This window comes from Pistacia vera, unplaced genomic scaffold (genome assembly GCF_008641045.1).
Source record: "Pistacia vera cultivar Batoury unplaced genomic scaffold, PisVer_v2 Contig507, whole genome shotgun sequence".
Classification (NCBI taxonomy): Eukaryota; Viridiplantae; Streptophyta; class Magnoliopsida; order Sapindales; family Anacardiaceae; genus Pistacia; species Pistacia vera.
In genome coordinates, this window is record NW_022196343.1 from 936,234 (window position 1) to 1,007,720 (window position 71,487).

At 35.5% G+C, this 71,487-nt stretch overlaps 7 protein-coding genes and 1 pseudogene across 8 annotated transcripts; 3 read left to right on the plus strand and 5 right to left on the minus strand.

Moving 5' to 3' along the window:
* Nucleotides 1-4,894: 4,894 nt before the first annotated feature.
* Nucleotides 4,895-5,601, minus strand: LOC116105919 (uncharacterized mitochondrial protein AtMg00810-like). Its single transcript, XM_031392289.1, has 2 exons — nt 5,319-5,601; nt 4,895-5,169 (listed from the first exon to the last, which is right to left on the minus strand). Exons 1-2 carry the CDS (start codon nt 5,599-5,601, stop codon nt 4,895-4,897), a joined length of 558 nt encoding a protein of 185 aa, XP_031248149.1.
* Nucleotides 5,602-19,794: 14,193 nt separating this feature from the next.
* On the plus strand, nt 19,795-20,422 carry LOC116105920 (the record flags this gene model as incomplete). The annotated part of the gene is made up of 1 exon (XM_031392290.1): nt 19,795-20,422. A coding segment is annotated over exon 1 (561 nt), but the record flags the coding sequence as incomplete, so codon positions are not given.
* Nucleotides 20,402-21,112, plus strand: LOC116105871. The gene is made up of 2 exons (XM_031392266.1): nt 20,402-20,610; nt 20,703-21,112. The coding sequence occupies exons 1-2, from the start codon at nt 20,426-20,428 to the stop codon at nt 20,884-20,886; spliced, it is 369 nt and encodes a 122-aa protein (XP_031248126.1). The 5' UTR covers nt 20,402-20,425; the 3' UTR covers nt 20,887-21,112.
* Nucleotides 21,113-26,081: 4,969 nt separating this feature from the next.
* On the plus strand, nt 26,082-29,465 carry LOC116105988 (replication protein A 70 kDa DNA-binding subunit B-like). Its single transcript, XM_031392357.1, is given in 14 exon segments — nt 26,082-26,322; nt 26,526-26,549; nt 26,551-26,653; nt 26,655-26,671; nt 26,780-27,001; nt 27,106-27,283; nt 27,422-27,692; nt 27,775-27,877; nt 27,966-28,090; nt 28,187-28,265; nt 28,353-28,497; nt 28,691-28,851; nt 28,951-29,071; nt 29,166-29,465. Coding segments are annotated over 14 exon segments (1,872 nt in total). The 5' UTR covers nt 26,082-26,194; the 3' UTR covers nt 29,361-29,465.
* Nucleotides 29,466-40,173: 10,708 nt separating this feature from the next.
* Nucleotides 40,174-45,004, minus strand: LOC116106007 (glycerophosphodiester phosphodiesterase GDPD6-like). The gene is made up of 8 exons (XM_031392374.1): nt 44,887-45,004; nt 43,648-43,826; nt 43,174-43,357; nt 42,858-42,932; nt 42,059-42,168; nt 41,627-41,845; nt 41,106-41,261; nt 40,174-40,591 (listed from the first exon to the last, which is right to left on the minus strand). The coding sequence occupies exons 1-8, from the start codon at nt 44,903-44,905 to the stop codon at nt 40,349-40,351; spliced, it is 1,185 nt and encodes a 394-aa protein (XP_031248234.1). The 5' UTR covers nt 44,906-45,004; the 3' UTR covers nt 40,174-40,348.
* A 1,249-nt stretch (nt 45,005-46,253) lies between these two features.
* LOC116105958 lies at nt 46,254-50,146 on the minus strand. Of its 2 annotated transcripts, XM_031392319.1 has the most exons (4): nt 49,898-50,146; nt 49,232-49,814; nt 48,245-48,289; nt 46,254-47,230 (listed from the first exon to the last, which is right to left on the minus strand). In XM_031392319.1, exons 2-4 carry the CDS (start codon nt 49,791-49,793, stop codon nt 46,452-46,454), a joined length of 1,386 nt encoding a protein of 461 aa, XP_031248179.1. In that variant the 5' UTR covers nt 49,794-49,814; nt 49,898-50,146; the 3' UTR covers nt 46,254-46,451. The 2 variants fall into 2 exon arrangements, with proteins under 2 accessions (XP_031248179.1, XP_031248180.1); XM_031392320.1 differs by lacking the exon at nt 48,245-48,289.
* A 497-nt stretch (nt 50,147-50,643) lies between these two features.
* On the minus strand, nt 50,644-56,065 carry LOC116105921 (annotated as a pseudogene).
* Nucleotides 56,066-58,869: 2,804 nt separating this feature from the next.
* Nucleotides 58,870-63,804, minus strand: LOC116105953 (glycerophosphodiester phosphodiesterase GDPD6-like). The gene is made up of 8 exons (XM_031392315.1): nt 63,608-63,804; nt 62,342-62,520; nt 61,868-62,051; nt 61,552-61,626; nt 60,753-60,862; nt 60,321-60,539; nt 59,800-59,955; nt 58,870-59,285 (listed from the first exon to the last, which is right to left on the minus strand). Exons 1-8 carry the CDS (start codon nt 63,624-63,626, stop codon nt 59,043-59,045), a joined length of 1,185 nt encoding a protein of 394 aa, XP_031248175.1. The 5' UTR covers nt 63,627-63,804; the 3' UTR covers nt 58,870-59,042.
* Nucleotides 63,805-71,487: the final 7,683 nt, after the last annotated feature.

Sequence of the window (71,487 nt, forward strand, 5' to 3'; positions counted from 1 at the left end):
TAGACTGAGTTGCCTTTGTTTACTGTCAGAATATAAATTTGGGTATAAAATATATTTAAAAGTCTGTAGGTGAAAAGTGTCATTAAACCATTGTTGGGTAAAAAAAGCTTTTAACTCAATAAAATAAGCCTAAAAGAATTAAAATATAGTTCACTTGACAATAAGTAAAGTAAACATAGGTTTGGTCAGACTTGTAAAACAGTCAAAAACCCATTCTTGAAGTTAGACTTATAGTTTTTGAATCTTTAAAAATTTCTTTAATTTTTTAATGAGAATATGATATTAAACAACCAATAAATATTTAGTACAGTGCAAGTAAACTGGCCCTGACACCAGTTTCAAAAAAAAAAAAAAAAAAAAAAAAAAGTTTACCCCTAAAGGAGTTTGTCTTTTTTAGTATTTTCACTATAATGTGTACTTTTAACTTCTAAAAATTAATTACAGAACTTAAATACATATTAGGTAAGGCTCAAATAACTAACTCTTTTAAATTTCATTTGGTGAAGGCCCATTACGGCCCAACTTTCACAAAAAGCTAAAAAGTGATTATATTTTTATTAACAAATATTTAAAATAAAATCATGTTTAATTAAACACTATAAATTGAAGGAAAAAAATGGAGTTGTTGCCGATATATTAGGGTGAATAATAAATAGAAATCCTTAGATAATATATAATTATTTAAAAATTCACCAGAAATAGCTCCATTTCTAGAAAAAAAAAAAAAACCAAATAAAGTGAAGTTGGTAGCAGCTTTTTATTTTATTTTTTTTATTAAACCAAAACCAAGAAAAAATAAATAATTAGAAGTTCAATATCCCACTATTCTACCAAGGACCTAAATTTGATTTAATTAAAAATAGGGTTAATTATACTGATACCACCTTGATGTGTTTAAAATCATGCAAATACCACCCTTATGACTCACACCGTTACTTTTTCGGTAAAAAAGGGTAAGTTCGTCATTTCAATAATTTAAACATGAAAATCAAATTTTTTGGAGTAAACGACAAGTTCCCACCAAGGTTTAGTTAAATGACACTCTCACCCCTGGCTTTGTAAATTCCAGATTCGTCCCTTTAAATTAACATAAAATTATTTTTTTCAACAGTTAAAGGGTAAAGTCGTAATTGAATCCACTCATTCCAAATCACTGACACAGTCGTCCCACCCCTCTCGCTCCTTCCTTTATCTCCCATATTCAGTCAACCACCTACCATCACCCTTACCATTGCCGCCTCTTCTTCCACCCATTTTTCATTTTCTTCTTCTTCTTCTTCTTCTTCTTCTTCTTCTCCTCTCTTTAAAATAAAAAGAAGAATAAAATAAAGAGAGAAAGGCCAAGAGAAAGTTAATAAAAGTTTTTATTGAAATGGGAAATACAATAAAAAAAATCTTGGTGAGAAGAATGCATCCTCCATCTCAATCACATTAGCTATTTAAAGACCTATTCCACTAGGCCACTTCCCACAAATCTCTCCAACTACTCACATCATATTTACCACTACTAAAATCTTATCTAGATAAAAACAAAACAAAACAACCCAAGCCACTTTCTACCGTGAACAAGCCTCACGTGATAGCTATTTAACTTAGTAAACAAAATGAATAACATAAATAAATGAACCACAATCTAGAGTTGGTCAAGGACCAGTCCCAAGCAGGCCTGGGCCTAGGCTTGTTTGGGATTGGTCCTAGGCCCATGAGCAATATTAAGACCTGGACCGGTCCTATGGACCTGGAAAATCTCTTTTCCCCCCTTGATCTTTTTTTTTTATATTTTAGGGGCAAAATGAAATTTTGTAGGGGGTTTTTAGTATTTTTCAAGGGTAGTTAGTTAGTTTCTAAAAATTTAATTAATTTTAAAAAATAATAAATAAATTAATAGTTAATTTTAATTTTAATTTTTTAACATAAATGTAATATTCACATTTCATACATTCACGCTTCACAAATAAACAATTAAATAATTTTTTATAAATTATTCATCTTCATCGTCAACAATATTTACATCATTGAAATTTATATTCCTAAAGAGTTCGAGTAGTTCAGGATCTTTAGGGTGCTATTGTAGTTTTCTTTCTACATGAATCCAATCCCGTAAACACATTATCACTTCAATCATCTCATCGGTTAAAGAACATCTTCTGTCTTCAACAATCCGACCACTTTTTTAAAATGTTGACTCATATGCAATTGTAGAAACCGGTACAGATAAAATGTCACGTGCCATTTGGGCTACAATGAGGAATCGACTTTCATGTTGGTTCCACCATTGAAGAATATATATATATCGTGTTTCTTCTTCATTGTCATAAAAGACATGTCCACTTGTAGATAGTGATTCAACTCATTTGGTCCATGTATGTACGAGTTGGAGTTGCTACTTCCACCACGTTCCATATATGTCCACTTGCTCGATCCTTGACAGAGGGCTGCATCAAGGTCCTGATCGTCTCTCCTGAACGTTCCACTTCCACTTCCATTGTACTTATTCTCATATAAAGAAAAAAGGCTATCTAATTTTTGTTTAAAGTCAGTCAAATAAGACGTATAATCATGTCCTAAATGTTGGCCTAACTCAGTAATTATACAGTTAATTATGTGTAATTTAAACCTAGGATCTAGAACAAGGCCTAATCCATATAAGAATGGAATATCTAACCAATATTCTCACATTTTTCTTACATCTTTAAAACAATTTCCCTTAAAACGTTATTATATCTATGTTTAGTAAAAGTTTCAGCAATTTGAAGTAAAATATCTAACACTAAATTAGTAGATAATAAATATCACTTAATGTATTAGTAGCATCATAAAAAATTTTAAGAAATGAATAAAAAAGTTCACAAACGCCTAATCATCATAGCTGACAACTTCCTCTGGATAGTGCTTCCGGTTGACAAAATCTGTAATTTGCTTTACGGTTGGCAAAGTTTTTTCCAACATCAAGTGTGTGGAGTTCCAACAGATAGGCATGTCCGTACATAACTTAAAGGTCGAACCGGTGGGTCTTCTTGCTTACAATATTTGACATACTCCTGCCATCTTTTATTGCTACCGTCGACGATAAATTTGATAGCCGTGTGCACCCTCTCCATCTTCGAATGTACAACATCTAAATCTGTTTTAACTATCAAATTGATGATGTAGCAAGCACATCTCTAGTGAAAAAATTTGCTTTCACCACACGGATCCAATATCTTTTCAAACAAAGAAATTGTCGCGGTATTAGCGCTATAACTCTATCAGTTAATAAATATTCTTGCAAAACTTCAAGAATTGTAAAATAAATAGTTTCAGACCCATTAATTTTTGTTGTAAACCCCGATTATGATCTAAGAAATGTACTGTGACAGTTCAAAAATCGGTTTTTGATCTACAATCTCATATGTCTAATGTAAATGCAATAGATATATTCCTAAAATTTTGAAATTCTTTTTAAGTTTATTATTTATTTTGTTATAAAGTTTTAGTATATCTCTTTTACTTGTACTTTTACTAATAGGGATATATGTTTGACAAAATGCAGTTTTAATCATATGAATAAAATAAGGATTTTCAGATAAACAAATAGGAAAGTCCATAGCAACTATGAATCTTACTATTTTCTCTCATGCAACATGTGCACTGTATTATTATGTTGAGAGAGTTGAGGATTGTGGATTAAAATTAAGTTGAGTTTGAATTTTTCTACTTGATCTGGTTGAAGATGTACCGGGCAACTGCATTATTTTGGGGTGCTTCTTCTCCACATATCGTCGCATCGTTGAAGTCCCCTTTTTATCGCCAATAATGGTTCCACAGAAATTACATATCCCACACGATTATTCCCCCTCCCCATTTGTCTTTGGCCGTTTTGATTTGGTGAAGTGTCGTCATACATTGGACACGACCCTCTTTGACAGTTGGGGGGGTTGGGCTATGCCCGTGCTCGTTGACTCACAGCTCGCATGTGTTTAGCTACACCTCGTCCCGACCGAATGTGGTTGTGGAATTGCAGCTACTGCCTCTAGAGGAAATGGTGAAAATGGATTGAACATTTCCATTTCTTCGGTGGATGGAACGTAAAACTCATTTGGGGATGATCCTCCAAATGCATCATTTCGGGAATCCATTATGAATTTATGATAAAATAATAAATAATTAAAATGAAAAGAAATTAAATAATAATATGAATAAGAGATGATATTGAAAAATAGAATAATATGAATAATTTATAAATATAAATATAAATTGAATGAGAATTTGATTGGACATTTGGAGTAGAGAGATTGAGTGGTGTGGAAAAAATGAAAGATTTTAGGGTTATTTATAGTGTAATAACCCCCCCCCCCCCCCTCCCCCTGCCCCAAAAAAGAAGGTTATAAAGAAAGTAATTTTTTTTTTTATATAAATTTTATAAAATTTTATTTTAACCCCTATAATTTATGTTTATGTCAAAATTTATAAGGGGTTTTACGTAATTATACAAAGGACTAAAACGAAAAAGTGTAAAAAAATTTGGGCCCAGGCCCGGGCCTTGGAGGAGGGCCCAATGGAGGGACCAGACCCTCCTCCTTAGGCCTAGTCCTGTTTTAGGACCAAGCCTCCTAGGACCGGTCCTAGGATCAGGTTTTTGGGCTGGGTTTTTGGACCCAGTCTCAAATGCCCACCTCTACCACAATCACATTGTCTCGTACGTTAAGTTGTACTAATTTTTGACACTCCCCCTTAGTGCAAGCTTACGATCAACAATACCTAAAGCATCTTGAAAATCTTCAAACTTAGGCCTTGCCAAAGCCTTAGCAAATATATCAGCCACTTGATCGCTGGTATGAATTCCTTTCAGTTCATTCTCTTGATTCAATACTTTTTCATGAACATATTGATGTCGGACCTCAATATGCTTTGTTCACGCATGGAAAACTAGATTTGATGCAAGTTTGATAGCATTTTCATTGTCACATTTGATCTGCACAACATAGTTAACTTTGCACAGCATGTCTCTAATCAACCCCTTCAACCAAATGCATTCGTGTGCAGCCATGGTTGCTACCACATATTTAGCTTCGATGCTAGACAAAACAAAAACAGCTTGCTTCTTGCTACACCAGGAAATCACAGCTGAACCAATGTTAAAACAATAACCTGAAGTTGAGCGACGATCATCTGTATCTCTAGCCCAATCTGTATAAGTGAATCCACTCAACAAAAAATTATTATATCTCTTATATAAAAGGCCATGACTGAGAGATCCTTTTAGATAATGTAAAATTCTTTTTGCCGCATCTAAATGGGGAGTTCTTGGATCTTGCATAAAAACTGTGAAACAAAACCAACAGAATATGAAATTTCTGGCCTTGTGATGGTTAAATATATTAAGCTTCCAACAAGTTGTCGGAACGTTTTAGCATCCTTCAACAACTTCCCTTCATCTTTCTTCAACTTGAGATATGACTCCATAGGAGTAGCCATTTCTTTTGACTCCCCCACACCAAAACGTTCCAAGAGACCTTTTGCATATCCTTTTGGAGAAACAAAATAACCTTGATTTGATTTTTCGACTTGTAGACCAAGGAAACATCCAATCTCTCCTAGATTTTTCATCTCAAAACACATAGATAAATCATTCCTTAAATGAGAAATTTCTTATTCATTATCTCCTGTTATTATCATATCATCAACATATAATAATACCAACAGATGCATATTTGATTCTTATTTTATGAACAAACTAGAATCTGAATCTGAAACTTTAAAGCCACAAAAGATGAGATATTGAGCAACTATACCATACCAAGCACGCGGTGCTTAGTTTAGACCGTATAGTGCTTTCTTTAACCGGCATACATGATGTGGAAATTGCTTAGAGACAAAACCTTGGGGTTGCTCCATAAATACTTCATGATCCAACTCTCCATAAAGAAATGCATTCTTTACGTCAAGTTGCCACAACTTCCAATCTTTAAAAGCAGCAAGCGAAAAAATTGATCTCACCGTCACCATCTTTGCTACTGGACTAAAAGTCTCCTCAAAGTCTAATCCATAGCTTTGAGAAAAACCACGGGCAACTAAACGAGCTTTCAACCTATCAATTGTCCTATCTAATTTTTTCTTCAACCGATAAACCCATCTGCAAGTGATTGGCTTACAATTTTCTGGTTTGGGTACTAACTCCCACGTCTCATTTTTGTCTAATGCTTCAATTTCTTCTTGCGTTGCTCTTTCCCATTTTAGACAGTCTTTGGCTTCCTCATAGCTTGTTGGTTCTTCTACACTTAAAGCTCCTATAAAGAAACATGAGGTCACTGTGCAATGATTAAGTTGTACCTCATAATCTTTGAGATAATATGGCTGCCTAGTTTCCCTTGTTGATCTTGTCACTGCTTGTTGCTTACCATCTTCTGGTCTTTGAATATTCTGCCTTGGCGATTCATTTTCTATTTCATCATTAGTAGATGCTTGTAGATTAATTTCAGAGATAGAGGCTCAAAGTTGTCTTGATCATCATCAAGAGCAATATTTTTTACCACGGGCTTTTGAGCAGAACATAGAGATACTTCATCAAACACCACATCTCTAGAAGTAACAAATTTATTTGTTCCTGGATCCATACACCTCCAACCCTTCCTATAAGAGTCATAGCCAACAAATACACATTTCTTTGCATTCGAGTCAAGTTTGGATCGATTAGATTTAGGAACATGAACATAACAAATAGAACCAAATACCCAAAAATAATTCACATTTGGCACCATATAAAATCTCAAAAGGAGATTTTTGTGTACCTAGCCACAGAGGTAACCTGTTTATCACATGACATGCACATTGAATAGCTTATGCCCAAAGCTCCCGAGGAAGATTCTTGTCACGCAACCATGAAAGACAGACTGAAGCAAGATGACCAAGTTTCCTTTTTGCAACTCCATTCTGCTTAGGGGTATCGGGACATGTCATTTGACGAAGAATACCGTTGTCATCACAAAATTTGAAGAAATCATTTGACATATATTCCCCACCATTATCACTCCGTAGACATTTTATTTTCTTCCTGAAATTCTTTTCAATAGCATCCTTGAATTCCATAAACTTGGATAATGCTTCACTCTTCTCTTTCAAAAATTTCACCCAAGTGAACCGTGAGTAATCATCCACCAATACCATAACATAACAATGTTTGTTATAGCTTGGTGTTTTCATTGGTCCCATCAAGTATGTCGATTTGATGAACTTTTGAAAGGAAGACAATGTGATTTGCCATATTGGCAACCTTGACAAATCACATTCTCACGTACATCCTTCAAAGTTGGAATGCCATCTATCAACTTTTTAAAAGAAATCTGCTACAACATTTGGTAGCCTACATGACCCAACCGAGCATGCCAAATTGCGGCACTATTGATTTGGCTCGTTTTCTTTACATAGGCTTCACCTGCTGACATAACGAACAAAGAACCTTTCTTCTCACTAGTAAGAACAACAACAGATATATCTTTCACATTATTAAGCACCTTCACATCATTTGGCCCAAACAAAACATATTTTCCAGAATCTGTAATTTGAGAAACTAAAACTAAATTTTTCTTCAAACCTGGAACATGATAAACATCATTCAACTTGACACTGCTAGTTCTTGTCTCATCAGCAACATTGATTGTCATGGCACCTTCTTTTGTTACCGGATAAGTTGAGTTATCTGCAGTAACAATAACCCACTCTCTATGGTGTTGACGCATTTCTGAGAACAATGTGTCATTTCCTATTACATGGTGTGAACAACCTGAATCAATGATCCACTCCTCTTTGTCATTGTTGACATAATTAACAAGAGTTTAGACTGACTTTTCTTCAACAGTAAAACATTGCTCCCATTTGAGTTGATCATCTCCTTCACTTACACATGCAACATTAGCTTTGGAAATCTTCACACGACAATTCCTCTTGATATGCCAAGTTTTCCCACATCTAAAACATGTGATAGATTTCTTACTTTATGAATTGCCACATTTCTCTGCACTTGAGTTTTCTTCATTAGTCTTGTTCCAGGCTGATGTATTCTTCTTGTTTGGCTTCCCCTTTGAGAAGAGAACAGTGTCAGATTCAAAGATTTTTGCCATTCGTTTAGCCAAAGCTTCTTGATTAGAGAGCAAGTTCTCTAACTCCTCTACAGAAGGTTGTTGTGACCACCCTTGAATAGAGGTGATGAAAGGCCCATACTCCTTTCTCAATCCACCGACAAGATACCGACATAAACGAGCTTCACTAATCTTGTCATACACATCTATCTCTGAAATTTCAGCACAAATACTTTTAACTCGTAAAAAAGTATTTTGAAATTGACATACCTCCTCGTTTTAACATTGCCAACTCATTCTCCAATAGTTGTAACCTTGTTGTATTCTTCTTAGTACGCAACTTCTTAAGCGTGTCCCAGACTTCTTATGGAGAGCTAACATCACGAACATAATCAATAAACTCCTTGCTGATAGATGTCCTCAAAGCAAAAAGAGTCTTGACACACTTGATCTTCCATTTCCAATATCAGTAGGAATCCCTACATTAGCACTAGTAACTAATTCCCACAAATCATGACCTTGAAGATACGTCTCCATACACATTCTCCAGTACTTGTAGTTATTATTGCCTACAAGCTTCTCCATCCCGTTACTGAGTATTTCCCCCGTTTGCTACCTCCATTTGCAACAAACAAACAAAACTTTCTTTTCAAAACTTTCAAACTCCTGCAACAAGACAAGCTTGATAGACAAAACAAAAGAATAGCCTTCCGGCTGGCTCTAATACCATAAAATAAAAAGAAGAATAAAATGAAGAGAGAAAGTTAATAAAAGCTTTTATTGAAATGGGAAATACAATAAAAAATCTTGGTGAGAAGAATGCAGCCTTCATCTCAATCACATCGGCTATTTAAAGACCTGTTCCACTAAGCCACTTCCCACAAATCTCTCCAACCACTCACATCATATTTACCACTACTAAAATCTTATCTAGATAAAAACAAAACAAAACAAAACAACCCAAGCCACTTTCTACCGTGAACAAGCCTCACGTGATAGCTATTTGACTTAGTAAACAAAATGAATAAAATAAATAAATGAACCACAATCACATCGTGCCGTACGTTAAGTTGCACTAATTTTTGACACTCTTTTCTTCTTTTCTTCCTCCTACTCTCTTTCTTCTTCCCTTTTCTCCCTTGTCAGAATAGGCTCCAAGATAGCTAGATTTGGCCACCGTAAGGCCATCATGCTGTGGCCAGATTTGGATTGTCGCTTTTTCTTTCTTCTCTCAACAAAAACCCAATTTCATTTCTCTCTCCCAAGTAAACTCCTGTGTTTCCAATCTGGGTTTTTAGGTGGGTTTGTGGATGAGTTTGTGGTGGTTTTTGGGTGGGTTTGTAGCTCGGTTTGTGGTTGTTTTTGGATTGATTTATAGCTAAGTTTGTGGTGGTTTTTAAGTGGGTTTGCAGCTGAATTTGTGAGTGATTTGGTGGTGGATTTTGGGTGGGTTTGCGGTTGAATTTGTGAGTGATTTGGGGTGGTTTTTGGGTGGGTTTGTGGCTGAATTTGTGAGTGATTTGGTGGTGGTTTTTGGATGGGTTTATGGTTGGATTTATGAGTGATTTGGTGATGGTTTTTGGGTTGGTTTGTGGCTGAATGTGTGAGTGATTTGATGGTGGTTGTTTAGTGGCAACAAGGTTTAGAGGGATTGTGATGGTGGTCGATGAGTGGAAAGTGGTGGGCGATGGTGGGGACTTTGGGGGTTTCGGTCATAATGGTGTTGAAAGGCGGTGGGTGGTGGCGTGGTGTAATCAAAAGTAAGGGCAATATGGTAATAGCTTGTTTTACATTGTGTCAGAAGTAAAAAATATTAACGGTGTGAATTTAAGGATGGGAATCTAGAATTTATGAAACCAATGGTGGAAACTTGCCTTTTCGCTAAACTTAGGGTGGGAAAATGTTGTTTGCTCATTTTTTTGGGATGAATTATTTCACTCCACCCACCTTACCACCACCACTCTATCACATGCCCCCCATTACTAATAACCAATCACACCTCCCCTACTGTAGCAAAATCTTGTTGTCGTTCCTCCCTCACCCCTACAAGCCGCTTTCACGACCTCAAAGTGAACCACTGTTTTACTCCCCTTCTTATTTTTCTTTTTTACTTTTTTTTTTTTAAAATTTGATGAAGAAACTTCTTTTTCCTGGTTAGTTGTGTGGGATGTTAAAATTAATTTTACTGATTTATACTTGTGGGTGGATTTGTTTTCATGGTTAAAAGAGAGGGTGGAGCTGCTGTGAGGGGGAAGGGGGAAATGACTTCATGGTGGTGGTGGTGCAAAAGTAGTAAGGGTTGTTGGGTTGTGGCTATTGAGGTAAGAGAGGGTGACTTTGTATAAGATCGTGGCGATGGTGGTGCGAAAGTGGGTAGGCACCTCTTGGTCGATGGGCTGAGGGGCAGGGGCTGGAGCGGTGGGGTTGGATGGGTGGAGGAAATAAATTGAAAAAATATATATATATATATATATATACGTTGACCAAGTCGAATCTCAAGGGTATAAAACTATTTAAACCAATTTGATGACGAAAATTGACGAAAGGGTTGCATTTGACTAACTTCCAAAATGTGAAGGGTTCTTTTGATATTTTGCCCAAACTTAGCATCTAAGTCGATTTCTGAAACCTTAGGGGTGGTGTTGTAATTAACCCATAAAAATATGCATTTAAATAATTTTAATATGATTTTAATTTTTCTCTATATTTGAACTAATTTGCACGTTAATAACAATTATCCCTCTTACATATAATTAAAAAACAAAAACCCCTTACCATATTTATTTATTTTTATTTTTTTTGGTGTTAAATTAAACGATAGAGAAACAATTAGATAAATATTCATCAACGTGTTATACAGCAAATTTTGGTTGTTGACTAAAGACAATGATATTTTGTTATTTATGAAATATCAAGAAAAGATATTTTTTTTGACTAAACCTTGTGGGGTTGAGATCAATAACCGAATTTAATATTATAAAAGTGAGTTAAAAATAAAATAAATGCTTAAATGTTGAGATTTGATTAGACAAGCTAAATTTAGGTTTTTTTATGTTTTTTAATTTTTTTTTTTTAATAAACCCGTGTATTTGGCCTTTTGCAATAAACACTCTTTAGTTTTGAAATACATTCTAACCTTGAATGTTTGAACTTTTTATAGCGAGCACCTGCTAGTTTTGAAAATGCATCCTAATTCTCGTTTTTTACAGACCGTTAGGTTATTTTATTTACGATACTAGAGAGTGCTCATTTTTGTAGTGAGCACTCGGTCGTTTTGGAAATATGCTCTAACCCTATATGTTAGGACTTTTTGTAGGAAGCCCTCACTCGTTGGATATCTGATCTTAATCCCTATTTTTTTTACCGATGTTAGGTTATTCTATTTATGGTTGAAGGAAATGAAGTTTTTACTATTCATCCAAAAATTCAATCAAATCTTATAATCAAAATATGTCAATAATATTAAAAGGTTAATACATTTGTTGGAAGTTAAATTGATGGAAAATGATAATTGGAAGTTAAATTGATGATATTTTTTAAAAATGCATGTGTTCGCTGGACAAGGTCAAACACATGAGGGTTAAGGTTACGTTTATGGAATCAAAGAGTACTTACATGAAGGCCAATTTATTATAAAAAAACAAAAAAAACGGAATGATAAAGCCACCGAAGATTGTGCATCGATTTTATGCATCGAATGACGTGGTAAATCCTGACTGTTTATTATATTCAGTTAAAATTAACAATTGTCAAAATTTTGTCACGTTATCGGTACAATAATTCGGTGCACTATTTCGGTGATGATTTAGCATTACTCAAAAAAAAAAAATCCTTATCTTTAAGATAATTTTAAAATAAGAATGTACAGTTACCGAAGGGTGTGCACCGAATGACGTGACGAAATCCTGATCGTTGATTATTATAAGTAAACATAATCAATGATCAGGATTTTGTCACGTCATTCGATGCATAAATCGGTATGTAAATTTTGGTAACTCTATCATTTTTTCTTTAAAAATAAGTGGATATAAGTATAATAAAAATACAAAAAAAATTTGGTAAGAAATAAAAAATAATAAAATCTGTTAAAAGTGCACTGAATGGAACGTTATTTTGTAAATTTTGAAAAAAGCCAGCGATGTATTGGAGACGTTAGTTATGGTGATGGCGCGTTGGAATGGAGAAGTTAGTTATGGTGATGGCGCGAAGGGAAGATAGAGTTGGTTAAAAATTTTGAGAAGAGAGAATAAACGCCTATAGCTATGCCTCACCTCAAAACAATTTTCTCAATCTTTTACTCTCTCTCCCTGCATCTACTCCCACAACAATCTCTTGTGCCTCTGTGCAATCTTCTTCCTTCCTCATTCCATCCTCGTCAGGCCCAACACCAACAACCCCCCAAGGACTCCCCCTCTTTTCTTTCTTTTTTCTCCAATGGGGCCTCTTGCTCTTCCTGTAAGTGATCTTTTCATTTCTGATATGTCATCCGTTGGTTTGTTTTTATTAGAATTTGGGAATTTTTTGATGAATTGGGGTTATGGGGAGAATGTAGAGTTGAGATGTGATTGTTTGTGTTTTGAGGATGTGGGCATGTTTTGCATTGATCCACCCGCTTGTTGAAATGCTTTTTTCTGAGAATTTTCTGCATTTAGAGCTCGAATGGCAGAAGAAAGTCAAAATAATAAATATGGGGAAGAATGTTGAGTCAAGATGTGATATGTTTGATTTTTGAGTATGTGGCTGCTTGTTGAATGCATTTTTCTGAAATTTCTGCATGTAAAGTAAAGCCGAATAGCAGAAGAAAAAAAGGGTTAAATAAGGAATAATGGGGAAGAATGTAGAGTCAGATGTGATGTTTGTGTTTTTGAGGATGTGGGCATGTTTTGCATTGATCCACCTGCTCATTGAAATTAATTTTTTTGAGAATCTCTGTGATTAAAGCTCGAATAGCAGAAGAAAAATGGGGTTAAAAGTAATGAATGATGGGGAAGAATGTTGAGTTTAGATGGTTTGTGTTTTGAGTATGTGGCTGCTGGTAGAGATGCATTTTCTGAGAATTCTGCATGTAAAGCTTGAATAGCAGAAGAAAATGGGGTCAAAATTATGAATAATGGGGAAGAATGTAGAGTCAAGATGTGATTTGTTTCTGTTTTGAGGATGTGGCTGATTGTTGAAATGCATTTTTCTGAGAATTTCTGCTTTTAAAGCTCAAATAGTGGAAGAAAAAATGGGGTCAAAATAATGATAATGGGGAAGAATGTTGAGTAAGATGTGTTGTTTTGCGTTTTGAGAGTGTAGCTGCTTGTTAAATTGTACTTTTCTAAGAATTTCTGCATTTAAAGCTCGAATGCAGAAAAACAAATGGGGTCAAATAACGAATAATGGTGAAGAATGTAGAATCAAGATGTGGTTTTGTTGTGTTTTGAGTATGTGGGCATGTTTTACATTGATCCACCTGCTTGTTGAAATGCATTTTCCAAGAATTTTCTGCATTCAAAGCTCAAATGGGACTGGCATGTTTATGTTCGAAAATGTAATAATGTGTGCATTAATTTGATTTTCTTGTCTTGCATTGTGAAAATATGCGAATGCCTCTCTGAATATTTAGTTTTAGCTTCTTTATAATGAGTGATTGTTAACTTGCAGCATGACCAGATTCTTGTACCTTGAGATGGTTTTGGACTTTTTGAAGCTGAATTTAAGCAGACAATTTGAATTATGGATCTGGACATGAGGGTGGAACTAGCAGTGAATTGAAGGCGAATCAAACTGTCACTTCTCCTAAAGGTACCAGCTCCTCCTTATCCTCTTCAGGCAAAGACCTCAACAATAAGTCCAAAACAGGTGCTAATGGCACGGTTAGCTTCAGATATTAATGAAGAGGATTTTGCTATCAGCTCTCTGTCCAGGCTAGAACAACCAAATGATGGATGAATAATGAATCGGCAACAGAATCTCCTCCAACACAGGTGATGGCGCGAACTGGTGATGATGATGATAAGACTTGGTGATCCTGGTAGGATCCCACCTCATGTGTTTGCTGGAAATAAAGCTAATGCTCCGTAGGATGGAGTGTTGCTTCTAATGAATCTTGTTAGCATTCACATGGGGAATATGAGTTTCACTAGAGATCAAGTAAGCTGGATGGGAAAATCTGGAGAACTTGGTTTAGCTGGTGACAGTCAATTTTGGGCCCTTAATTGACCTCCCGAGTATGCAGCCACCAGCAACAACACCAACACCACATAAATCACCTGAACCTCACATGAGAAGTGGAAATTTAAACCAGGGGTTAGGAGCAACTGAAGCGCAGCAGCCGAAACAATGAGAGAGGTCATAAGGGAAAACGCTGTTGATCATAGCAATGAGAAATTGAAATTGTCTCTTCCAAAATGGATCCCGTTCACTTAAACAGATGCTAGCACCAAACGTTTGCATTTCAATGGAAGAGCTATTCACTTCATTTGTTGAAACAAAAACTTGTGATTGACAATGTGCATACTTCTGAAACTGAACGAGTATCTTGTTAATGAGATTGACAGGGGATGTAGAAAATTGACGTCGATAAAGGGGAAGAAACCGCAATCATTGCAGCCTGAGACGCCCCAAGCATCAGAACCACAGACTCCAGTACACCACAGAGCCCTAAGCAAACAACAAACAGCCAGTCAGGCGAAATGGTATTCATGCTTCTCTTGTTGCTCAATCTGCTGAGGGAGGGCATTAGGGGACCCCCGGATGTATATTCATTGGTCTTGAACAGAAACTCAGTCTATCTCATACAGTTCTTTTTTTTTTTTCTTAATTTTCTTTTGTAGCTGCAGTTAATTAACCTCTTTCTTGTTGATTAGTACACCAATCTGATGCATTTCCTATCTTGCAATTCACACCATTAATGTACACAGATTCTCACCGAATGTATGTGTCAGGATTAGATTTTTGTTGTAGTATTATTTGAAGAAAGCAATAGTCGAGAATCAGAAAAATATCCAGTCCAGCGAAATGATATGCTGTATGGTGAACAAGTAAGGCTTCATCAAGTTGTTGTTAATGTTAGCAGTCAGCCATTAAGTATATTCAAAGCTCTAGGTTATTCAGCTCTATTGCTCTTTTGTTTTCTGCAGTTTAATTGAATCTGAATTGGGGTTGCTTTAATTTTTCCACTGTGATGAGTAGTGAAGGTTCATACAAGCTGAGATTTGCTGAAGAATTTGAGTTGTAAAATATAGATTAGACACATTTGGATTAGATTGTTTTAATGCATAAAATTTAGATTATTTTTTCCAAAATGTGTAAAAATGGAGAAAACGTGTTTGCGAATCATGTTACATTATAAGGAGTGGATTTAATTTTTATATAAATTCGTCTAAGAATCTCTCGGTATACTTGGACCTTTTCAATTGTTTCTCTATCTCTCAAAGATATATCTCGAGCATATATCGGCTCTCTTCAATTTTGACATGTTACAACAAGTTAGAGAAGACTTTCTCGCCAAAATGATTATTATTCAAGAACGAGTTTAATTACAAAATCACTAAAACCATTTTACTTGTACCAACAACATTTACAACAAACAATATGAGTTGGATAAAAAAAAAAAAAAAAAAGGATTATTAGTCAAATATTATATAATCATAATTATTTGGTATAACATTTTAAATATAAATTTAACCAAGTTTTATAAATAGATCTTTTAGCAACAAAATTGGTGTTGCCAATCACAACTTTTAGTAAAACAAAATTTGTTTAATTACATTGTAATTTTTTTGTAAAGAAATAAGTTATATTACGAGAAAGATAAACTTTTATTATCATATTAAGAGTTCATGTTAGCAAAAAAAAACCCCCATTTGGTTTGACTTATTTATCGAATAAAAGAGTTTTTTTAATTTCAAAAGATCATTTTAATTTTTTTGAATCATTTGATGTAACTCAAAAATAGTTTATGAAAATAAACCACTTACATTTGACGAGGGCTTCCGTTTCAGATTTGGGTTCACAAATTAATATTGGAGGATTTTGGATTATTAAAAAAAAATGTTTTAAATCTATTAAAAGAAATTCAAAATTTGAGATTCCTCGAAACTATTTTTTGAACTTATAACATTGTTGATTCGTAAAAAAATGATAATCACTAAAACCCCCCAAGGTTTACCCAAAATTTGAGAACCCCCTTAGGTGCTAGTAGTGAACTAGTGATGTAAAACCCTCTAAATCTGTCAAATGTTAGCAAATCCGTTAAAGACTTACAGTTGTCAGAAAAGGAGTAAAATGATTATAATACACATTTTAGGGGGGTCTCAAATTTGGGCAAATCTGGAAGGGTTTAAAATAACTGTCCTTTCTTTGTTATAAGTGGAACTTAAGGGCTTTTGGTTGGCGATTACCGGGTTATATCATTTTATATACTTTATTACCATGGTTGTCAAGTAATATAAGATTCTGATAATCTTCAAATACCAATATAATTACTGTTGGTAATATTGAAAGTAATCTGATTACCTCTATTTCTTGGTATTGTAAGATTACAGGGTGATCTTTTTTTTTTTTTTTTACAATTCTATGCCTTATTAATAAAATTTTTGGACAGTAATGCCCTTATTTTTAAATTTACTTACATGATGTTGCTTTTACTATTTCACCCCAATTAATTAACTTTTTGGACAAAATTACCCTTGAATTCAAAACAAATTGCAGCCCACTCAAGCACCACCCCCACCCACTTGCCACCAACAATCACCGCCATGGCCAACTGCCAAAAAGGCGCACGAAGGTCGAAAATGTACCATGCACCAATATGGCCATTCCGGCCAGATATCTGGCTGGAAATAGCAGAAGTGAAAGATTTGGTTGTCAACGGCCGGATCCATCGATTTGGTTGTTGAATGGCATACGGCGCACAGAAGCCCTTTCTTGCCTTCCGTGCGCCATTAGGTTGTCGGCTGTTTGCGGTCAGGGTGATTGCCAGTGGCTGGGTTTGGGGGGTGCTTTGTTGATTTTCCAAACTTTTATCATGAGGTTGTTTTTGCTAAGTTTTTAAATAGGGGGGTATTATAATCCAAATAATAATCAATATTAAAAAATAATATAATAATAATATTTAATTAAAGGATAATTCAATAATTTAAATAATTATCCATTAATTTATTCCCCCAACTAAACATATAATAAAATACCAATAATTTATTTCAAACTAAAATACATTTTCTTAAAGATTCACAGTAATCTTCAAGGTAATCTAACTTTTCAGTAATCACCATTCCCTGAACCAAATGACCCTTAAGGTTAAAGATAAAAATCGTATTAGCCTCTAAAGCTGTGTGAATTGTTAGTTCTGGGGGAGTTTTGTGTCATTATTGATACATGTAGAGGTTTCTAGTTGAGTAAACAACTTTTTCCCACCCAAGGTTTGCCTTAATGACCTTTTCCCACCTAAAGTTTATATTCTGTTAATATCTAAAATACACTTCACTTTCTTAGTCGGCATTCAACAAATTACCAGGAGCCAAGGTAAGAAGAGTTTTGTAGAGTGGAGGCTAGTAGATCGAATGGTGGTGATCGATTAAATATTTACTGTTGGCATCAGTTAGAAATCATCTAAGAATATAAAACCCTAGCTTTGTGGTAGTCGACAATCGATGAGAAATCAGGTGTCGGAACGAGAGGGGTTTTGTAGAGATGAGACTGGAGGTTTAAATGGTGGTGATAGAGAGAATTTTCGCTATCATGATCAGCCAAAATTGGCTTTGGATAATAACGAAATGTTAACTTTGGGTGAGAAAAAGTCGTTTACTCTTTCTAGTTTGGCCAAGCCTTGGAGAACTTAAATAATTCTTCCATGTAAAATATATTATATATATATTCATAAAATCTATTTGAAGAAGCCGAAACGAATATGTTGACGAGGGCTACATAGTATGGTCGGATCCAATTTTGAAATCCGTTTAGATTATTACTAAAAATACCCACTCAATTTTAAAAAAAATAAAATTACACCACTTAGTACACCGATGTGGGTGCCCAACACTATTGGGCTCAAATCTAATCTGCAAAGCCCATAAAGACAATGGTTTAACTCGTAAATACTTAACAATAACAAGGTAAAAACAAAAACGGTAAAACTAAATCAATTTCAGGCGGTTCATATAAAATTTAAAAACACGCGCGGTCCCCGCCTCTGAAAAGAACAAAAAACATTTTTCAAAAACGTTTTGCCGCCAAAGACTGCGTTTTTAGATCTCAGCGGGAAACTAATTAAAAACACAGAAAACTGGCGCCACAACCAGTCCATTAAAATACAAAAACAAACTCATTCTGATTCATTTTCATCAATCAAATTCGAATTCTCAATTAGCAGAGCAAGTCTCAGAGAAAGAGAGAGAGAGCAAGAAAGAGGAAATGGCGAAAACAGTAACCCCAGATGCAATATCAATCTTATTATCAAACCCCTCTCCAGATTCGTCCTCTGATCTCCCTGAGATCGTCGTCCAAGTTTTAGATCTCAAGCTTACTGGCAACCGATACATGTAAATCTTTTTTATTTTTTATTTTTCATTTTTAACATTTTTTTGGTTTATTGAAGTTTGTTTCCATCTGTTTTTTATTTTATTAGTAGACCCGATAGATTTGGTGCTTAGATTGGTTTTATGAAGCTAGGCTAAAGGTATTTTAAATACTTTCTTGTTTGAGTATATGAAGCTTGATTTAGATATCGTGGGTTTGTTTGTAGGTTTAATGCTAATGTATCAATAAAAGAGTTTTTTTAATTCAAAAGTCATTTTTTTTTTGTTTTTTTGAATCATTTGATTGTAACTCAAAATAGTTTAGAGTTAAATAAACCACTTTACATTTGACGAGGGCTTCCGTTTCAATTTGGGTTCACAAATTAATATTGGAGGATTTTGGATTATTAAAAAATTGTTTTAAATCTATTAAAAGAATTCAAAATTTGTCTCTCGAAACTTTTTTTTTTTGAACTTATTACATTGTTGTACGTAAAAAAATGATATCACTAAACCCCCCAAGGTTTACCCAATTTGAGAACCCCACTATAGTGAACTAGATGATAAAACCCTCTATAATCTTCAAATGTTAGCAAAATCCGTTAAAGACTTACAGTTGTCAGAAAAGGGGTAAAATGAATAATACACTTTGAGGGGGTTTAAATTTGGGAAAATCTGGAAGGTTTAAATAATTGTCCTTTCTTTGTTTAAGGGATACTTAAGGGTTAAATAAAAACAATAGTATTCAGTGATTGTTGAAATGCATTTTTCTGAGAATTTCTGCTTTTAAAGCTCAAATAGTGGAAGAAAAAATGGGGTCAAAATAATGAATAATGGGGTAGAATGTTGAGTCAAGATGTGTTTGTTTGCGTTTTGAGAGTGTAGCTGCTTGTTAAATTGTACTTTTCTAAGAATTTCTGCATTTAAAGCTCGAATAGCAGAAGAACAAATGGGGTCAAATAACGAATAATGGTGAAGAATGTAGAATCAAGATGTGGTTTGTTTGTGTTTTGAGTATGTGGGCGTGTTTTACATTGATCCACCTGCTTGTTGAAATGCATTTTCCAAGAATTTTCTGCATTTAAAGCTCAAATGGGACTGGCATGTTTATGTTCGAAAAATGTTAATAATGTGTGCATTAATTTGATTTTCTTGTCTTGCATTGTGAAAATATGCGACATGGCTCTCTGAATCTCTATCTTTATAATGAGTGATTGTTTATCTTGCAGCATGACCAGAATTCTTGTACCTTGAGATGGTTTTGGACTTTTTGAAGCTGAATTTAAGCAGACAATTTGAATTATGGAATCTGGACATGAGGGTGGAACTAGCAGTGAATTGAAGGCGAATCAAACTGTCACTTCTCCTAAAGGTACCAGCTCCTCCTTATCCTCTTCAGGCAAAGACCTCAACAATAAGTCCAAAACAGGTGCTAATGGCACTCGGTTAGCTTCAGATATTAATGAAGAGGATTTTGCTATCAGCTCTCTGTCCAGGCTAGAACAACCAAATGATGGATTGAATAATGAATCGGCAACAGAATCTCCTCCAACACAGGTGATGGCGCGAACTGGTGATGATGATGATAATGACTCTGGTGATCCTGGTAGGATCCCACCTCATGTGTTTGCTGGAAATAAAGCTAATGCTCCGGTAGAATGGAGTGTTGCTTCTAATGAATCCTTGTTTAGCATTCACATGGGGAATATGAGTTTCACTAGAGATCAAGTAAGCTGGATGGGAAAATCTGGAGAACTTGGTTTAGCTGGTGACAGTCAATTTTCTGGGCCCTTAATTGACCTCCCGAGTATGCAGCCACCAACACCAACACCAACACCAACACCACATAAATCACCTGAACCTCACATGAGAAGTGGAAATTTAAACCAGGGGTTAGGAGCAACTGAAGCTGCAGCAGCCGAAACAATGAGAGAGGTCATAAGGGAAAACGCTGTTGATCATAGCAATGAGAAATTGAAATTGTCTCTTCCCAAAATGGATCCCCGTTCACTTAAACATGATGCTAGCACCAAATCGTTTGCATTTCCAATGTAAGAGCTATTTCACTTCATTTGTTGAAACAAAAACTTGTGATTGACAATATGTATACTTCTGAAACTGAACAAGTTTCTTGTTAATGAAGATTGACAGGGGATGTAGAAAATTGTACGTCGATAAAGGGGAAGAAACAGCAATCATTGCAGCCTGAGACGCCCCAAGCATCAGAACCACAGACTCCAGTACCACCACAGAGCCCTAAAGCAAACAACAAAGCAGCCAGTCAGGCGAAATGGTATTCATGCTTCTCTTGTTGCTCAATCTGCTGAGGAGGGGCATTAGGGGACCCCCGGATGTATATTCATTACTCGGTCTTGAACAGAACTCAGTCCTCTCTCATACAATTCTTTTTTTTTTTTCTTAATTTTCTTTTGTAGCTTTGCAGTTAATTAACCTCTTCTCTTGTTGATTAGTACATCCAATCTGATGCATTTCCTATTCTTTGCAATTCACACCATTAATGTACACAGATTCTCACCGAATGTATGTGTCAGGATTAGATTTTGTTGTAGTATTATTTGAAGAAAGCAATAGTCGATTAATCAGAAAAATATCCAGTCCAGCGAAATGATTATTGCTGTATGGTGAACTAGTAAGGCTTCATCAAGTTGTTGTTTAATGTTAGCAGTCAGCCATTAATGTATATTCAAAGCTCTAGGTTATTCAGCTCTATTTGCTCTCTTTTGTTTTCTGCAGTTTAATTGAATTCTGAATTGGGGTTGCTTTAATTTTTCACACTGTGATGAGTAGTGAAGGTTCATACAAGCTGAGATTTGCTGAAGAATTTGAGTTGTAAAATATAGATTAGACACATTTGAGATTAGATTGTTTAATGCAATAAAATTTAGATTATTTTTTCCAAAATGTGTAAAAATGGAGAAAACTGTGTTTGCGAATCATGTTACATTATAAGGAGTGGATTTAATATTTTATATTAAATTCGTCTAAGATATCTCTCGGGTATACTTGGACCTTTTCAATTGTTTCTCTTATCCTCTCAAAGATATATCTCGAGCATATATCGGCTCTCTTCAATTTTGACATGTTACAACAAGATATAGAGAAGACTTTCTCGCCAAAATGATTATTTATTTTCAAGAACGAGTTTATATTACAAAATTCACTAAAACCATTTTACTTGTACCAACAACATTTACAACAAACAATATGAGTTGGATTAAAAAAAAAAAAAAAAAAAGGATATATTTAGTCAATATTTATATAATCATATACTTAATTTGGTATAACATTTTAAATATAAATTTAACCAAGTTTTATAAATAGATCTTTTAGCAACAAAATTGGTTGTTGCCAATCACAACTTTTAGTAAAACAAAAATTTGTTTAATTACATTGTAATTTTTTTGTTAAAGAAAATAAGGTTATATTACGAGAAAGATAAACTTTTATTATCATATTAAGAGTTCATGTTAGCAAAAAAAAACCCCCATTTGGTTTGACTTATTTATCGAATAAAAGAGTTTTTTTAATTTCAAAAGATCATTTTAATTTTTTTGAATCATTTGATTGTAACTCAAAAATAGTTTATGAGTTAAATAAACCACTTTACATTTGACGAGGGCTTCCGTTTCAGATTTGGGTTCACAAATTAATATTGGAGGATTTTTGGATTATTAAAAAAAAATTGTTTTAAATCTATTAAAAGAAATTCAAAATTTGAGATTCTCTCGAAACTATTTTTTGAACTTATTAACATTGTTGATTCGTAAAAAAATGATAATCACTAAAACCCCCCAAGGTTTACCCAAAATTTGAGAACCCCCTTAGGTGCTAGTAGTGAACTAGTGATGTAAAACCCTCTATAATCTGTCAAATGTTAGCAAAATCCTGTTAAAGACTTACAGTTGTCAGAAAAGGAGTAAAATGATTATAATACACATTTTAGGGGGGTCTCAAATTTGGGCAAATCTGGAAGGGTTTAAAATAACTGTCCTTTCTTTGTTATAAGTGGATACTTAAGGGCTTTTGGTTGGCGATTACCGGGTTATATCATTTTATATTACTTTATTACCATGGTTGTCAAGTAATATAAGATTCTGATAATCTTCAAATACCAATAATAATTACTGTTGGTAATATTGAAAGTAATCTGATTACCTCTATTTTCTTTGGTATTGTAAGATTACCAGGGTGATCTTTTTTTTTTTTTTGTTACAATTCTATGCCTTATTAATAAAATTTTTGGACAGTAATGCCCTTATTTTTAAATTTACTTACATGAATGTTGCTTTTACTATTTCACCCCAATTAATTAACTTTTTGGACAAAATTACCCTTGAATTCAAAACAAATTGCAGCCCACTCAAGCCACCACCCCCACCCACTTGCCACCAACAATCACCGCCATGGCCAACTGCCAAAAAGGCGCACGAAAGGTCGAAAATGGCTACCATGCACCAATATGGCCATTTCCGGCCAGATATCTGGCTGGAAATAGCCAGATCGTGACAGATTTGGTTGTCAACGGCCGGATCCATCGATTTGGTTGTTGAATGGCCATACGGCGCACAGAAGCCATTTCTTGCCTTCCGTGCGCCATTAGGTTGTCGGCTGTTTGCGGTCAGCGGTGATTGCCAGTGGCTGGGTTGTGGGGGTGCTTTGTTGATTTTCCAAACTTTTATCATGAGGTTGTTTTTGCTAAGTTTTTAAATAGGGGGGTTATAATAATCCAAATAATAATCAATATTAAAAAAATAATATAATAATAATATTTAATTAAAGGATAATTCAATAATTTAAATAATATATCCATTAATTTATTCCTCCCAACTAAACATATTAATAAAATATACCACTAATTTATTTCAACTAACCAAATACATTTTCTTAAAGATTCACAGTAATCTTCAAGGTAATCTAACTTTTCAGTAATCCAACATTCCCTGAACCAAATGCACCCTTAAGGTTAAAGATAAAAATAGTATTTAGCCTCTAAAGCTGTGTGAATTGTTAGTTCTGGGGGAGTTTTGTGTCATTATTGATACATGTAGAGGTTTCTAGTTGAGTAAACAACTTTTTTTTAATCCCGTTTCCCCCGCTTTTTTTTTTTTCTTAATTTTCTTTTGTAGCTTTGCAGTTAATTAACCTCTTCTCTTGTTGATTAGTACATCCAATCTGATGCATTTCCTATTCTTTGCAATTCACACCATTAATGTACACAGATTCTCACCGAATGTATGTGTCAGGATTAGATTTTGTTGTAGTATTATTTGAAGAAAGCAATAGTCGATGAATCAGAAAAATATCCAGTCCAGCGAAATGATTATTGCTGTATGGTGAACGAGTAAGGCTTCATCAAGTTGTTGTTTAATGTTAGCAGTAAGCCATTAATGTATAATCAAAGCTTTAGGTTATTCAGCTCTATTTGCTCTCTTTTGTTTTCTGCAGTTTAATTGAATTCTGAATTGGGGTTGCTTTAATTTGTCACACTGTGATGATGAGTGAAGGTTCATACAAGCTGAGATTTGCTGAAGAATTTGAGTTGTAAAATATAGATTAGACACATTTGAGATTAGATTGTTTAATGCAATAAAATTTAGATTATTTTTTTCCAAAATGTGTAAAAATGGAGAAAACTGTGTTCGCGAATCATGTTTCATTACAAGGGACGGATATAATATTTTATATCCTTACATAGCTATCATACTTTTATATAAATAGATTGTGTATTCTCAACTCAAATTGAATAACTCAATACAATTAAAATTAAATTCCTCTAAGATATCTCTCGGGTATACTTATACATTTTTAGTTGTCTCTCTTGCCCTCTCAAATATATATCTCGAGCATATCTCGGCTTTCTTCAATTGTCTCTCAATTTTGACAGATTATAACAAGGTATAGAGAAGACTTTCTCGTCAAAATGATTATTTATTTTCAAGAACGAGTTTATATTACAAAATTCACTCAAACCATTTTATCAAATAAAAGAGTTTTTTTAATGTCAAAAGCTCTTTTTTTTTTTTTTTTTTTTTTTTTTGAATCATTTGATTGTAACTCAAAAATAGTTTACGAGTTAAATAAACCACTTTACATTTGACGAGGGCTTCCGTTTCAGATTTGGGTTTACAAATTAATATTGGAGGATTTTTGGATTATTAAAAAAATTAGTTTTAAATCTATTAAAAGAAATTCAAAATTTTCTCTTGAAACTTTTTTTTTTTTGAACTTATTAACATTGTTGATACGTAAAAAAATGATGATCACTTAAACCCCCCAAGGTTTACCCAAAATTTGAGAACCCCCTTAGGTACTAGCAGTGATATAAAACCCTCTATAATCTGTCAAATGTTAGCAAAATCCCGTTAAAGACTTACAGTTGTCAGAAAAGGGGTAAAATGAGCATAATACACGTTTGAGGGGGTTTTAAATTTGGGAAAATCTGGAAGGGTTTAAATAATTGTCCTTTCCTTGTTATAAGCGGATACTTAAGGTTAAATAAAAACAATAGTATTCAGCCTCTAAAGCTGTGTGAATTGTTAGTTCTGGGGGAGTTTCGTGTCATTATTGATACATGTGGAGGTTTATAGTTGAGTAAACAACTTTTTCCCACCCAAGGTTTGCCAGAATTACCCTTTCCCACCCAAAGTTTGCCTTAATGACCCTTTCCCACCCAAAGTTTATATTCCGTTAATACCCAAAATACACTTCACTTTCTTAGCCGATGTTCGACGAATTACCAGGAGTCAGGGTAAAAAGGGTTTTGTAAAGTGGAGGCTAATGAATCGAATAGTGGTGATCGATTAAATATTTACCGTTTGAATCAGCTAGAAATCATCTAAGAATATGAAACTCTAGCTTTGTGGTGATCGGCAATCGACAAGAAATCAGTTGCTGGAGCGAGAGGGGTTTTATAGAGAGGAGACCGGAGGTTCAAATGGTGATGACGGTGAGAATTTTTGCTATCGTGATTAGATATGAAATGTTAACTTTGGGTGGGAAAAAGTCGTTTACTCTTTATAGTTTGGCCAAACCTTGGAGAATTTAAATAATTCTTCCACGTAAATTATATTATATATATTCATAAAATCTATTTGAAGAAGCCGAAACGAATATATTGACAAGGGCTACACGGTATGGTCGGATCCAATTTTTGAAATCCGTTTAGATTATTACTAAAAATACCCACTCAATTTTAAAAACATAAAATTACAGCACTAAGTACACCGATGTGGGTGCCCAACACTATTGGGCTCAAATCTAATCTACAAAGCCCATAAAGCCAATGGTTTAACTCGTAAATACTTAACAATAACAAGGTAAAAACAAAAACGGTAAAACTAAATCAATTTCAGGCGGTTCATATAAAATTTAAAAACACGCGCGGTCCCCGCCTCTGAAAAGAACAAAAAACATTTTTCAAAAACGTTTTGCCGCCAAAGACTGCGTTTTTAGATCTCAGCGGGAAACTAATTAAAAACACAGAAAACTGGCGCCACAACCAGTCCATTAAAATACAAAAACAAACTCATTCTGATTCATTTTCATCAATCAAATTCGAATTCTCAATTAGCAGAGCAAGTCTCAGAGAAAGAGAGAGAGAGCAAGAAAGAGGAAATGGCGAAAACAGTAACCCCAGATGCAATATCAATCTTATTATCAAACCCCTCTCCAGATTCGTCCTCTGATCTCCCTGAGATCGTCGTCCAAGTTTTAGATCTCAAGCTTACTGGCAACCGATACATGTAAATCTTTTTTATTTTTTATTTTTCATTTTTAACATTTTTTTGGTTTATTGAAGTTTGTTTCCATCTGTTTTTTATTTTATTAGTAGACCCGATAGATTTGGTGCTTAGATTGGTTTTATGAAGCTAGGCTAAAGGTATTTTAAATACTTTCTTGTTTGAGTATATGAAGCTTGATTTAGATATCGTGGGTTTGTTTGTAGGTTTAATGCTAATGATGGGAAGTTGACTTAAGGGGCATTTTGCCATCAAATTATCGTCAGAAGTCATCTCAGGAAACATTCAGAACAAGGGTCTCATTCGTATTCTCGACTATGCTCTCAACGACTCCCGACTCTAAATCTGAAAAGTAAGCATCATTTTAGGTTTTTATTTTATATATTTTTTTTATAACTATTTTTGTGAATAAAATAATGCTTTGTGGTTAAATTGGCGTGTTTTTTTTTAATTGTTTCAGATACTTGATTGTGACAAAATGTAAAGTGGTGGCACCTGCACTTGAAATGGAGATTAAAAGTGAGGTGAAAAGTCAGGAAGTTGGTGGTATAATTTTGAAGCCAAAACAAGAAAATGAGATGAAGAGTGAGGTGAAAAGAGAAGGGGCTTGCATTCTTGTCAGACCTAAACAAGAAATAATTTCTAAATCTGCTGCTCAAATAGTTCATGAACAGCATGGAAAGTAAGTATTTTTCCTTTTTGTTTAAATGTAACCCAAATGTTGTATACTTTGTTGGGTTTTGGCATAGGTAATGAAATGTTGATGTTTTATTTGCTAAATCTCAGTATGGCTCCTGCCGCCCGAATGGCTATGACTAGAAGAGTTCATCCTCTTGTTTCCTTGAATCCCTACCAAGGCAATTGGACAATAAAAGTTCGTGTTACAAGCAAAGGTAACATGCGTACTTACAAGAATGCAAGAGGAGAAGGGTGTGTCTTCAATGTGGAGTTAACAGATCAAGATGTAAGTCAAAAAGTTAATCTGCTTAAGCACTTTTTCCTTTAGGGTCATGTATATGCGAAATTATAATAATGTTTAGTATAAATTATTATCTTTTAACATGTTAGTGTTGGATGGTTAAAATTGATTTGTTTGGTGCAGAGTACACAAATACAAGCAACAATGTTCAATGATGCTGCAAGGAAATTCTATGACAGGTTCCAATTGGGAAAGGTGTATTACATATCTCGGGGAACACTTAAGCTTGCTAACAAGCAATTCAAAACTGTGCAAAATGATTATGAAATGACCTTGAATGAGAATTCTGAGGTGGAAGAAGCCAGTAATGAAGAAACCTTCATCCCTGAAACAAAATTTAAATTTGTTCAAATTGATGAGTTGGGCCCTTATGTTAACGGAACTGAACTTGTTGGTAAGACAACTAAGAATCCCTTGCTGGCAATTTTTTATGTAATACTATATGTAAAGCTAATTTATGTGGTTGTGTTTTCCAGATATTATTGGAGTTGTTCAAAGTGTTTCTCCAACAATGAGCATTCGAAGGAAGAGTAACAATGAAATGGTTCCAAAGCGTGATATGACTGTTGCAGATGAGACGTGAGTTTATATTTGTTTTGCTTGAGTACTTTTTTTGTCTGGTATTATTATATTGATAATGTATTATGCATATGTATTTGGATTACAGGAAGAGGACAGTTGTTGTCTCTTTGTGGAATGACCTGGCAACTAATGTAGGCCAGGAATTGCTTGATATGGTCGATCAATCTCCAGTAGTTGCTATTAAATCCCTCAAAGTAGGAGACTTTCAAGGTAGTCTAAAGTTGAATGTAATAGAATCATGCAAATAGAGATACATGGTAGTGAAGAAGCTGTACTCATTTGTAATTTATTTTTATGCTATTGCAGGTATATCTTTGTCAGCACTTGGAAAAAGCACAGTACTGATCAATCCTGATATTCCAGAAGCAAAGAAGTTGAGGGCCTGGTAAGTAATTGACATTGATCAAGTGATTGTCTTGGGTTTTTCATTCTCGCAACAAGTGTTTTAAGCTATATCCTTATTGCTATGCAGGTTTGATTCAGAAGGTAAAGAGACTTCAATGGCCTCTATTGGCTCTGGTTTGAGTCCTCCAACCAAAATTGGGGCCTGGTCCATGTACTCTGATAGAGTAACCCTTTCTCACATAACAAGTGACCCATTAATGGGAGAAGAAAAGGTATTAGAACTTCATCTCTTAGATAAAGTACCTTTCATTATGAAGATCATTGTGTTTTTTTCAACAATATCATCTTGAATTTCTATTTAAAGTAAATGTGAGATTAGTTCCCTGTGTTTAAAACAGGTTCCCTTTGATTAAATTGAAAGTATGTGCAGCTTTTGTAATGTGGATTTGTTTCTACTCTTTGCAGCCAGTGTATTTTAGCATTAGAGGATTTATTAGCCTCATCAAGCCTGATCAGACTATGTGGTACCGTGCTTGCAAAACTTGCAACAAAAAAGTGACAGATGGAATGGGATCTGGGTATTGGTGTGAAGGATGCCAGAAAAATGATGAAGAGTGTTGTTTAAGGTGAGAAACATCTGGATATTGAAGCTATTATAATATACAATCTTCAATGGAATCAACAAATTTCACCTTCCTAAAAATGATTTATGTTCCATTTTTCAGATACATTCTGGTTGTGAGGGTTTCTGATGAAAGTGGTGAAGCTTGGATTTCTGTATTTAATAATGAGGCAGAAAGTATAATTGGGTGCTCTGCTGATGAGCTTGATAAATTGAAGTCACAGGTAAACAATTTGGAGCCCTCCGTTTAGACTCTAATTCCAAGTACCAAAATCATAAACTAGTTTTTCATTCATTTCATGACATTGTCTCTTTCAGGTGGAAGATAATTCATACCAAATGAAATTGAAGGAAGTTACTTGGGTTCCTTATCTTTTCCGGGTTAGTGTCATTCAACGTGAGTACAACAATGAGAAAAGACAAAGGATAACTGCAAAGGCTGTTGCTCCAGTTGATTTTGCTGCAGAATCCAAGTTTTTGCTTGAAGAGTTAACAAAGAAAGCTTCTCAATAGGATGTATTTAGCTCTGATCATTGCATTATCTAGGTTGATCGTCTTTTTGATGCCAGTTTCTTGCTTGTATATGATGATTGATGGAAGTTCAATTCAATTAGGAAATATGGCTGTTGGTTCTCACAACATTTTGCTTGTAATATATGCTTAAGCGGTCAATCAAAGTATTCTTTGTTTGCACTTGACACCTATTATGATTATCCATCTTAGTTCTCATTCAACGAGTGCACTTGATGGTTGCTAAATTTCCAATACCATTTTCTATTTACAACTTGTGTAAGTTGCACACCCAGCTCATTTGATGATTGTTTAAGGCTATCGTTAATTTTTTTTCTCATTGTGATTTATGCTTACGTCCAAGATTTGTATGAACACTGAATACATTGCATATTGCTGAGTTAGTGCTCATGGTGTAGATCTAGTGAAGTTGAATAAGCAAAAGTTGCTTTCCTTTTTGAAAGGTTATTGGCTTGTAATTGATTTTGTATGTAGATATTTTTTTTTCCTTCATTTGGGGAAAGGAACAAAATCTTTAAAGATTATAGCTTATTTGATAGTCCAAAAATTGTCATAATTCTGGCCCGAACGGCGAACACTAGTGTTTTAAAACTTGGCTTGGTCAGTTTAATCAGTTTAATTGGGACTTGGGAGCTTCTTCTGAATAATTGAAAGTTGTAATGTCGAGATTTTTGAAGAGAAAGTGTCGGTGAGTGCAATGGTGGTGATGGAATTGATTTTCGATAAGTGAATCAATCGGAAATCGAAAAAAAAAAGCGGTGGCAATAGCTAGCTTTTAGCAATTGGCAAGGCTAACGAGGGTGGGGTGAGGTGAGTTTTGTTTGGGAGGAAGAGGGGAGTATTTTCAGAGTGATGGGGAGGGTTGTCGATACTGGTGTCGATGAGATCTGGTCGAAATTGAATTGATTTTAGCTAGATCTTGGGTAGATTTTTTGGGGAATGGGCTCAAGGGATGATTGGGATTGCATTTGAGGTGTCGTCGCTGCCAACCAGTGGTCGGCCAATTGTATTTGGGGTGTGTTTGCTAAATTTCAAACTTATAGGGATTTAAAATTTTTAGGAGTGTATTTGCTGAATTTTAAAAGTTTTGTCATTCAGTTTGATCGGTATGTCAAACCAATTAAATCGGTCAACTTGGGACCCGACAACTTTGCCGAGTTGGTTATTAAAACATTATAGGAAACCCTTGATCATAAAAAAAAAAAAAAAAAAAAATCATCATAATTATGCTGTTAAACCTTGCAACCTTTTGGCCTATGGTTCTGCTATTTTTATGAGGGGCTCAAACTTCAAATTTTGTGAAACCAAACATAAGTTTATCATAAGGTTTAGCTCTTAGGGTGCGTTTGGTTCGGGAAATGTTTTATTGTTGAAAAGGTAGGATTACCTTTGAGAAAGATTACCTTTAAGATTACAAGGAAATGTTATACCACTAGGCCTGGTTAGATTATTTGGTATAAATAATTAAGATGTTTGGTTGGAAAGAATAAAATATTATCGACAAAGGCTTTTATTGAATTGCCCTTACTTTTTAATATTATTATTAGTTAAATAAATTCCTTTAACCCCTTATATTTGAGAATTTAGCTAAAACACCCCCAACAACAAAGTTTAATTTTTAACAAAATACCTCAGCCACCCAAGACCATTGCCGACCGTCGGCCACCGACGTCAGTCACCAAAATGGCACACGACCAGAGAGACCAGGCTAGTCGTGCGTCACTTTGGCTATTTTCGGCCAGATCGAAGGTAAAAAATAGCTAGATCATTGTGGATCTGGCCGAAAACGACCAGATCCACAGCGATTTGGCTGTTTCTAACCAGATCCATACGAAATTGATCGTAAAAGGCCACAAATGACCGATGTATTTTGGCCGTTTCAGGTAAGATCTACGACGATCTAGCCATTTTCGACTTTCGATATAGCCGTAACTGCCAGATCAACGCATGGCCGGCCAGATCCTGTTGGTCGTGCGTCAATCTGGCGACTATTGCTGGTGGGCGACGGTGGTCTTTAGTGGCTGGGAGTATTTTGTTAACTTTTAAACTTTTTGTGGCTGGAGTGTTTTAGCTAAATTTTAAAATGTAGGGGGTCTAGGTTATTGTTATTTGATAGATATTTGAGGTCAATTGTGTTTAGAATGGTATTTAATTAAGGGCAAAATGAGTATAAAATTAAGATTACCCCGGTAATCTGATTATTGTTGTCGAATTTCTCAAGTGTACGAAATCGTGCAAGTAATAAAGTATATAAAATACGGATATCGAACCTAAGGGAATTACTATTATCAATTACCAATTAAATTATCCTATTACTATTTGATCAATCCAAATTTTATCAAGGAAAACCTAAATTAAATAAACAATTGAATTTAAAAAGAAAACTAAAAAGAGAACAATTAAAATAAACCTTTGGGTAAAAACAAGATGACTAGACCTAGGGCATAGATTTCACACCAACTCTTATTCATATGTATTGATCTCTTATTCTAATTTTATTAAGCTCTTCCTACAGGTCAAACTCCTTAAATTTCCAATAACTTTATCTCGAACAATTATCAAATTAACCCCTAATTACTAACCCGAATTATTTCTAATCAGATTTAAGCAATTGGGGATCATTACGCTCTATGGAGTTTACGAAAACCTTACAAGTCGCGGTAACCTATCTCTAGCGTTCGCTCAACCTATGATTTTACTACCGTAGACCAACTAAGTATCATCTCTCGATCTCAACTTAGTCTATTAGTTCATTCAATTTTTGGGCCCTTAAGAATCAAAAGCATTAGGAATAATAGTAAAACTTAGGAAGAATTCTTAATAAACATTAACAATCAAAGATCAATACATAATTAAGAGATTGGGCTACATCTTAGCCCTAGAGAATAAAATTAGTTCATAATAAACATGAAAGAAACAATCATATTTATTAAAACATTCATCATGAGTTTACAAGGAAAGAACAAGGAAAACTTCTCTATATTGTGAATCAAAGCTCCAGAACTTCTGTTACTTCTCTTCTCTGCAGATTTTTCTCCCTTTCTTCTCACCAAAGAATCCCCAAATAATGCTAAAAGACTTCTATTTATATCCCACAAGGGTTAGGGTTTGTTTTTCCTTAATTCTATTTGATTTAAAACCCTTAACCCTATTCTCCTGGCTAAAAACGGATAACAAGTTAGTGACTTCCGTGACTTTGCCACGGCACTGTGCTGTGGCACAGTAGCTACTGGGAAAAGTGTGCCGCGGCACAGTAGCTGCTGCCCTTTTCCCGCACCATTTCACTATTTTTCAAAGATGTTAATTTTTGAACTTGATAAAGATGGAATTTGGAAAAGTTGTAAGCATATGAAATGTAGCCCTTTGAATTAGATTTACAAAGGTCCAAGAATCGTCTTAATCAGAGTTCTACAGCTCAAGATATTCTCAAAATACCAAGGCATGCGCAAGCTAGAACGTAATCTAGAATCTTCTCTTTACTTCAACTTCCATAACTTCTTCAATTCAACTCCGATTCTTGATCTGTTTGTTTCCACTCATTACTCATTCCGTTGCCAACATGATTCTTCACCCGAGCATAACATTTAAGCACTAGTAGCCTGAAAAACACTCAAAAACACCTGTGATCCTGTAAAAGATAATTATGAAAATATTAAGCAACTTTACCAAATTAAGTCTAATTTCCCACAGTTAATCCCCATAAACCACTAATTAAATATGTATTTTCAAGTTCTTATCAATTACCCCCTATTTAACCCACAATAATCACTATTGGTGTTGAAAGATTACCAAAATCTTTTACTATTTAACGATCAAACAAGGGAATGTCCAGAATTAAAGATAGATTACTGGAGTTATCTTTCCAGAGCCCTAACCAAACACACCCTTATGGATAGATTTTAGAGGTGTGTTTGTTTGCAAGGACTGCATAGTACTATATTACATTAAGGGTGTGAACAATACTAGCGCTATTATTACTGCTATATTGTTATATTTTCTTAATCAGGTGTTGTAATTTTGGAAGAATGGGACTATATTATAAGTTGTATGTTGTGAAGCGGCCTTGGAGAGCAGTGTTAAGGTTGTAACTTTCAAGCTCTTGTAAAAACTCAACACGCTGCTGTTATTAAGTATTTTAGATGTGATTTGGGTGGTAAATATACTTCTAATAAATTTTGTGAATTGCTTGCAGAACTATTCACCAAACTTCTTGTATAGACACTCTTGAGCAAAATGATGTTGCTGAAAGAAAACATAGGCACATTGTTGAAACTGCTCGTTCTCTTTTGTTGTCTTCTTCTGTTCCTAGTGAGTTTTGGGGAGAAGCAGTTCTTACTGCAATCAACTTAATAAATAAGATTCTACGTCTCACACTTTAGGTTTGTCACCTTTTGAAAAATTATATGGGTATGCTCCTGAATCGCTCCCGTGAGAGGGGGTGCGTGTATATATGGGACTATAGGCCTTAACCCAACATGACAACATTTTGGGCCTAAAGCCTAGAAATAAAACCATGCAGCCCTATAGTGCCAAAATGGACAATATCGTGTTAGACCATTTATAACACTGTAATAATTTTAGAAAATCTGTCCCAAATCTTCTGTGGGTTTACTCAGCACTACTTAAATATTAATTACTATGGGTGCATTTGGTTTATTATTTTGGATATTATTTTGGGGATAGTATTGGATAGTTGGATAGGGTTATAATTGCGAGAATAGGATTTGTAAAATATGTGTTTGGTAGAGTATTTTGACGTTGATATTTGTGTTGAATATTTGATTAATATATATTTTTTTATAAATGATTTATTAATATAATATTTTATTGTGTTTTGTTAAAATAATGTATTATTATATATATAACTTATCAAGTTACATTTTAATAATACTAAATATTTTATTGGTAATTTTGTCACCCGTATATATTAAAAAACAAAAACCCATATTAATTTCAAGTACTAATCCAATTGTTTAAAAACATCACATTAATACATATATGACAAAAGTACTAATTATCAACCTTTACAATCATTATTACACGTATACTCCATTAACAACTACGACATGGTCTACTGTATTGTCCACAGTACATTCGTTATATTATCCCATGCAATCGTCATGTTGTCTATAATATCTTATTGTAGTTGACTCAGTCTTTCTCCATTTTGCCTATATTCTACCCTATTTTAACGATCACAATATACTTGTTCATTAACCGTACTAAAAAGAAATGAAGAAGCGTGAAAAGAAGAAATGACGAACCGTGAAAAAGGACTGAAAAAAACAGGTGAAGGCGTAAAAGAAGAAAAGAGAACACGTCTGCAAAAAAAATTCAAAAAGGTCAAAAAGCTGTCAGCAAAATGTCATAAAAGAGTTTTCCGGATTCTATTATGTAGATAATAAAATAAACACTTTTTCTAAAATCAGACTCAAAATATGGATAAAAATAATTATCCAAACGCAGCCTATAATATTTTAAAAGTAAGATGTGATTAGAGGGTTTATGGACGACTTTGTTGTCAGCCTTTCAATAAAACATTAGCAGTGATGATCTTTCCGTTATCACCATTAGATTGTTGAATGATCAATCTAACATGTGACGCTGGTGCCCCTCCGGCTCCCACTATGACATTGGCCGCAGGTTAATATAACTAAATTTGTTAATTTTCAAATTTTTTATTTAAAGAGATTTAATATTATTTATTTAAATATTTTAATGATATAAAATTATTANGTTTAATTGTTTATTGTTCTTTCTAATTCAGTTTAGCAGTTTCTTAGCAAATTTTGAATCTTAATTGAAACTGCATAAGTAGTTTTGGTAAAAGAAAATTAAAATTCAGATTTTAAATCTTAATTATCATTATTATTTATTTTCCTGATTTTCTTAGATTTATTTATAAAAGGAATGAGGAGGAAGATAATGTTGGTAGTGATGATTGATGTTTATTGTTTTTTCTAATTCAGTTTAGCAGTTTCGTAGCAATTTTTGAATCCAAGTAGTTTTGATAAATGAAAAGTAAAATTCAGATTAAATCTTAATTGTTAAAAATTTTCGTTTTTTCCGGATTTTCTATATTATTGGTAACAACTGGGACATGATGGCAAACAAGTAAAAGGTATGAGCAGGAAGATAATGTTGGTAGTGATGATTGATGTGTGAGGTTATGGGAAAGGGAGAGGGCCCTAGTTTTTTGTTTGAGTGATGACATTGAGACTGTCGCAACCTCTCCTACAAGAATTTTGCTTTTGCATTGGGTTGAAATAAAAGGCGTGGGTTGCATTCTAGTATTGAATGCTAATCTAGACTTCTCCCGACATCGGCTTATATATATTCCCATGCTTTACACATCTCTCACCTCCCACCATGCTTCTTGCACTGATCAAACCTTAATGCTGATCCTAAATTTTGCTTTTATCATATTAGTTTTGATTTCTGATTTCATGGTAGGATGGATACCTTTCTTACAGTATTTTCAGCCCTCTCCGTGAGTGTATAGATATCTTGCAAATAGTTTTAATTAAGCTAAAATGACAAAAACTTATAAACTAGTTTCATTTGAAATTTCAATTTCATTATGGTTTAAGAGCCATGGAATCACACAATAACCGTCAGCAGGAGTCTTGTTATTACCTTTTGAAATGAAAATTATGGGTTAACTCTTTTTCCCATTCATGGCAATTTGGAGTATGCCTGATTCATAGGATTTCAGCTATTTCGGAAACCTCAAATGGATTTTTACTATTCCTGACTAGCAAGGAAATTTGACTTCATTTTAGATTAATCTTTTGAATTTTTTTAAATTTTATTATAAAAACATTCTATTTCTTCATTTTCAGCCGACAATAATGGTGGCTGCAGATGAAAGAGTACAAAATTACCCACTATAAAACAGTGGAGACCCAAAGATGGCAATTGAATAAGCTTCAACATTTTAATACATATGCTTCTAATTTTAATTTTTTTTGAGTTTTGCAAGAAAAGAAGTTCGCTTAAGAACCCTCCCCGGCCAATCTTCAAGCTCATTCCTCGTCCCAATTTTCTTGGTATTATTGTCCTCACAAAAGCCTGCTTATTGCTTCCATTGGCGTGTATTGAAAGTAATTTGATATTTTCACTAAATTTTTATGAAATAATTCAAATAAGGTGTTTGGTAAGTGAGAAAATGTTGGAAAATGCTCCAAGAAAAATACACAGAGAGATGCCAGGAACTCACTATACGAGTTCCACTATTAGTATATATAAAAAATTAGGAAAAAGAAGAAAAAAACAAACAGATTATAAGCTATCTTATTGCAAGTAAGGCCACAGTATTGGGGGAATTTAAAAGATGAGTCAACGGCATGTTCCTACCCAAATATTAGTGAAATGCCCAATTTCCACCCCTAGTTTTATATATTTCATATTCTCACCTTTAAATTAACATTGTTTTATTTCTTTTAACATTCAAAAGCTAAAATGGACATTTACTATAATTTGAAATTAATATGTCACATCTCCTCACCTCCCTCATCAAAACCCTTATCACCTCTACTCCTTTACACCAGTACAATGTTGTTGTCGTCGCCATTGCTGTCTTCTGAAATCCCTCTCGAGACCACCATTCAACTCACTGGTCTCCCACCTTCAAAACCCCCAACATCCTCGTTATTGATTGCTCATCGTTCGTTGGATACCTCTCTCCCTAGGGTTTGCAATTTTGGTGTATTTTTGGGTTTGATTGGTTTCAATTGGAGGTTTTTTCTAAGGAATTGAAAGGAGATTGTGCTTTGGAGGTTGGTTGGGATTGTTTTCGGGGTGATTTGTGTTGTTTTTCTGGGTTTATGAATCATTTTTGTCGTTGAAAACCGGTGGTTGTGAAGTTGGCTCTCCACCTGTTCGACAAAAAGCGTAAGTCATCTTGCTAGCGCCCTTCTCAGAACCAGTAGCGCGCCCAACCTCTCTCTCTCGTGCATAGAAAGCTCCAGCCAACGCGCGCATAGCGCCCCCCCATTTTCTATGTTGATGTCCACGGTCCTTTGTTGGTTGACGACGATGGTGGATTTTATTGATTTTTGTTTTTTCATTTATTTTAATTTCTTTATAAATAAAAAAAGGTAGATTTAAAAAAAAAAGGGCTAGGTGGCGATGGTGGCAGTGGCTAGGTGGCGGTGGTAGTGACAATGGCTAGGTGGTTGGAGATGAAATGTGTGAAAAGGTTGAAAAAGAGGATGTTATTGAAATAAATTTTAAAATAAGAGTTATTTTCTAATTTTACTAATTTGGGGATTAAAAAGTAATATATTAATTTATTTGTCAAGGGTATTATAATAATAGCACCATTTACATCTTTATATAACCTAAAAATTACTAAAGATGTTACTTTAAGCGTGGGAATTTGAAATTTATGAAACTAGGGGTGGAAACTTGCTAATTAGCTAAACCTTGGATGGGAACATGTCGTTTGCTCTTTAAAAGACTAACAAGTAAACGAAATGTTTCAGTTACCCCTGGTTTCATAAATGATAGATTCTCACTCTTAAACCAACTTCATTGAAATGATAACTTTTCACATCGGGTTTCATAAATTTTGGATTCTCACCTTTAATCCAACTTCATAAACAATTTTAGGTTCTAACATGGGTGCAAAGGGTGCTATGACTATATTGCCTTTGAAATATAAATTAATAAATTACTTTTTAACCTCTAAATTAATAGAATTAGAAAAAAATAACTATCTTACTTTCAAATTTATTTCGATAACACCCTCTTGTCAAACACCTAGCCATCGTCTAACAAGTCTCCAACAATCAAAAGGAGATGGGCAAGTTGGCTAGGGCAATTCGTTGAGCACCTGATGTGCATTGACAAAAGATGAGCAAATGGTGGTGAATAGGTGGATTCTTCGACCAAAAACAAGCACACAAACACTCCTATTAAACATCCAAACATACCCAAAACTTCTATTGCATCAAAAACTCATCAATCAACATCCAATTCCAACAAACATGAACAAACCCTACGTGGAGTGGTGGATGGCAAATGGTGAGCTGCCGTGGTTAGAAAGGTTACGAGTTTTTTTTTTTTTTTTCCTCGGGGGGGGGGGGGGGGGGGGGGGGGGGGGGGGGGGGGGGGGGGGGGGGGGGGGGGGAGAGAGAGAGAGAGAGAGATTTTGTAGAGGGGAGGATGAAGATTGGAATTAGGGGTGTAAACGAATCGAGCCGAGCTTTGGGCTAATCGAGATCGGTTCATTTTGCTACAGTGTCGAGCTCGTGCTCGATGCTAAGAAATCGCGTTTGAGCTCAAGCTCACTAAAAAAACTATTTTGTTCTCCACTTTTCCACTTTCCTAATAGTGCTTTTCGAGCTCGAGCTTGTCAACTTGAAATCTAGTGAGCTCGACACTGTAGCCGAGTCGAGCTCAAGCTAGGGGTGTGCAAAATAATTCGATATCCGATTTGGATATGATCCGATCCGAAAATTCGGATAAGATATATAAGAAGATTCTGATTTTCGGATTGGATTTGGATCGGTTGTGCAAAAAATCGGATATCCGTATCTGATCCGGTTTTTAAAAACCAAATAAAAATAATCCCAAATCATTTTTCGCTTAACCCTAGATCCCAAATCCCTAACTTTTTTCCTCACTCAAGACTCGACGAAAAAAAACCAAACAAAGTCGGCGCCTCTTCTCCACGATTTTGAGAGATATGTTTTCATTTCATCACATTCTTAGATCTACTGAAATCCTTAGTATCCTATAACTTAGTTGGCTGAAGCTCAAGAGTTTGTCTATTTGAGAATACAATTGCTGTGATGATTTAGTGGTCATTGTTGTTCCAACATTTCTCCTTAATTTGTTAGGTCTGTTTGATATTTAGAGCAGTAGTTTTCGTGTTTTGGTAGATAGGATATTGGTCTAGTGGATAGCAAGATAGGTTCAATGTTTTAAATAAACAGTAAGCGACATATTCTTTGTGAAGAATCGGCACTGAAGGTAAGTAAAAGAAAGGTATTGGTCTGCTTTGCTGGTTTACTAGCATTTTTCAGGTTGTTTGGTGGCTGTAGTTTTCGGTTTCTTGCTGTTGTTACAATCTGTACTGTTCATTGCTCTGTCAAGGTGTTTTGGTGCTGTTTTGCTCTGGCTGATTTTTTTGTGTTCCATTTGATTGTTGTTTTGTTATTTCATCAAATCTTTATGTCTTTTAACTCCAATTTAGTTTAATTTTAGATAAATATAAAAGATTTAATTTCAAATAAAGTTCTTGTTGTAATGTTGTTTTGAAATTTGGATTAAAACTGGATATCTGGTTGATCTGATCTGAAAATTTGGATCGGAACAAAACCAGATTAGTCAAGAAACCGGATCGGATTCGGATCAGTTTCTTGGCTGATCCGAATATTTGGATCGGATTAGAAAAAAAGCCAATTGGATCAGATATTCGGTTTTGCATACCTTTAGCTCAAGCCACTAGCGAGCAGCTTGGCTGGGCTGATACTCCTGGTTCGAATGATGATGTCGAGGCCGTCTCCTGCTAAAATGCGTTGGAGCACTATTAAAATTATTTTGAAATTTTTATTTTAACTGTTATATTAAACAATTTTCCATTACGTTAAAGGGTGGGAATTTAAAATTTATGAAACCGATGATAGAAATTTGCCATTTAGCTAATCTTTGGGTGGCAACATGTCCTTTGCTCAAGATTAAATGATTGAACATTATAAAAAAATTCATCAAATTCCAAAAGTTAAAAATTACCGAAGAAGAAAATTCATTTAGCTTGCCAACTAGATTGATATACAAGACCAAAACAGCAGGTTAAACGTAACATCTTTTATTTCATCGTTTGTCCTTGATAGCATTTCAATATATCTAAGACTGAATACATAAATCTCGTACCTAAAAATTTATTAATATCATTTTGCTTCAATGATGCTAGGGTTTATATACATTTTTTTTTTCTTTTTTTAACCCTAAATTATTAACCCTTACGAAGAGAGCAACGACTTAATTTGATGTAGCAATTTCGATGCTTTGGCTTCATCATCATCTCCTTCATCTTTAGAGAGTGGAGATGCCCATTCCTGGTAAAGATGAACACTGCCGGTGAAGTCTGTGAAGAGTCCGTCAACTCCGATTTTGTTAAACCAGTAGCTGTACTCTTGATACGGATCTTGATGAAAATCAAAGTGTAAGAAAATGTTTTCATTCCTGAAAGTGTACGGGTGCACCTGCATTTTGAATTTACCATGAACAAATTGCAATTCAGCTCTTCAAGTGTATAGATGAACAAAGAACTAAATCAAGAGGAAACAGTTATGAAATCGCGGTAAAACAGAATTTGAAAGAAAGAACAAGTTAAAAACAAAAACAAAAAATCAAAATGAGATTATATAAGGTGAGTGTATCTTGACTTATTTTTTAACTTAAATTTTACAACACCAGCCATTGAATACAATCCAATGTTTAATTAAACTTGGAATACATTTGCCAGAGGTAAAGAAAAGATGAGTTCTGTTCTCCTCTACCCAATACACATATATATATACAACCATCACATATGCTAAAAACTTCAAAAATTAGCTTTCTGGAGATAGGAAAGTGAAATAATGAAAAACAAACCCAGATACATTATCCTAATGCAACAATGCAAATATTGAAGCAAAGATCTCAAAAATATGACTTAACCATAAAAGTTTTAGATCATGTTGATAATCTGCAAACTACAATTATAGAGAACTTTACCTGTAAGTCACGGGCATGTGCTTTGGCGACAAGATCAGTTGGAGTCTGCAAATAATTATTTATCAAAGGAACTACAGTATCCTTCCAAGGTCCGATGCCCACAACATATTCCTTAATATAGTCAAGATAAGCATCGGAAGTGATGTCCCAGTATGTCTGCAAATCACAGGGGCATAGTCTTCCATCAGATATTTACAGTTTAAAATGATTCAGAATGAAACAGAGACGACATATAAAACGGAGACAGTAATCAAAAGCATAAACGTCTAATCTAAAGCTGCAGTTCATGAACACAGAAAAGGTCCAGTCCAAATGTCCAATGTATCTCAATTATGAAAAGTGAACAGATCATATCATAAAATTCGTCCAATTAAGATACTTCAAATTAATTTGGATTGATCCAAGCATCACATTGCATAATTTGTCGACACTTTTCAGGAAACTCATTCCACATGAATTCAAAACAAAATATAGCTTATATACAAAATAAGTTCTAGAAGGTAAGGTAGTCTATTACAAACCTGTTTAGTGTCTTCAGTTAGAGTGGTGATATCATCAATCAAGAAGATTTTGGGCAAGTCTGTTAGATTTGATACATATACAAGTGAAGTTGGAGCAAAGGATTGGATAAATGCAGGTTGCTTCAACCAATCTTTTGACAAATACGAACCGTGGTATCCATACTTCTTAAGTGTATCCACAAACTTGTCCTCAAATTTCTTACCATCGTGCCATTTCACCTGTTGAAGGAATCAATTTATAATTAGTACTAGTAAACAATTCTAAAAATTAACGCAGCAGTTATTCACTCCATACAAATATCTTTGCAAAAGATGGGAAGACCGAAAGAGTAAAGAAAGATGCATGTTTTTAAACTCAATACAATTCAAAGCAATCATACTTTTGCCTGGACAACTGTTTTTTGTGACAGCTTGAAGGAGAAAATAACTCACATGCTGATTGATAAATACTGGATTTTTTATCTCTGGGTATATTCCAACAACTCTTGGCGCATCCAATGCAATTGAAATGTACTCTTCAAATGTAATAATCGAAAATTTTCCTGAGCAACACACACAAAAAATAAACTTAATTATCGTTATTTTTTCTCAAAGTCAATAAATTTCTTGTATACTCTCGAAAAGAGCTTGAAACGTACAATATTGTGATGAACAATTATAGCATATAATTTTTAACAGGATTTAATGATTATAAAGCTGTGAACCCACAACGAGAAGTTTTTGGAATTTCAATTTTTGGGGCCCATGAAAAATGAAGGAAATGCAAATCAACTAATTGATCATAGAATTGTTGAACTAGATGTCAGATGTCACAGGTCAAGTGAAGGGCATACAAGACAATTATTATATCCTAAATCCTTTACACTAGAGTACAAAGTCCAAAGGTGCCAAATTAAATACTTCAAGTTTTTTTTGATAAAAAAATTTAGACACTTTCCTCTTTTGATGATCTTTAGAACAGTGAGAAATTATCGCGTCCACTGATATTTAAGATACTAAAAGAAACAATTGTCAGCCAGCTATGCATATGTGTACTGTGCAAGCAGGAGTGTTGTTATATCTAGGCAATACCACATCTTCATTGGCAATAAAAGACTATATTCCTTGCTGTATTTAGTTAAATGCAAATTATATTATGTACTAGAACAGAAATAACTTTGACTTGAACCAGTGGATATTATATATGGAATATGAAGAAATTCACATAAATGAAACTGGGAGAGTTACTAACCGTTGTATTGTTGATCCCGGAATTTGTACCTCTGATTCACTCTTAATGTCTTCAGTTCTTGCAGTGTGAAATCAACTGCATCGGTTGGAACAATTTTGAAATTTGAATCAAAACCTTAAACAACTGCAACTTTTATAGAGTTCAATACAAAATGAATGACTACAATGACAGTTTTACAAACACATACAAACTGCAAAACTTCCATTCGTCTGCTAATGCGCTAAGACTAGTCAAATACCCAGCAACATAACATGATCATATTCAGGTGCGATCAGAAAGCATGAGATAAAGGAAGTAGGAAGAACAGATTCCATACCAACGAAAAAGCCGGTGGTGTTGACCCCTTGAACCTCATAGGTTGTTTTACGATTTGCAAACTCCTTGTGATTCGCAATGTCAGTGGTGTCATCAAGAATAACGTCATGGCTGCATATAAGAACACCATCTTTTGAAGAAAGAATGTCTGTTTCTATGAAGTCTGTGCCCTCTTCAATAGCTCTCTGCAAGACGCAGTCATTATATATTCATGATCAAATGGCAGAAGCAAGATACTTCTTTACCTCTAATCTACTAGCTGATAAGCCATCTAAAATGATTAAAAAAGTAACTAAAATAGATACATTAACAAACAGATGACGTTTTTAATCAACATAGAAGTGCTTTGGGCTCTCCATTATAATTACATGGCATCTTCTATTTCCCTCACTCCAAAAGAAGGAAAAAAGAAAGTAGAACACGGAGAAGAAATTACACAGCACATAAATCATTAAATGGGCATGCCAACACATACCAAGTATGCAGCAGCAGTTTCTTCAGGAAACTCTCCATTTGAACCTCGGTGAGCAATGTTATACGGTCGAGATGTTTGTAGAGGCTGTCTCTCGCCATTACTGATTTTACTTGGAAGTGGATATAGAGGTCTTGCAGTGCACCCAACAACAAGTAACAGAAAGAACAGAGGGGGAAAGCCTGCCAATGCCATCATTCCAAATGAATCCATCAATTATATTCTACCTAAAAGTGGACTACTGATTGATATGATTATATAAGCACAGCAGCCTAATATGATTATTCTACCCCCTCCCAAATATCTGCATTAATCACAGAAAATCACGGAGTTCTATTTAACATTATTCAGAGTGGAAAATATCTACAACAAAGCAATGTCATTATTTAGCCCAATGTTATCAAATGATTACTTTTCTAGTTTTGTAACATCAAAAGGCAACACTAAGAAGCCTTATTGCTTCCTGGTTATAAGAAACTGTAGAGCCTGCCTATATCTTTGCATAGATACACAAACCAAAATGCGCTCCTGCTATAAGCAATCAGAATACATACTATGAAATATATCTATAATTCTTAGAATAGAAAGACGGCACCACATTCAGAAAAAAAGTCCATCACCTTATAAAACCAAAAAATAACAAATACACATTCATCTAAATGATACATTGTCCTATCATTTGACACGTTCGATTCTGCCGAATTGAAGAAAGCATCAAAGCATACAGCAGTCAAAGATCTTGCCATTGTTTGTTCAGCATTTCATAACATATCATGCTCTGTCAATGTACTTTGGAAACTATGATCAAGTGATGCAGAAACAATTTAGATTTATAGAAAAATTAAACAAAAAATTATCAATTGGTCTCGGGTGAAACTCATCAAGAACTCATTAATACCAAAAATTCAACGAGAGAATCTAAAATATTAAATGACAAGAACAAGGGACATGGAAATCTAATATCAATATCAACTAACAAACAAACTGCAAAACAGACAAAATAAAAAACCTCATAAATCATTCACACACACACACACATATACTATATATGTAATAAAAATTGCCAACGAACAAAATAACTACAAAAAAGCAGCAAACCCAGAATCCATCAATGCCGTTTAAACATAACATATCCAATCAAACCACAAGAGAAGAAAATCCCAGAAACAAAATCCAAACTAGAAACAAGAAAATGACTGAAAAATCTTTAGAACTTTTGAAAGTAAAGATTTTGAAGCTTACTGGTGAAACCTAAACCCATGGCCTTTCCCTTGGTTCTTAATCTTTCAGGAGTGTTTTCTCCACTCTAGTTTGTTCCACCGAGGTTACGGGCCATCTTCAATCAATAATGATGAAGAAAGCCGCAACGTATCGGATACCAAAGCCTTGAATATCGTGTTAAAGGGCAGAATATGCTAAAAAAGATGCTATTTTGACTTCAAAAAAAAAAAAATTGATTTTTTTGTCGCAAAGATAAGAATTTGACGACAACCCTGTCGCCAGAAGGGTCTAATCACGAGATAAACGATGATGGATATTATGACTTGTTTATCATGTTGATCTACCTAGCTTTGTGTACTATTTTTATGGAAGCTAACTACCAGTTTTGTTATCTTTTAATTTATTTTTTAGTTGAATGGAGGTTAGGAGACACAAAGTGATTAAACAAATTAATTTGATATTTATTAGCTGTAATTAGGTGGATATTATTTGCTTAACTTGAATTTAGGATAAAATTTATTAATGGCTTCTTTAGATTTAGATTGGTACAAGGTTAAGCTTTGAACATGATATATATTGAGTTGAGAACGTCAACTATGAATTATAAAATATATCATTACATTTTAATTTAATATAAAAATAATGTCGCTGTAACGTCAATTTGGATACATTTTAATATGATTTAGTTAATAACTAAATAGTTTAAAATTATTGAGATGGGGTTGCTCAAATAAATCCAAGAAAGAAGTCGTTGGCAACTTGGCATAGGAGAAGGGACCACAGATCTGTCATCTGTGATGTGACAAAAGTAGTTCAATTAAAAAGGAAATTTCCTTAAATTAGTTTATAGAGTTAATTACCTGAATTCTGAAACCTAGGTTAAATTTGAGAAACTAAGACTGGTACACATATATAAAGTATATAAATGTTATCGTAACAAGGATAATAAAGACGTTTTCATTAAGTAATATTAGAACGATAAAACTACTTAGTTTATGGTTGAATAACAAAATTATATATGTTTAAACCAGCTTACGAGTAATCTTGGTTTGTGATTACGTAAAAAAACTAAAAATGTTCAGACCAATTTAAGAGTGAACCTGGTTTATGGTCCCATGACAAAACTATGAATGTTCAACTAATCCTCGGATCTTCGAAAAAACCCTCTTTAAATTCACTAATTTCCCTTCAAAGAAACCATTCAAGATCAAGAAACCATTCAAGATCTTGCTAAGCTGAGAGAGAGAGTTTCATGGTTTGGATTAAGCTCCTCTAGTTTCCCAGGAAGATACTTCTCCGGTAAATGAACTAATTTCAAATTTTTCTTTCCATTAAATTCTTCAATCATATTTTTTAAATGACTTGTGAAGCGAGAAAAATAGCTCAAGGAAACAAAACTATGCATTGATCCATCCAATTATGGTTCTTTCAGGAGTTCTATAAAGCAAAATAAAAGCACATTTCCCTTTTGAGAAGGAAGTTTTCTTTTATCTAGATTAAAAGAAAAAACAAAGGTGACTGAGAAAAGTATCAGTTCCTGCTTGGTTTAGGTCCTAAAACGGGCGACAAAGCCGCCACTGCTGACCTTAACCTGAAAGGGCAGAATAGACGGTGATGTGCTTCATGGGGTTCGGCACGTCCTTGCCACCGGCGTGCTTCACGAACTCTGCCGGCGAGAGAAAGCTGCCATGGCATACACACACTATACTTACATGACCTTTTGTATATGTGTATAGAAATCCTTCAATTCTCTTCCCATTGGGGCCATCTCCAGTTGTAGTTACACTGGGCATCTGTCTCATCACATCTATCCCATTGTCTTCGAAGTTTGCGCCTGTGATTCTAGGCCTCTTGCATGGACTCTCTGGCTTGGTTTCAGCTGGCCGGACTAACATTCTATTTGAGGTTGCCCCTGGAGAGATCACAGGTTCTATGTTCCTTGGATCCGATGGCGGTCGGAACCTGCTAGGTTGGTTAGGTTCTATGTTCTTTGGATCCAACGGCGGGCAGAACCTGCTTGGTTGGTTAGGTTCTATGTTCGTTGGATCCGATGGCGGGTGGAACCTTCTAGGTTGGTTAGGTTCTATGTTCCTTGGATCCGACGACAGGTGGAACTTGCTAGGTTGGTTAGGCTCTATGTTCCTTGGATCTGAGGACAGATGGAACCTACTAGGTTGATTAGGCGCAGCTGAACCCTCCGTTCCTATATGATATTTGTGCAGTTTTGGTTGGTTATGGGCGGCTGAACCTTCCAGTCCTGTATGATATTTGTGCAGTTTTGGTTGCTTAGATGCTGCTGAACCTTCCAGTCCTCTATGATATTTGTGCAGTTTTGGTTGCTTAGGCGCGGCTGAACCTTCCGGTCCTGCATGAAATGTGTGCAAATTAAGTTAAAAATCTTTGAGCAATCATAAAGGCAAGTCAAAACTACACAATAATGCTTCAGCAGCTGAGGAATTTCTCATTTCGGAGTCCTCCCTTCACAATCCAAGCTCCAAATGCTATGAATCTCTTGATATAAGAATCATGTTCTAATTATGGTCCACATACTCGATATGCAAATGAGATATGAAAATCAATATTATTCCTTTTTAATGGAGCATTGATTCCATGTTGAAATAAGTAATTTCAAAACCAGAAAGAAAAATCTTCAATCATGTGCTGTTTTTCCAGAGATCAGAAATTTGGTACTTACAGAGAATGCAGGTGCTTGTACAGCAAAAGGTCATATATCCTAATGCTGAATTACTACAATCCTAGAGATTATGCTTTTGGGAAAGAAAAGAATTCAAGAGTTGTATTCAACTTGTAACACACCCATTTATATGCATTCTCGGCTTTAAATAATGGCTTGTCTCATGGATCCAAACAGAGACTCGTCTTGCTGTGCATTGTGATTTAATCAACTAAATGAGGAGTTCTCAAAATACAGGACCTCTTGGTTTAATATAACATGTTGAGCGATCCTTAATTCCAAAGGTTCAAGTTCATACGAACATAAACTACATAGACAGGCTTATATAGACTTCAATGATATCCTAATAAAATCTCTCATCTATATCCTCATGCTAACAGACTCCACTTCGCCACATTCATGTCTACCATGGCTCGTCAAAGAGCCGACCATGCTTTTTTGTGTAATTCCATACCACAATAAAACTTTTGAATTGGGGTGCCTAACCAGTATTGGCACAGGAAGAGGACCTACTTCCATCACCTTTTTTCACTACTAACATGTCATTGTCTCTGTCACTGGATGTAATACAGCTCATGCTTTTGAACTCCAAGAAATGGAAGAATGGATAAACAATACAACAAAAAAGGAAAAATAATATGTAAGGGACAATTATGGATGCATGTCAAACATATAGACACTTACCATGAAGAGAAGCAGGTGCCGGGGACGGAAGTGGGAAATACATTCCTATAACAGTAAGCAGAACATGCATTAAAATAAGTAGAAATCCTCCATGCCAAACATATCGACAAACCTTTTTTCAGAAACATTCTCTTCTTTTCCTAACTTTGAGAACTGGACTGTCGAAAGAGTTGATATGCCACAAGAGATTCATAATAAATTTTAACATGGCGTTGAAAGAATTATAAGCTCCTCCTTCATCTATTTAGTGTTAATATGCCTACTACTACCAGAAGGTTTTGATCCCACATAATGAAGATAAGACACAACCAACGTGCAACGTATGGGAAAAAGTTTGTATTGTGGATTTTCATGTCAAACTATGAAGTATTCATTTTTGTCGGAACACAAGCAAGATCAAATTCTATATTTAGCTAATGTATTATCATTTCTTCTTTTGTCGAGACATTGTCGGATTCAAACTCATTCTTAGTTTTTGTCGCGAAGTAATTGAATTCAAAACATAATTCCATCAAGATGTAGTATGTACTCTTCGCAATCGACAAAACGAAGATTCTTAGATCATATCTTTGCATGTGGATGCCACATAAATTTCCCAAATGTACTCCCCGACCTATCTCTGCAAGGTTTCTTTCAGGTCCATGAAGATCAATTAAGAATTTACATTGTAGCTATCATGGACATCAATTCTCCTTTCTTTTTAAAATAAAGTTAATACCATCAAGCCCCAAATCTAATGTCTAACAGTAACAGCAATCTTGAGTACTATTTCTCTTTTTCTCCAATATTCCATGAATGCAGTAAACTGATAATATTTTATTAACATCCAATATCCCAATTTTTCAAGTCCTTGTTTAAAAAGTTAAATCTTTTAACAAACTAATAAACATATCAATACACAATCAATAACAGGGCAATTAAAGTAGATAGATTATTCTAAACAAACAAACAAAACACAAAACAAAGATTAAAGAGAAGAGATTATACCCTTTTGGCTCTGAGCTGCTAACTCTCCTTGTGGGTTGACGTTAACAATGGCTTGATATAGAGGGGGGCTCTTTGCCGGCGAAGCCGCGGCCCAAGTAGCCATTTCAGCTGGAGGCAAAGGGAGCATTGGCTCCTGCAGGGAAGCTTTAGACTTTTCTTTCTCTTTATTTTCCCTGCTTATCCTCTGCCTCTCCAGAAGCCTGTTCTTCGCCTGAATTCTCCTCATTGCCTGCAACTCCCTCATATTTATAAGCCTCTGCTGTTGCTCTCTTTCAGCCGGCAGAGAACAAGACCTCTCCAATGAAAAAACTCTTCTTTCACCTTCCCTAGAGTCCTTTCTCTGAGTCATGAATCCAGTCATTGAAGACGACCTTGTTAGCGAGTTCTCACCCTCGAAGTTAATTCCCAAAGAGAGTTGAAGATTGAGGTCTGGTTCATGAAGAGATTCTGAATTTGACTGTTGGCTTTGCTTTGGATTTTCTTTGTCAGGTGAAAACCTCTCCAAAAGATTTGTGGGGTGTTCTTTATTTTCCTTCATTACCACTCCCTTGTCTCCCTCCATGTCAACTTAAGTTCTCCTCTTCTGTCACAAGAAACCAGACAATGTAGAAGCTCAAAAAGCCGAAAGTAAACAAAGAAAAAGGTGATAAAACAAGAAAAACTTACTGGATTAGCGATAAAATGCAGTGCAGAATCAAAAACCAAAAGCTATAAAGCTGAAGCTACGCGTGCATGATGGAGAAGAAGAAGCAAAGAGAGAGAGAGAGAGAGAGAGTAGAAATGATGGAGAATCTGAGTGGTTTGAGTTTTATAGGCTGACAACACACAGTTCAGAGACGCCACGTGGAGGTCAGTGGAGATTGAGAAGTGTTAATTTCCAGGTACGGTTACTTCCACAGATCATCATTATCATCTCGACATCACAACTTGCAAGAACACTATACAGCTTTTTGATATCACCCACTTGACCAACTTCGAACACTTACTGCTAGCTGCTTAATACTACTTTGTTTCTCTTCTGTGTGTAGCTGCTTACAACTGTTTGGGTTTATTTAAAACTTTAATAAAATTTGGGGGTTAAATGTAATTAATTATCTTACAAAATGTCCTAAATCAGGTCAACTTTTTGTTATTTCCGATTCTTTATTCAATGGTCAATAGTTTTACAACTCAATTTCTAAAATCTTCTCTTATCATCTTTAGTATGACAGTTCATAATTGGTTAGCTCGTAAATGAACAAACGAAATCCATACAAACAGATGAGACACATTTTATAAGATGATCAATGACGAACTACCAAATCAGACATTGTGAAAGAAAGTTGTGAGATTAATTATAAAACCTAACATTACTCATTTCATTAATATGTTATAAGTATAGAGTGATCTATATTAAAGTTTATAATTTTACATTAAAATTTCATAACAATATTATCGGAAGTGATGTCCCAGTAAGTCTGCAAATCACAGGGGCACAGTCTTCCATCAGATATTTACAGTTTAAAATGATTCAGAATGAAACAGAGACGACATATAAAACGGAGACAGTAATCAAAAGCATAAACGTCTAATCTAAAGCTGCAGTTCATGAACACAGAAAAGGTCCAGTCCAAATGTCCAATGTATCTCAATTATGAAAAGTGAACAGATCATATCATAAAATTCGTCCAATTAAGATACTTCAAATTAATTTGGATTGATCCAAGCATCACATTGCATATTGTCGACCCTTTTCAGGAACTCATTCCGCATGAATTCAAAACAAAATATAGCTATATACAAAATAAGTTCTAGAAGGTAAGGTAGTCTATTACAAACCTGTTTAGTGTCTTCAGTAGAGCGGTGATATCATCAATCAAGAAGATTTTGGGCAAGTCTGTTAGATTTGATACATAAACAGTGAAGTTGGAGCAAAGGATTGGATAAATGCAGGTTGCTTCAACCAATCTTTGACAAATCGAACCGTGGTATCCCTACTTCTTAGTGTATCCACAAACTTGTCCTCAAATTTCTTACCATCGTGCCATTTCACCTGTTGAAGGAATCAATTTATAATTAGTACTAGTAAACAATTCTAAAAATTAACGCAGCAGTATTCATCCATACAAATATCTTTGCAAAAGATGGGAAGACCGAAAGAGTAAAGAAAGATGATGTTTTTAAACTCAATACAATTCAAAGCAATCATATTTGCCTGGACAACTGTTTTTTGTGACGTTGAAGGAGAAATAACTCACATGCTGATTGATAAATACTGGATTTTTTATCTCGGGTATATTCCAACAACTCTTGGCGCATCCAATGCCATTGAAATGTACTCTTCAATGTAATAATCGAAAATTTTCCTGAGCAACAACACAAAAAATAAACTTAATTATCGTTATTTTTCTCAAAGTCAATAAATTTCTTGTATACTCTCGAAAAGAGTTGAAACGTACAATATTGTGGAACAATTATAGCATATAATTTTTAACAGGATTTAATGATTATAAAGCTGTGAACCCACAATGAGAAGTTTTTGTATTTCAACTTTGGGGCCCATGAAAAATAGGAAATGCAAATCAACTAATTGATCATAGAATTGTTGAACTAGATGTCAGATGTCACAGGTCAAGCGAAGGGCATAAAAGCAATTATTATATCCTAAATCCTTACACTAGAGTACAAAGTCCAGAGAGCCAATTAAAATACTACAAGTTTTTTTTGATAAAAAAATTTAGACACTTTCCTCTTTTGATGATCTTTAGAACATGAGAAATTATCGCGTCCACTGATATTTAAGATACTCAAAGAAACCATTGTCAGCCAGCTATGCATATCTGTACTGTGCAAGCAGGAGTGTGTTATATCTGGGCAAGACCACATCTTCATTGGCAATAAAAGACTCATATTCCTTGCTGTATTTGGTTAATGCAAATTATATTATGTACTAGAACAGAAATAACTTTGACTTGACCAGTGGATATATATGGAATATGAAGAAATTCACATAAATGAAACTGGGAGAGTTACTAACCGTTGTATTGTTGATCCCGGAATTTGTACCTCTGATTCACTCTAATGTCTTCAGTTCTTGCAGTGTGAAATCAACTGCATCGTTGGAACAATTTTGAAATTTGAATCAAAACCTTAACAATGCAACTTTTATAGAGTTCAACACAAAATGAATGACTACAATGACAGTTTTACAAACACATACAACTGCAAGAACTTCCATTCGTCTGCTAATGTGCTAAGACTAGTCAAATACCCAGCAACACAACATGATATATTCAGGCGGGATCAGAAGTATGAGATAAGGAAGTAGGAAGAACAGATTCCATACCAACGAAAAAGCAGTGGTGTTGACCCCTTGAACCTCATAGGTTGTTTTACGATTGCAAACTCCTGTGATTCGCAATGTCAGTGGTGTGTCATCAAGAGTAAGTCATGGTTGCATATAAGAACACCGTCTTTTGAAGAAGAAGTCTGTTTCATGAAGTCTGTGCCCTCTTCAATAGCTCTCTGCAAGACGCAGTCATATATATTCATGATCAAATGGCAGAAGCAAGATACTTCTTACCTCTAATCTACTAGCTGATAAGCCATCTAAAATGATTAAAAAAGTAACTAAAATAGATACATTACAAACAGATGACGTTTTTAATCAACATAGAAGTGCTTTGGGCTCTCCATTATAATTACATGGCATCTTCTATTTCCCTCACTCAAAAGAAGGAAAAAAGAAAGTAGAACACGAGAAGAAATTACACAGCACTAAATCATTATATGAGCATGCCAAACATACCAAGTATGCAGCAGCAGTTTCTTCAGGAAACTCTCCATTTGAACCTCGGTGAGCAATGTTATACGGTCGAGATGTTTGTAGAGGCTGTCTCTCGCCATTACTGATTTTACTTGGAAGTGGATATAGAGGTCTTGCAGTGCACCCAACAACGAGTAACAGAAAGAACAGAGGGGAAAGCCTGCCAATGCCATCATTCCAAATGAATCCATCAATTATATTCTACCTAAAAGTGGACTACTGATTGATGATTATATAAGAACCGCAGCCCATATGATTATTCTACCCCCTCAGATATCTGCATAATCACAGAAAATACGGAGTTCTTAACATTATTCAGAGTGGAAAATATCTACAACAAAGCAATGTCATTATTTAGCCCATGTTATCAAATGATTACTTTTCTAGTTTTGTAACATCAAAGGAACACTAAGAAGCCTTATTGCTTCCTGGTTATAAGAAACTGTAGAGCCTGCTATATCTTTGCATAGATACACAAACCAAAATGCGGCTCACTGCTATAAGCAATCAGAAACATCTATGAAATATATCTATAATTCTTAGAATAGAAAGACGGCACCACAATTCAGAAAAAAGTCCATCACTTATAAAACCAAAAAATAACAAATACACATTCATCTAATGATACATTGTCCTATCTTATGACACGTTCGATATCTGCCGAATTGAAGAAAGCATCAAAGCATACAGCAGTCAAAGATCTTCTCCCATTGTTTGTTCAGCATTTCATAACATATCATGCTCTGTCAATGTACTTTGGAAACTATGATCAAGAGCAGAAACAATTTAGATTTATAGAAAAATTAAACAAAAAATACAATTGGTCCGGGTGAAACTCAATCAAGAACTCATATAAATACCCAAAAATTCAACGAGGAGAATCTAAAATATTAAATGACAAAAGACCAAGGGACATGGAAATCTAATATCAATATCAAACTACAAAACAAACTGCAAAACAGACAAAATAAAAAACCTCATAAAATATTCACCACCACACACACATATACATATATAATGTAATAAAGAATTGCCACGAACAAAATTAAATACAAAAAAGCAGCAAACCCAGAATCCTCAATGCGTTTAAACATAACATATCCAATCAAAACACAAAGAGAGAAAATCCCAGAAAGCATAAATCCAAACTAGAAACAAGAAAATGACTGAAAAATCTTTAGAACTTTTGAAAGTAAAGATTTTGAAGCTTACTGGTGAAACCTAAACCCATGGCCTTTCCCTTGGTTCTTATCTTTCAGGAGTGTTTTCTCCACTCTAGTTTGTTCCACCGAGGTTACGGGCCATCTTCATATCATAATGATGAAGAAAGCCGCAACGTATCGGATACCAAAGCCTTGAATATCGTGTTAAAGGCGAATATGCTAAAAAAGATGCTATTTTGACTTCAAAAAAAAAAAAATTGATTTTTTTGTCGCAAAGATAAGAATTTGACGACACCCTTCGCGAGAGGGTCTAATCACGGAGGTAAACGATGAATGGATGATTAGACTTGTTTATCATGTTGATCTACCTAGCTTTGTGTAATTTATGGAAGCTAACTACCAGTTTATTGTTTCTTTTAATTTATTTTTTTAGTTGAATGGAGGTTAGGAGACACAAAGTGATTAAACTAAATTAATTTGATATTTATTAGCTGTAATTAGGTGGATAATTATTTGCTTAAACTTTGAATTTAGGATAAAATTTATTAATGGCTTCTTTAGATTTAGATTGGACAAGGTTGAAGCTTTGAACATGATATATATTGAGTTGAGAACGTCAACTATAGAAATTATAAAATATATCATTACATTTTAATTTAATATAAAAGATAATGTCGCTGTAACGTCAATTTGTGATACAATTTTAATATGATTAGTTAATAACTAAATAGTTTAAAAATTGAGATGGGGTTGCTCCAATAAATCCAAGAAAGAAGTCGTTGGCATAGGAGAAGGGACCTCAGATCTGTCATTGTGATGTGACAAAAGTAGTTCAATTAAAAAGGAAATTCCTTAAATTAGGTATAGAGTAATTACCTGAATTCTGAAACTAGGTTAAATTTGAGAAACTAAGACTGGTACACATATATAAGTATATAAATGTTATCGTAACAAGGTAATAAAGCGTTTTCATTAAGTATATTAGAACGATAAAACTACTTAGTTTATGGTGAATACAAAAATATATATGTTAAACCAGCTTACGAGTAATCTTGGTTTGTGATTACGTAAAAAAACTAAAATGTTCAGACCAATTTAAGAGTGAACTGGTTTATGGTCCCATGACAAAAATATGAATGTTCAACTAATCCTCGGATCTTCGAAAAAACCCTCTTTAAATTCACTAATTCCCTTAAAGAAACCATTCAGATCAAGAAACCATTCAGATCTTGCTAAGCTGAGAGAGAGAGTTTCATGGTTTGGATAGCTCCTCTAGTTTCCCAGGAAGATACTTCTCCGGTAAAGAACTAATTTCAAATTTTTCTTCCATAAATTCTTCAATATTTTTTAAATGACTTTGAAGCGAGAAAAAAGCTCAAGGAAACAAAACTATGCATTGATCATCCAATTATGGTTCTTCAGGAGTTCTATAAAGCAAAATAAAAGCACTTTCCCTCTGAGAAGGAAGTTTTCTTTATCTAGATTAAAGAAAAACAAAGGTGATGAGAAAAGTATCAGTTCTGCTTGGTTTAGGTCCTAAAACGGGCGACAAAGCCGCCACTGTGACCTTAACCTGAAAGGGCAGAATAGACGGTGATGTGCTTCATGGGGTTCGGCAGCCTTGCCAACGGCGTGCTTCGAAACTCTGCCGGCGGAGAGAAAGCTGCCATGGCATTCACACACCTTACTTACATGACCTTTTATATAGTGTATAGATCCTTCAATTCTCTTCCTGGGGCCATCTCCAGTAGTAGTTACACTGGGCATCTGTCTCATCACTCTATCCATTGTCTTTGAAGTTTGCGCCGTGATTCTAGGCCTCTTGCATGGACTCTCTGGCTTGGTTTCAGCTGGCCGGACTAACATTCTATTTGAGGTTGCCCTGGAGAGATCACAGGTTCTATGTTCCTTGGATCCGATGGCGGGCGAACCTGCTAGGTTGGTTAGGTTCTATGTTCTTTGGATCCAACGGCGGGAGAACCTGCTTGGTTGGTAGGTTCTATGTCGTTGGATCCAATGGCGGGTGGAACCTGCTAGGTTGGTTAGGTTTTATGTTCCTTGGATCCGACGACGGGTGGAACATGCTAGGTTGGAGGCTCTATGTTCCTTGGATCTGAGACAGATGGAACCTACTAGGTTGATTAGGCGCAGCTGAACTCCAGTCCCATATGATATTTGTGCAGTTTTGGTTGGTTAGGGGCGTGAACCTTCCAGTCCTGTAGATATTTGTGCAGTTTTGGTTGCTTAGATGCGGCTGAACCTTCCAGTCCTCTATGATATTTGTGCAGTTTTGGTTGCTTAGGCGCGGCTGAACCTTCCGGTCTGCATGAAATGTGTGCAAATTAAGTCAAAATCTTTGAGCAATCATAAAGGCAAGTCAAAACTACACAAAATGCTCAGCAGCTGAGGAATTTCTCATTTCGGAGTCCTACCTTTACAATCCAAGCTCCAAATGCTATGAATCTCTTGATATAAGAATCATGTTCTATTATGGTCCACATACTCGATATGCAAATGAGATATGAAAATCAATATTATTCTTTTAAAGGAGCATTGATTCCATGTTGAAATAAGTAATTTCAAAACAGAAAGAAAAATCTTCAATTATGACTGTTGTTTCAGAGATCAGAAATTTGTACTTACAAGAATGCAGGTGCTTGTACAGCAAAAGGTCATATATCCTAATGCTGAATACTACAATCCTAGAGATTATGCTTTTGGGAAAGAAAGAATTCAAGAGTTGTATTCAACTTGTAACACACCCATTTATATGCATTCTCGGCTTTAAATAAGGCTTGTCTCGTGGATCCAAACAGAGGCTCGTCTTGACTGCATTGTGATAATCAACTAAATGAGGAGTTCCCAAAATACAGAAATCTGGTTTAATATAACATGTTGAGCGATCCTTAATTCCAAAGGTTTCAGTTCATACGAACATAAAACTACATAGACAGGCTTATTAGACTTCAGTGATACCTAAAAAATCTCTCATCTATTCCTCATGCTAACGACTCCACTTCGCCACATTCATGTCTCACATGGCTCGTCAAAGAGCCGACCATGCTTTTTGTGTAATTCCATACCACAATAAAACTTTGAATTGGGGTGCCAACCAGTATTGGCACAGGAAGAGGACCTACTTCCATCACCTTTTTCACTACTAAATGTCATTGTCTCTGTCACGGATGTAATACAGCTCATGCTTTGAACTCCAAGAAATGGAAGAATGGATAAACAATAGCAATGTTCCATAACCCCTAAACCACAATGAAGTGTAAACTCCAATGAACCTATTCTGATTGTACGTACCGTGTAGTCAAATCCTTTTGTTATCCAATCCCAATTAAGAATGGTTCATGGTATGTCAAAACATTTAACTTAATCTGTAATCGAATTGTCAATCGATACAATGGAACTCGTTAACATGAAACTACTTTTCATCTGACATTCATTATACTCTAGCCAGAGATTTCCCTTGTCCAATGTTTATTGACATTCGTCTGGGAACTCTAGATTGAACTATTTTGAGTTAACAGATCTCATCTTGACGATTACTTATCCTTGCATATGAATAACATATGACCAAACCGGCTTATTACACAAGACATGACTAGTCTCGTGTTTATACACCATATGAACCATATGCATCCTATGTTGAATCCAACTGTGATGTCTCAAGTCTAAGGATTAGTGGTACACTAGCACGATCCTATGATTCATCATTGACTATATCTATGTGATTCATCGTAATCGATCGTATTCGATAAACAGTTCACTAACCGTTTATCCATGCTAATGCCTTAGTGACATACCTCTTATAATCACCCACACTAATACCATCACATGATATTCAATGGAGACATTCAGCATGCCTACTATGCAATGTTATTGCCCAATTAACATTAATTGCGTAGATAATTCTTTGATGATTTGATCTTCTGAAGATTCGTGTCATCCGGACATTTCACATGAAATATTAAATATAATATAATATAGATGAAGCAGAAAATCAACATGTGAAATAAGAACACTTTCTTTTATTCATAATACATTTACAAGATATAATGTCCTGAAACCGATAACATGATTGGTTCCTAGGGCATACACTAACATCGAGCTCGTGCTTGATGCTAAAAATTCGCGTTTGAGCTCAGGCTCACTAAAAAAACTCTTCAATTCTCCATTTTTCCCTTTCCTAATCGTGCTTTTTGAGCTCGAGCTTGTCAAGTCGAAATCTGGTGAGCTCGACATTGTAGCCGAGTCGAGCTCAAGCCACTAGCAAGCGACGGCTTAACTGGACTGACACTCCTGGTTCGAATGATGGTAACAAGAGTGATTTTGGGTGAAAGAATCACCAGAAAATGATGAAAAACATCGGGGCCGCCTCCTGCTAAAATGCGTCGGAGCACTGTTAAAATTATTTTGAAAATTTTATTTTGACTGTTACATTAAACAATTTTCCATTACTTTAAGAGTGGGAATTTAGAATTTATGAAACCAATGATAGAAATTTGCCATTTAGCTAGTCTTTGGGTGGCAACATGTCCTTTGATCAAGATTAAATGATTGAACATTATAAAACAATTCATCAAATTCCAAAAGTTAAAAATGACCGAAGAAGAAAATTCATTTAGCTTGCCAACTAGATTGATATACAAGACCAAAACAGTAGGTTAAACGTAACATCTTTTATTTCATCGTTTGTCCTTGATAGCATTTCAATATATCTAAGACTGAATACATAAATCTCGTACCTAAAAATTTATTAATATCATTTTGCTTCAATGATGCTAGGGTTTATATACATTTTTTTTTTCTTTTTTTAACCCTAAATTATTAACCCTTACGAAGAGAGCAACGACTTAATTTGATGTAGCAATTTCGATGCTTTGGCTTCATCATCATCTCCTTCATCTTTAGAGAGTGGAGATGCCCATTCCTGGTAAAGATGAACACTGCCGGTGAAGTCTGTGAAGAGTCCGTCAACTCCGATTTTGTTAAACCAGTAGTTGTACTCTTGATACGGATCTTGATGAAAATCAAAGTGTAAGAAAATGTTTTCATTCCTGAAAGTGTACGGGTGCACCTGCATTTTGAATTTACCATGAACAAATTGCAATTCAGCTCTTCAAGTGTATAGATGAACAAAGAACTAAATCAAGAGGAAACAGTTATGAAATCGCGGTAAAACAGAATTTGAAAGAAAGAACAAGTTAAAAACAAAAACAAAAAATCAAAATGAGATTATATAAGGTGAGTGTATCTTGACTTATTTTTTAACTTAAATTTTACAACACCAGCCATTGAATACAATCCAATGTTTAATTAAACTTGGAATACATTTGCCAGAGGTAAAGAAAAGATGAGTTCTGTTCTCCTCTACCCAATACACATATATATATACAACCATCACATATGCTAAAAACTTCAAAAATTAGCTTTCTGGAGATAGGAAAGTGAAATAATGAAAAACAAACCCAGATACATTATCCTAATGCAACAATGCAAATATTGAAGCAAAGATCTCAAAAATATGACTTAACCATAAAAGTTTTAGATCATGTTGATAATCTGCAAACTACAATTATAGAGAACTTTACCTGTAAGTCACGGGCATGTGCTTTGGCGACAAGATCAGTTGGAGTCTGCAAATAATTATTTATCAAAGGAACTACAGTATCCTTCCAAGGTCCGATGCCCACAACATATTCCTTAATATAGTCAAGATAAGCATCGGAAGTGATGTCCCAGTATGTCTGCAAATCACAGGGGCATAGTCTTCCATCAGATATTTACAGTTTAAAATGATTCAGAATGAAACAGAGACGACATATAAAACGGAGACAGTAATCAAAAGCATAAACGTCTAATCTAAAGCTGCAGTTCATGAACACAGAAAAGGTCCAGTCCAAATGTCCAATGTATCTCAATTATGAAAAGTGAACAGATCATATCATAAAATTCGTCCAATTAAGATACTTCAAATTAATTTGGATTGATCCAAGCATCACATTGCATAATTTGTCGACACTTTTCAGGAAACTCATTCCACATGAATTCAAAACAAAATATAGCTTATATACAAAATAAGTTCTAGAAGGTAAGGTAGTCTATTACAAACCTGTTTAGTGTCTTCAGTTAGAGTGGTGATATCATCAATCAAGAAGATTTTGGGCAAGTCTGTTAGATTTGATACATATACAAGTGAAGTTGGAGCAAAGGATTGGATAAATGCAGGTTGCTTCAACCAATCTTTTGACAAATACGAACCGTGGTATCCATACTTCTTAAGTGTATCCACAAACTTGTCCTCAAATTTCTTACCATCGTGCCATTTCACCTGTTGAAGGAATCAATTTATAATTAGTACTAGTAAACAATTCTAAAAATTAACGCAGCAGTTATTCACTCCATACAAATATCTTTGCAAAAGATGGGAAGACCGAAAGAGTAAAGAAAGATGCATGTTTTTAAACTCAATACAATTCAAAGCAATCATACTTTTGCCTGGACAACTGTTTTTTGTGACAGCTTGAAGGAGAAAATAACTCACATGCTGATTGATAAATACTGGATTTTTTATCTCTGGGTATATTCCAACAACTCTTGGCGCATCCAATGCAATTGAAATGTACTCTTCAAATGTAATAATCGAAAATTTTCCTGAGCAACACACACAAAAAATAAACTTAATTATCGTTATTTTTTCTCAAAGTCAATAAATTTCTTGTATACTCTCGAAAAGAGCTTGAAACGTACAATATTGTGATGAACAATTATAGCATATAATTTTTAACAGGATTTAATGATTATAAAGCTGTGAACCCACAACGAGAAGTTTTTGGAATTTCAATTTTTGGGGCCCATGAAAAATGAAGGAAATGCAAATCAACTAATTGATCATAGAATTGTTGAACTAGATGTCAGATGTCACAGGTCAAGTGAAGGGCATACAAGACAATTATTATATCCTAAATCCTTTACACTAGAGTACAAAGTCCAAAGGTGCCAAATTAAATACTACAAGTTTTTTTTGATAAAAAAATTTAGACACTTTCCTCTTTTGATGATCTTTAGAACAATGAGAAATTATCGCGTCCACTGATATTTAAGATACTCAAAGAAACAATTGTCAGCCAGCTATGCATATCTGTACTGTGCAAGCAGGAGTGTTGTTATATCTGGGCAAGACCACATCTTCATTGGCAATAAAAGACTATATTCCTTGCTGTATTTAGTTAAATGCAAATTATATTATGTACTAGAACAGAAATAACTTTGACTTGAACCAGTGGATATTATATATGGAATATGAAGAAATTCACATAAATGAAACTGGGAGAGTTACTAACCGTTGTATTGTTGATCCCGGAATTTGTACCTCTGATTCACTCTTAATGTCTTCAGTTCTTGCAGTGTGAAATCAACTGCATCGGTTGGAACAATTTTGAAATTTGAATCAAAACCTTAAACAACTGCAACTTTTATAGAGTTCAATACAAAATGAATGACTACAATGACAGTTTTACAAACACATACAAACTGCAAAACTTCCATTCGTCTGCTAATGCGCTAAGACTAGTCAAATACCCAGCAACATAACATGATCATATTCAGGTGCGATCAGAAAGCATGAGATAAAGGAAGTAGGAAGAACAGATTCCATACCAACGAAAAAGCCGGTGGTGTTGACCCCTTGAACCTCATAGGTTGTTTTACGATTTGCAAACTCCTTGTGATTCGCAATGTCAGTGGTGTCATCAAGAATAACGTCATGGCTGCATATAAGAACACCATCTTTTGAAGAAAGAATGTCTGTTTCTATGAAGTCTGTGCCCTCTTCAATAGCTCTCTGCAAGACGCAGTCATTATATATTCATGATCAAATGGCAGAAGCAAGATACTTCTTTACCTCTAATCTACTAGCTGATAAGCCATCTAAAATGATTAAAAAAGTAACTAAAATAGATACATTAACAAACAGATGACGTTTTTAATCAACATAGAAGTGCTTTGGGCTCTCCATTATAATTACATGGCATCTTCTATTTCCCTCACTCCAAAAGAAGGAAAAAAGAAAGTAGAACACGGAGAAGAAATTACACAGCACATAAATCATTAAATGGGCATGCCAACACATACCAAGTATGCAGCAGCAGTTTCTTCAGGAAACTCTCCATTTGAACCTCGGTGAGCAATGTTATACGGTCGAGATGTTTGTAGAGGCTGTCTCTCGCCATTACTGATTTTACTTGGAAGTGGATATAGAGGTCTTGCAGTGCACCCAACAACAAGTAACAGAAAGAACAGAGGGGGAAAGCCTGCCAATGCCATCATTCCAAATGAATCCATCAATTATATTCTACCTAAAAGTGGACTACTGATTGATATGATTATATAAGCACAGCAGCCTAATATGATTATTCTACCCCCTCCCAAATATCTGCATTAATCACAGAAAATCACGGAGTTCTATTTAACATTATTCAGAGTGGAAAATATCTACAACAAAGCAATGTCATTATTTAGCCCAATGTTATCAAATGATTACTTTTCTAGTTTTGTAACATCAAAAGGCAACACTAAGAAGCCTTATTGCTTCCTGGTTATAAGAAACTGTAGAGCCTGCCTATATCTTTGCATAGATACACAAACCAAAATGCGGCCTCACTGCTATAAGCAATCAGAATACATACTATGAAATATATCTATAATTCTTAGAATAGAAAGACGGCACCACAATTCAGAAAAAAAGTCCATCACCTTATAAAACCAAAAAATAACAAATACACATTCATCTAAATGATACATTGTCCTATCATTATGACACGTTCGATATCTGCCGAATTGAAGAAAGCATCAAAGCATACAGCAGTCAAAGATCTTCTGCCATTGTTTGTTCAGCATTTCATAACATATCATGCTCTGTCAATGTACTTTGGAAACTATGATCAAGTGATGCAGAAACAATTTAGATTTATAAGAAAAATTAAACAAAAAATTATCAATTGGTCTTGGCAGAAACTCAATCAAGAACTCATATAAATACCTAAAAATTCAACGAGAGAATCTAAAATTTTAAATGACAAAGAACCAAGGGACATGGAAATCTAATATCAATATCAAACTACAAAACAAACTGCAAAACAGACAAAATAAAAAACCTCATAAAATCATTCACACACACACACACACATATACATATATAATGTAATAAAAGAATTGCCAACGAACAAAATTAAACTACAAAAAAGCAGCAAACCCAGAATCCTCAATGCCGTTTAAACATAACATATCCAATCAAAACACAAAGAGAAGAAAATCCCAGAAAGCATAAATCCAAACTAGAAACAAGAAAATGACTGAAAAATCTTTAGAACTTTTGAAAGTAAAGATTTTGAAGCTTACTGGTGAAACCTAAACCCATGGCCTTTCCCTTGGTTCTTAATCTTTCAGGAGTGTTTTCTCCACTCTAGTTTGTTCCACCGAGGTTACGGGCCATCTTCATATCAATAATGATGAAGAAAGCCGCAACGTATCGGATACCAAAGCCTTGAATATCGTGTTAAAGGGCAGAATATGCTAAAAAAGATGCTATTTTGACTTCAAAAAAAAAAAANTGTTGCTTGGAAATGGTCTGTGAATGCTAAGAATCTGAGTGCGATGAATCAAGATCAGCCAGCTTCATGTCCATTAGCTCTTGAAAGCAGATCTGTTGGCCTAGAAGGTTTTTGGGAACACACTACATCTAGAGGGGTTTGTCGCCCTCATCATGTGAAGGAAGGCATTTTGGCCTCTGATCAAAATGGTGAGGAAGGATGCGACGCTACTGCAAACTAGTCTTTGGAGAATCCGCCTTCATCTAAAAAAAAAGCCCAAAGTTGGCCAAGCAATGCTGAATCCTACGCCTCCCAACACCAAGGAGCATGTCGCGATGGTGGAAGAGTAGGTCCTTTGTTCCTTGTCGGGTCTTAACCTGGATCCTAGCCCAATTATTGGTGACCTGTTCTAGCCCAATCCCCATCTCTCCCTCCAAGTTATGGGTAGCCCAATCTAAGTGTGACCCAAGCCCAACAGTCTTATGCTTCTTGCTCTTATGGAGCCACGTCTGAAGCCTTCAAGCCCTTCACTTTTGGAGCTTCTTCTCTTAATATGACGCCTCCTCCAACTACTGGACGTGAAGTTCCAATTTTCAGCTTTGGACTCAACCGTTCCCATCCTTCTTCTTCTATAGGTCATAGGCCCTTGAGCAATGGTGGAATGGCAAAAGGAATAAGTAAATTAGGAGCTCGTAAAAATCATGCAGGACCTAATGTTTCTTCTTCTGGATTTGCAGCTTTAGGACAAATGACTGCTAGCCCAAATATTTTTGGCCATCCTCTGCATCCTAAAGGTAAATGTTCATGGGCTCATGTCACGATAGCAAGCCAGTCTAGAGGAAAAACACCACTACTCTTTCATGCTCCTGAGTTCTTATCAGAAGGTGTTGTTGTTGTTAACCTCCCAATCTCTGTATGTATTGAATGACATAAGAAGTTGGCAAATTGTCTTGTGGGATCATTCATTAAAAAGAAACTGCCCTTCCCTGTTGTTCAAAATATTACTATGCGTCTCTAGAAAACAGACAGTATCTTTGAAGTTATGATGAATGATAAGGGGTTTTATTTTTTTTTAAATTCACTGATGAAAATCTTATGGTGAAATGCATTGAGGATGGCCATTGGTTACTGCAGAACATGCCTATCTTGTTGCAATGGTGGTGTCCTAGTATGGTCCTTAACAAAGAATCACCTAGATTTATTCCACTATGGTTCAAGTTATTTGATCTACCTATGGAATGTTGGAACCATGATGCATTAAGCTTTATTACTAGTGGTATTGGAAAGTTATTGGCTCTCGATAGAATTACTAAAGATACATGCACTCGTGGGGCTGGTAGAATTGGGTTTGCTCGTGTCCTCATTGAAGTGATGCTACTCGTAAACTTCCGAAAATGGTGCGTGTGTGCCTTCCTCTGGAGGATTCTAATAAACCTCTCTCTGTGGATGTTAGAGTTGAGTACCAATGGAGACCATCCCAATGTGATAAGTGCCAAATGTTCAGCCATAGAGTCTTTTCTTGCCCTCTGCAAGTCCAATAGTCGTCCTTGGTACATATTGAATCTCCTCCTAAGGAAACAATTGATAGTGAAGGGTTTCAATCTATGGCTAAGAAAAATAAAGGTAAACGTCTGTCTATGCCTACTAATCAAGTTATTTCTCCTGTTAATATAACTTCCCCTACACCCCCAAAGTCCCCATCTTTGTAGGATACTCCTACACAGGATAATGTTATGAACCAGAATCCTTTCCATTATCTCTTTGATTAGTATGAGGATCACCACACTATGGCTTCCTGTCCACCTACGAACAACCCTTCGGATGATCCTAATGAACAGGAGATGCATGCCTCCAATGTGGAAGATGATCCTTCCTCTATGGCCCACTATTTGCAGGAAAATGATAAGCTCTTGGTTGTGAATGGTAGTGCAAATGGCAAGAAAGCTAGGACCACTTCTTCTCCTCCATCTCCTAAACATGATTAATTTAGGCTACTGGAACATTCTAGGTTTTAACCAACTGCTCAAACAAAAGGAAGCTCAGCTCTTCCTCAATAAGAGACAAATTGGGCTCTATGCTCTCTTGGAAACCAGAGTCTCGTTGTCCAATTGTGATGCTATTTTCAATAGTGTTTTTCATAACTGGAAGTAGGAATCTTATTTTTCCTTATGTTCCCGGGGATGCAGAATTGTCCTTGGCTGGAACCCTGATATCTACTCTATTAATATTTGTGGAAAGACTAATCAAGTTATCCATTGTCATGTGAAAATGATTGATGGCTTTCTCTCCTTTTTTTTCCTCTTTTGTTTATGTAGCTAATAATTACTTGGAGCGCCATGATCGTTGGAATTATCTTATCCGTTTTAAGCTAGATATACGTTCTTCTCCATGGTTAATTTTAGGAGACTTTAATGTTGTCTGTGACTGTAGTGAAAGTTTGGGGGGTACCTCTTCTGTTTCATCTGGAATGAGAGATTTTTGTCTTTGTCTAGATAGGTTGGAAATTGATGATACTAATCAAGTAGGATTATCTTTTACATGGAACGGCATGGAACTGATGGAATTCTGAGAAAGCTTGATCGGGTCATGGGAAACTTACCTTTTGCTGAAGCTTTCCCTCGACTTATGCTTTTTTCTATCCCCAAGGCATCAATGATCACTGCCCCTCTGTTACTTTTTTCCCTTAAAGTTTCCCTTTCAAGCCTCGGTCGTTCAAGTTCTTCAACCTTCTTTTTTTAAACAAGAGTTTCTCTCGACAGTTAAACAGGTATGGGATTCTTTTATGCAGGTAACCCAATGTTCTCCTTGGTTATGAAGCTCAAAGCTCTTAAGCCTTGTATTAGGAGACTCAAAAGACAGGTTGCAAATGTTGAACAGAAAGTCTTGATTTTAAGAAAAGAGGTTGAGCAACTCCAACGTGCGATTGTTCTCAAGCCTTATAATCGAGATCTTTGAGCCTATGAAGCTGCCTTTTCGATAGCTTGTAATGCTACTCTGTTGGATGAAAAACGATTTTTAAAACAAAAAGCAACAATTCATTGGCTCAATGTTGGTGACAATAACTCTTCTTACTGCCACGAGTCTTTGAAGTGTCTTCAGAACAAGCAAAGAGTTGAACGCATCTTCTCTGAAGAGGGAGAGACTATTTAAGGGCCTTAATTACCTGGAGCTTTTTTTTCTTTCTATCAAAAGCTCCTAGGAACCTCTAAACCACTAAACATGTTGTAAACCCTTGAGGATTTATTTCTCACTGAAGCGTCTCATCACCAAAAGGATTTCATGGTTCATCCCATTTCTAATGATGAAATTAAAAGGGCAATGTTCAGTATAGGTGACGATAAGTCCCCTGGGCTAAATGGCTTTATTTCTAAATTCTTCAAGGCTACTTGGGATGTTGTTGGGAAAGATACTTGTAGAGCAATCTCTAATTTTTTCACTCATAGGCGTCTTCTGAAGGAGGTGAACTCTACCTTTATAGCATTTGTTCCTAAAAAGAATACCCCTTCCTCTGTCACTGATTATTGCCCTATTTCTTGCTGTAATGTTTTATATAAATGTATTTCTAAAATCCTTGCTGACAGAATCAAAGGTTTCCCTGGGCAAATTGTTGATTCTACTCAGTCCGCTTTCATTCCAAGAAGAAAGATTAGCGATAATGTCCTTCTTGCTCAAGAAATCCTTAGAAATTACCATCTTGATAAGGTTCCTCCCCGGCGTGTTCTCAAAGTGGACATTCAAAAAGCATATGACATGGTTGAGTGGAATTTTTTATTTGATGCGCTGGAGTTATTTGGTTTTCCTTCTCAGATGATCCTTTGGATTAAAGAATGTGTTACTTCTCCTTCTTATTCTGTCTCCTTAAATGGTGAGCTTCATGGATTCTTTAGAGATCAAAGGAGGCTTCAGCAAAGGGATCATATTTTGCCATACCTATTTACTATTGTTGTGCATGTGTTCTCTCTATTGCTTAATAGAAGGATAAAAGACAGCGAAGGATTCAAATTCCATTTTTTATGTACTTCTCAAGAGATTTTTCATCTTAGCTTCGCTGATCACCTGGTTTTGTTTTGCTATGGCAACTCTAGCTTTGTTCAGTTATTGAAAGATGCCTTAGATGAATTTTCGAAGTTGTTAGGTCTCTACCCCAATTTAGCAAAAAGTTATATTTTTATTGGCAATGTCAGTTAAGAGCTTTAAGCCCTTTTCAAAGGTATCATGAGCTTTTCTGAGGGCCATCTTCCTGTCAGATACTTGGGTGTTCCATTCATTATAGATAGACTTAAGTACAATGATTGCCTTCCTCTGATTGAGAAAGTTGAGTCTAGGTTACAATCCTAGAAAAATAAGAGCTTATCTTATGCAGGGAAACTCCAACTTGTCATATTTGTGCTTTCATCTTTACAAGTCTATTGGGCCTCTGTGTTTATTATTCCCAAGGCCATAGAGCGTCTAATGAGGATGTTTCTCTGGTCTAGAAATGAACTTGTCAAAGGCAAAGTCTGTGTGGCTTGGAAGGATGTTTGTGCTCCTAAAGCTAAGTAGATGGAACTCCTGTTTTATGGTTTATCACTTATGGAATGTAGTTTCAGATAGGAATTCTCTCTAGGTGAAATGGATTCATTATATCATACTCTGAGGCCGAAAATTTTGGCAAATTAAAATCCCTTGGGATGCAAGTTGGAGTTGGAGACAAATTCTTAATTTAAGAAAGATGGTTCACAAACTCATTGGGGTATCGGTTTGCATTGGTGAATGCACTTATTTATGATATGATTCCTGGCATCCCCTTGGTCGTCTTGAGGAGATTGTCCCATCTAGAATCTTCTATCAATCAAGATTAGGCTTTAAAGCTAAAGTTAGGTTTAGGAATGGCCTTCTGAATTTAGGTAGGATTACCCTCTCATTTTCAATGAGTCTCCTACACCCATCTATGATCATTCCCATGACCGCACCCCCTAGAGAATTAAAAAAGGCAAGCATGTTTCCTTCTCTTCCTCTCAAACTTGGCATGACCTCTCCCCTGACTCTGGGAATGTGCCTTGGTTCTCCCTAATCTGGTTCAGTTCATGTATCCCTTGGCATTCCTTCATAGGCTGGTTTGCTATTAAGAGGAAACTCCTAATGGAAGACTGTATGCAACTTTGGCGCACTGATGAAGTCTTGAGCTTCACTTTTTGCAATGGTCCTTGCGATTTGCATGACCATCTCTTCCTTAATTGCCCCTTCACCAAACTTATTTGGGAGGCAATCCAATCCAAAGGTAATTTCCAAGTTCCTCTCTCTGGTTAGGATAATATTGTCTTGTGGTGTGCTTCCTTATTCCGTGGCAAAGGTATATTAGCTATCATCAACATAATACTTTTTGGGGCATTCTAGACATAAAAATCTACATGTACGAAAAGGGGGTCTGATCCCGTGAGGTTGAGGCCACTAGCGATCCACTGCATCTGCACACGTAGAGAAACAAATGCGTGAAATGAACGGAAAACACCGAGGTGGTGTTTGCCGTAGGCACTCCGACGCTCAAGTCAATAAGGCTAAAAGAGGCTAGTATAGTGAGGGCTAAGAAGTAGGGAGGTTACCGGAAGTCTAGTCAAGGACTGTGACTACGGCAGTGATGTGAAGCTCTCAAGTAGAAGCTTCGAGTGTGAAGGTGTAATGTCAATGTCCCTTGTGAGAGGGCTAGCCTCTGCTTATATAATGACTGTCTGGTCTTCCAATCTTGGTAGGAGTAGAAGTTCTAGTTTGATTCTAATAGAAGCCCTACAAGAGTTAGGGCGGTGGTGAGTTGTCTTACCAGTGTTCGGATAGGAAGGTGATCCCGAATAGGAAAGTAACTTCGAGTAGGAAAGTGATCTGAATAGGAAGGTGACCTCGATTAAGAGATTGATCAGGAATAGAAAGTGATCTGTGGGGGTCGTGGGCTCTGAACTCACGTATAGGTCCAGAAAGTGAGCTGAGATTGGGAGGCTTGTTCTTAGATGGTTTGCACCGGCTATATCTCGTATCAAATGGGCCTAGTCCAGATTAGGTCGCATCAGGATTGGGCTTGGTCTCTTTCTCACTGTCGGGCCCGTTTTCTTATTTGGGCCAAGGATGATTTTTGGTCCTAACAGTTTGCCCCCCACTCTCTGAGTTAAGAATTTCTTAAGTCAGAAAGTAGGAAGCAATCGAGGCACGCTCGATCTCCCTTCCTAGACGACCAGTTGTTAGTGTAGCTGAACAGTTTGATGTAGGTGATTCATAGTCAAGGGTAATTCAGTATTCATTACTGGTCCGAAGTATGCCATCATCACAAAGTGGTGTGCCTGATCAGTGTGAATGGCCGAAGGGACTGAGACACCAAGGCTTCGGAGGCCAGTGTGCTCGCTCGATATGTCCCACCGACTAGAAAGTTGAGGTGTAATACTATGGCTGGGGTATCCACTCGGCACGCCGAGTCGAATCGGTTAGGGACTACATTAAACTGAACATTCGTTCGATCTGGGTGCTCGGGCGATCGGGTGGAAGGAATATGCAAGCCTCGACCATTGGTTGTCATTCATCCCTATGGAAGGATGAATAGGCAGGCCCTTGCTTTTTTATCTAAAGAGAGTTTGGGCAAGCCATTCCAAGTGGTCGACCAGTCGGGAGGATCTCCTGGGCTCGTGAGTCATGGGGGCATGTTGGGTTCTTTCTGGCAGTCGAGTGTGGTATCAGAAGCAGGGCGATGGAACGTGGTTTTCGTATGGCACTACATTCCCTAGGTGGCTTGGATCCCTACCACTGTACGGTGGTAATCCCTTCTTGTTTTCAAGGCAGAAAACGAAGGACGCTATGACTTGGCATCGTGGGCTTCCACGCGTCTTCATCTGTCAGGTTTTCCTCTTTAAAGTGAAGGAGTAGACTAGTTCGTCTCCCATTCGCATTTTTTCGTCTGCTCTTTGTAAAACGAAAGCTTTTCTTCTGCATTTTCAGTTTCTTTTTAGCGGCAGTAGTTTCTCTCGGTAGACTTCGGCTTTTTCACGATAAACATTTCTTTCACGTCTCTTTGTTTCTTTGTGTTTGTCTTGGTTGTTTGCTGAGGTTTTGGAAGATAGGATGAAGTTTTTGAACTTTTGAGTAGTTTTGACTGGTTTTGAGGAGTTTAGACCACAGACTTTAGAATAGACTGAATTTTTGGTATTTCTGGTGGTTTTTTCGGTGACTGGTAGGTTTTTTGGATTTTTCGGGCGTTTTGGACAAAACCAAGAAGACAAAAACGATTTCAGTGTCACCTTGATTCGACTCGTCGATCTGCCTGACCGAATCGAGTGACAGGTTGATTCTATTTGAACTGGGTAGGTAAGTCCTCCGTCCATCCAACGAGTGGTAAGGGGTGCGAATTGACGAAAAGGTGATCGTATTCCAGACGAGTGGTGGTACGTATTGTAGTCGTTTGAGTTGGTGAGTCAGTGACCAAGGTGCAATAGGATCATAAGGTTGAGCTTGAAGGTAGGTTGGTCACTTGGGCAAACGAAGAAAATCTTTGTTGAATCTGGGATCGGATTGGTTAGTAGCAAAGGTCGACCAGGGTTTAGGAGTTGACAAGTTGTTACAGGTAGGTTAACCGGTGCTGAAGGGCGGCGATAACTGGGTGTTGGATCTTTATTCGTTAGTACTCAGGGTGAGTGGTCCCTTGCCACTTAGTTTTTTTGGAGTTCTGTAGGT

Excerpts from the sequence above, each read along its gene's own strand:
- LOC116105919 (XM_031392289.1), bottom strand. The coding sequence starts at position 5,601 with ATGTGTTTTGAGATGAAAAATCTAGGAGAGATTGGATGTTTCCTTGGT. Across the intron at positions 5,170-5,318 it reads AGAAATTTCATATTCTGTTG|ATTGGGCTAGAGATACAGAT; the intron begins GTTTTGTTTCAC and ends TCACTTATACAG.
- LOC116105871 (XM_031392266.1), top strand. The coding sequence starts at position 20,426 with ATGAGAAGTGGAAATTTAAACCAGGGGTTAGGAGCAACTGAAGCTGCA. Across the intron at positions 20,611-20,702 it reads AAATCGTTTGCATTTCCAAT|ATTGACAGGGGATGTAGAAA; the intron begins GTAAGAGCTATT and ends TTGTTAATGAAG.
- LOC116106007 (XM_031392374.1), bottom strand. Across the intron at positions 42,933-43,173 it reads CACCACCGGCTTTTTCGTTG|TTGATTTCACACTGCAAGAA; the intron begins GTATGGAATCTG and ends CAACCGATGCAG. Across the intron at positions 42,169-42,857 it reads CCGGGATCAACAATACAACG|GAAAATTTTCGATTATTACA; the intron begins GTTAGTAACTCT and ends TGTGTTGCTCAG.
- LOC116105958 (XM_031392319.1), bottom strand. The coding sequence starts at position 49,793 with ATGGAGGGAGACAAGGGAGTGGTAATGAAGGAAAATAAAGAACACCCC. Across the intron at positions 48,290-49,231 it reads AGCAGCTCAGAGCCAAAAGG|GAATGTATTTCCCACTTCCG; the intron begins GTATAATCTCTT and ends TTACTGTTATAG. Across the intron at positions 47,231-48,244 it reads GGCACCTGCTTCTCTTCATG|GACCGGAAGGTTCAGCCGCG; the intron begins GTAAGTGTCTAT and ends CATTTCATGCAG.
- LOC116105953 (XM_031392315.1), bottom strand. Across the intron at positions 60,540-60,752 it reads CAGTATTTATCAATCAGCAT|GTGAAATGGCACGATGGTAA; the intron begins GTGAGTTATTTT and ends TTCCTTCAACAG. Across the intron at positions 59,956-60,320 it reads TAACTGAAGACACTAAACAG|ACATACTGGGACATCACTTC; the intron begins GTTTGTAATAGA and ends TGTGATTTGCAG.